The sequence below is a fragment of the Schistocerca serialis genome, chromosome 3 (assembly GCF_023864345.2).
Source record: "Schistocerca serialis cubense isolate TAMUIC-IGC-003099 chromosome 3, iqSchSeri2.2, whole genome shotgun sequence".
In the NCBI taxonomy this organism is placed as follows: domain Eukaryota; kingdom Metazoa; phylum Arthropoda; class Insecta; order Orthoptera; family Acrididae; genus Schistocerca; species Schistocerca serialis.
The window spans coordinates 358,160,457-358,232,545 of NC_064640.1; the positions used below are offsets into that span (position 1 = coordinate 358,160,457).

The window sequence follows — 72,089 nt, forward strand, 5'->3', positions numbered from 1 at the left end:
TTTAGCGAGTGTGAATTAAAATCTGTTTCTGGATAACATTCAGTATGCAGTTGCTCCACTACGTGTATTATAACATACTTTGATCCTCCTTGACAAGCTGTCCGTAAGGTGGTAGCCACATTACAGCTCAGATTAGCCTCTCTCTGATGAGGTAGGAGATTCCTTCCTCAGTACTGCGCAATGTTCAAATTACCCTCAGTAGCAGTGAGAGGTGCCTGACATTTATACATGGTACCAGTCCACAGCGTGACTGAGCCACCTCCGCGCTGAACCTATCGGTTGGCATGCCCGAGATGTGTGTTGGTACCTGGTAGTCTCTACAATCTTCTGTGATGACAATTGTCAGGTGTCAGACAAATTCTGCATCTACTGGCAAAGAGATCCGAATGCTTTTGGTAGAAGTTTCATTCTAGATGATCCCTTACCAAACCTGTCAATGTACAGAGTTGATTTAAGGTCTACTGTTGTCAATAACATATGTCTAGAGATGAAACTGACTATACAGAGACAGTCATGTGGCATCTGGTTTGACACAGTTCTCTCAGTTGCCTTTGGAAAGTCATTAAGCAGCTCTCTTGCTTTCTCCTTGGATATACAGAGTGAGTCACTAACTATTGCCACCTGGAATAACTCTGGAAGAATGAGAGTAGCTGAAAAGTTTGTGGGACAAATGTTGCATGGGACAACGGGGGCCATGATATGGCATTAGTTTTTTGTTTCTAGGTGGGGTGCTTCAGAGATATGAAGGTCAACTTTGTTTCTTTAAATGGGACGCTATAGATTGGTACTTATTTTCTGATAGTGGCTATCGAGATGAATCCAATGATGTGTAACACTATGGCCTTTGAAGTTCAACAAAGGTCAAAAAGGTGGCATGAACATCGATTTACAGAATGTGTTTGAAGTGATGACCATTTGTATCAGTGCAGTGCTGCAATCTTATCATCATGGATTTGGTGGTATTCCTTATCACTTTGGCACTGATTGAAACACAAGCTCTGACAATTCTCTCTTGTATATCGTGCAAATAATAAATATTCACCGAATATGCGTATCCATCTAATGTACCATTGACATGTAAACACCATTCGACGGTTTCACAACAGAAACTGTAAGACTAGTAATGTCAAATCAAGCGAATGTTAATGATGTATTCCTTCGAAGAACAAATCGATATGCTTCTCATTTACAGAGAATGCCAACGAAATTCAGTGAGAGCTAGATACTTATACACCGAAAGATATCCTCCATGTACCCACCCTACATGTCATACACTTAAATGTGTGTATAATAAATTGAGAACAACTGGGTCTTTAACGCATGGGAAACATATCCGCCAAAGCAAAGTTACTAACAAGGAAATGGAAATTGGTACTCTTGCCACTGTGGCTCGAGATCCTTGTGTTAGTTCACATCAAATCACAAGGGAATCTGGCATGAGCCAGAGTAGTGTTGTTCGTGTTCTGCATAAATATCATCCTTACCATATCAGTCTCCACCAACAATTAACTGGTACGGATTGTATGGGTGACATTGAATTCTGCCAATGGGCTCAATTTCAGATTCAGAGTGATGACACATTTTTGAATTTGATTTTATTTAATGACAAGGCCTCATTCACGAACCGTGGAAATGTTAATTTGTATAACATGCATTATTGGGCAACTGAAAACCCATGTTGGCTGCAGCAAGTTGCACACCAAAAACTGTGGTTGCTGAATGTGTGGTGTGGGATTCTAGAGGCCAGAATTACAGGCACCTATTTCATCAAAGGATATCTTAATGGTAGGAAGTACACCACATTCGTGCAAGGAACATTAAGTCTGTTGTTGGAAGAAATACCTTCAGGAACAAAGAACAGAATGTGGTATCGACACTATGGGTGTCCGACACATTTTTCGCTGATGGCTAGAAATGAGTTGCAGAGAGAATTCCCAAATCATTGGATTGGACACGGAGGAAATGTGTCGTGGTAGCCTCGTTCGCCAAACTTGACGCCTCTGGATTTTTTCTTGTGGGGATTCGTAAAAGACATAGTTTATAAAGACATTCCAACTACACTGAAGATATGCGAGAGAGAATTGTCAGAGCATGTGCTTCGATAAGTGCCAAAGTGTTAAGGAATACCACTAAATCAATGATAAGAATATTGCAGCACTGCATTGATACCAATGGTCATCACTTACAACATCTTCTGTAAATGGACGTTCATGCCACCTTTGTGACCTTCATTGACCTTCAAAGACCTTACTATTACACATCATTGGATTCATCTTGATAGCCACTGTCAGAAAATAAGTACCAAACTATGGCATTCCATTTGAAAAAACAAAGTTGACCTTCATATCTCTGAAGTGACCCCACATAGCAACAAAAAACCAACGTCATATTATGGTCCCTGTTTTTCCCATGCAACTTTTGTCCCACAAACTTTTCGGCTTCTATCATACTTTTGGAGTTATTTTAGGTGGCAATAGTTAGTGACTCACCCTGTATATTAGCCATAATGTATATGTTAGACACATTAGCTAGAACTGTTAACTGTCAATGACAACTACAAGGCATATCTCTCTCTCTCCTGTCTCGTGACAGATGTACAAATGACATTACTGTGATGTATGTTAGCAGGTGGGCATCTTCCCACTTAGACATCCTGCCTTGCCCTAAGATGATAAAGTGCACACAGTTTACTTTTGAAGTGACTCTTTGAGACATATCGACAAGCTAAATAGTGTACACAGACTAAATTATCATTCCATGTGCTCTACTAAATGACACAGAGAATGTAGTTTTATGTTTAACACATCTACACAGTCATTGTCGTATGAGAGCTGAGAAAGAGGTTGTGTGTGTGTGTGTGGTGGTGGTGGTGGGGGGGGGGGGGATTATAATAAACAGAAATTTTGTCCCACAAACATAATTTCGTTATTCTTGTGTTTAAAGTGAAATGGATATTTTATTTTTTGCCCCAATCTCAAAATACACACATCAAAAAAAGTTTTGCATCACCTCGGTTCTGGAACCTGTATAGAAAATTGGAATAGATATCAACATAAACATCATTTCCACCTTTTTTTATTGCTCATGAAAACCACACATTGCGTGTTGTACCAACATACAGTGCGACCTTCAGAGGTGGTGGTCCAGATTGCTGTATACACCGGTACCTCTAATATGCAGTAGCACATCCTCTTGCAATGATGCATACCTGTATTCATCATGGCATATTGTCCACAAGTTCAGCAAGGCACTGTTGGTCCAGATTGTCCCAGTCCTCAATGGCGATTCAGCGTAGATCCCTCAGAGCGGTTGGTGGGTCACGTTGTCCAGAAACAGCCCTTTTCAATCTGTCCCAGGTATGTTCGATAGGGTTCACGTCTGGAGAAAATTCTGGCAACTGTTGTCGAGTGATGTTGTTATTCTGAAGGAAGTCATTCACAAGATGACAAGGGGGCGTGAATTGTCGTCCATGAAGACCAATGCCTCGCCAATATGCTGCCGATATGGTTGCAATATTGGTGGGAGGATGGCATTCACGTATTGTACAGTCGTTACGGCCCCTTCCATGACCACCAGCGACGTACGTTGACCCCACATAATGCCATCCCAAAACGTCACGGAACCTCCACATTGCAGCACTCGCTGGACAGTGTGTCTAAGGCATTCAGCCTGACCGGTTGCCTCCAAACATGTCGCCGATGATTGTCTGATTGAAGGCATATGTGACACTCATGGGTGAAGAGAACGTGATACCAATCCTGAGAGGTCCATTCGGCATGTTGTTGGGCCCATCTGTACCGCACTGCATGGTGTTGTGGTTGCAAAGATGGGCCTCGCCATGGACGTCAGGAGTGAAGTTGCACACTGTTTGAGTCATAACATGACGTCTTGTGGCTGCACGAAAAGCTTTGTGCATCATGGTGGACTTACTGTCATGGTTCCTCTGAGCCATATTCCATAGGCAGCGGTCATCCACTGCAGTAGTAGCCCTTGTGCGGCCTGTGCGTGGCGTGTCATCAACAGTTCCTGTCTCTCTGTATCTCCTCCATGTTCGAACAACATCGCTTTGGTTCACTCTTTGACTCCTGGACACTTCTCTTGTTGAGAGCCCTTCCTGGCATAAAGTAACAATGCAGATGTGATCGAATCATGGTATTGGCTGTCTAGGCATGGTTGAACTACAGAAAACTTGAGCTGTGTACCTCCGTCCTGGTTGGATGACTGGAATTGATCAGCTGCCGGACACCCTCCATCTAATAGGTGGTGTCCATGCATGGTTGTTTACATCTTTGGGCGTGTTTAGTGGCATCTCTGAACAGTCAAAGGGACTGTGTCTATGATACAATATCCCCATTCACCATCTGTCTTCAGGAGTTCTGGGAACCGGGGTGATGCAAAACTTTTTTTGATGTGTGTACCAGTAAACGATTGATGATACATTTTGGAAGTTAGTATCAGTTGATGCATTTGACTTATGTAGGCATTGGTTGTCTCATTCTTTCTCTACAAATAACACATTCTGCAAACTCTTGTGAAATGACAAGATAAACCATATGCTTCCCTTCATTATTCTGTTATTTTAGTTACTTCTGATGTGATAGTAAATCTATAAAGATTTTAAAGAAAATTGAGAGATTGATTGTGCAGTAATTTAGCAGAGTTGAGAGTAGGTCAGTATTCATAACGTTCAATGATAGCATACGGAAAGTTGGTTTTAATCATTGGCAGAGTGGTTCATTGACAGGTTTATCACTCACAGTGATGTAACACAGTGTAAGAACAGTGGTCATAAAAAGCTCTTAACATACAGGGTCCAGAGGTGAGTGTTGTGCCTTTTCAATGATGATAGGTTTCAAATTTAACATGGCTTGGTGCCGTGGGTGAGTGGTGGTCCATCTCAATCAGTTTCAAAGAAAACTATATGAAGGGAAGTGTGTGCAAAGAACGTTTGGAATTGTGTAACTCATGAGAGGCCATTGCTCAGAGCGGTACATAAAGCTGCACTTCTTCAGTCGACCAAACACACACAAAAAATGGAAATGATCGTATGGTGTCAGTGGCCAGGAGTTCCCAGTTGGGAAGTTCTGCCGCCAAGTGCAGGTCTTATTGAGTGTGACGCAACATTGGGCGACCTTCGTGTTGAGAATGGGGATGAAATGATGATGACAGCACAACACCCAGTCGCTGAGGGGAGAAAATCTTCTGCCCCAGTCGGGAATCGAACCCGGGCCCCTGTGTGTGGCAATCCAATGCACTGACCATTCAGCTAATGGGGCAGACAACACACACAAACTGGACATCAGTGGGATGGAGGTGAGTAGTGTGGTCTGTCGAGTTGCGATTTGACCTCTTTTATACAGTGCAAGGCATTGGGAGCAGTGACACCCTGATGAGGCAGTGTGTGGAGGCAAGAGGTAGTTCTGTGATGTTTTGGTGGTATTTTTTCGTACCATTACTTGGAATCCCCCATTCGGGTTACTGTGAACATGAGCTGGGATGTTGATTTCAACACTGTGAGTGACTAAATGTCACCCTTTCCTCATAGCCATGATGAGAATGCTGTGGACACTCCCCTCTTTCAACACAATAACAGTTGTGTTCACTGGGTTTCACGCATATGTGCTTGGTTTGATGAAGACTTGGGGCCTTACTGCATTTCAGTTGGTGTACTAAATCATCTGATGGTAATCCCATAGAAACTGTGTGGGAAGGTTTGGAATAATGGGTGAAATGACAGTCAGCCTCCCCACATTTTGGTAGCTATACAGGATTTAACCATAACTGAGTGGCTTCAGTTAGGTATGTCACACCTGAAGAAACTTACAGGTTCTCTTCCTTGCAAAACTGGAGTGATTGTGAAAGCTAGAAATGTTGTGCAGTATTAGCATTGTACTGTTTTGGGGGGTGACTAATTTTTTCCCCAGTATGCTAATGTAACATAAAGATGTGCCACATTCTCTTCATGACATCATTTTCATCATCTGCCAGTGCCATTATCAATTATGTAATTAAATCATTTTTAAGTATGCAGCACTTGACAAGAAAAAAGTGAGAGATCATCCATATAAGTGTTAAAAGGAATCCATGAAACTTCGGTTACACTATAAGTCAGTTAGCTCTAAAGGCCATAATTGAACTAAATACCTAAGAATTACAATAACGAACAACTTAAATTGGAAGAAAATACATAGGAAATGTTGTGGGGAAGACAAACCAAAGGCTGTGTTTTATTGGCAGAAAACTTAGAAGATGCAGCAGACCTAGTAAAGAGACTGCCTGCACTGCATTTGTCCATCCTCTTCTGAAGTACTGCTGCACGGCGTCGGATCGTTACATGGTTCGATTAATGGAGCACATTGAGAAAGTTCAAAGAAGGGCAGCAAATTTTGTAGTATCGAGAAATATGGGAGAGAGTCATGGACATGATACAGGATTGGGGTGGACATCATTAAAACAAAGGTGTTTTTCACAGTCACAGTAACTTCTCACGAAATTTCAATCACCAACTTTCTCCTCTGAATGTGAAAATGTTTTGTTGACACTGACCTACATAGGGAGAAATGATCATCATAATAAAGTAAGGGAAATCAGAGCTTGCACGGAAAGGTATAGTTGTTGGTTTTTTCCACGCATTGTTTTAGAATGGAATAACAGTTAATAATAGAGATATTATTCCTCTACTAGCAATGATTCATCAGCATGAAATTGAAGGCCTTGGTGGTGTTCTTCTAGTTTTGGAAAAAGATTAAAGTTAGATGGGACCAAGTCAGAACAGTGTGGAGGACGATCGACCGACAGTGATTTCCCTAAGCATCGGATTACAGCAGATTTCACTGTGCTCGTGTGTGATTTGGCATTGCCATGCTAAAGAAGAGGTTGGACGAACTCTTCAAATTCAAAAATCGATTACAGCATTCAGTTTCTCACACACCGACATAGTTACATTACATACTGCCATGCTGTACACTACAATCCGGAGCCCTCTAGTGGCACACAGTTACATTACATACTGCCATGCTGTACACTACAATTCGGAGCCCTCTAGTGGCAGAGGGTTGCAAATACGTAGACACAAAGAATAAAAGTGTAGAATGGTAACAACATTAATTTTATTTAAAAAATCATTGCAAGCGTACTTTTCAGTAAGCCCTTGTACAGCATTGCTCCAAATATGTTATAAAGTTCCCTCCAGAATTATAATTCCAAACAGAATGGAAAAGAACAGCTTTTGTATAGTGGAGCAATTCCTGCCACATAACAAACTGATTTTTATTCAATAGCTCAGCACGTGCAGACAGTCCCAGTATTTGATGAACATCTTAATATGCAGGTCCTGGTCTGAATGTCTTGTAGAATTTTGTGTCCACTGTGACTGCTAAATATGCAGCAGTACCCGCGATGTAGCCCCTTTCCCCTCTCTTTGTATATATACTAATGCTGATCTTCGTGAATCTTTGTTAGCACTGAGTGATAAGATTCATACATTGGACCCACTTTATGTTGGGGCTGCTGATATTCAAGTCTACAATCCAAACTTCTTGATTTAGCGCTGTTTGAGTTACCATTGTCTTCTTTCCCTAAGCTCCTTAAACAAGGCCACAGCTGAATCCTTTCCCCATCTGCTCCTCAACACCTCCCCTTTTTTCAGCAAGTTCATGTTGATGGTTAATTTAATTGTCCTCTTTGACTTGTTGACAGGTCTCTATGTGCATGTGCATGAATCAGTGATAATTCCAAGACAAAACATTGTTAGTTATTTTGCTGTGCTAATGATTTGGTGTGAAATTTCTGAAAAATGTACTTCCCTGTATAACACCTTCGACATTTTCACATACTGACTGAATGTATGTTCCTATAATTTACACACAGTTTTTTTTTCTGTTCCTTGCTGAGAAAAGGTAATACTTTACTGTAATATGAAATCTTTTTGAGAGACTATTAAGCAGATTGTTATAAAAAGCAATTTGACACTTCTGTAGTTTGTGAATACTTGGAGCAATTACTGATTCAGATTTCGACTATTGTACTTCACTTGTTGAAGCATTTGTGTGTGATAAAGGATTCTTTCAATTACAGGCTCATCAAATTCACAGGATTCATTTCCAGCAGCTGGTTCAAGTGGAGAAAATATTTTGATATTACAGTTAAGAGACTATTTCCCATATCTTCTGAGGAGTCCAGTTTGCACTGCTTTTGTACAATTTCCAGAGGCAAAAATCTGAAATTCTGATAAATTTGTAATGCACAATCTTCATTTTTTATAAACTCAGTATCAAAATACTATGTTACATGTAGATATCTGCTTCAGATTGCTGGATAAATATTTCTCCCCTGCTGAGGTAGACCAGCAAGTTCTGGCAGGAATTGTTGCTTTTATATTTGTTATTTTAGGTGTGTGACCACTCTTTGGTGCCATTGAAGGGGGAGAAAGATAGGGTTATCATAATCTGAAAGTAAAGTGCTCCTAATGGGTAGGCATTTATTGATACTTTATTTTGTATTACATAGTCCGCCCCAGTAGCTGAGTGGTCAGCGTGACGGAATGCCGTCCTTTGGGCCCGGGTTCGATTCCCGGCTGGGTCGGAGATTTTCTCCGCTCAGGGACTGGGTGTTGTGTTGTGTTCATCATCATTTCATCCCCATCTGGCATGCAGGTCGCCCAATGTGGCGCCGAATGTAATAAGACCTGCGATATGGCGGCCGGACCTGCCCCGCGAGGGGCCTCCCGGCCACTGACGCCAAACGCTCATTTCCATTTGTATTACATCTGTGCCTCATTTTGAGCTTAATTTGTAAAATATAGTATAATGTAAGAGATTGCTTTGCATTTTTGTGTTTATAATTTGATTTGTTAGTAGCTATGGAGGCCATGAGAAAACATACTTTTAAGTTTGATCTTCCTTCTCTGCTTTTATCTGTAAAACTCATAACTTGATTTTGACTGCAACCTATTGGGGGAATTTGTGACAGCAGTTGCTTATTGTGCTAGGTGTGGGGGTGCCGATGCAAGGTGTGGGGGATAACATTAGCGTTTCCAACCCTTTTGACAACGTGGCGACTGGGCAGAGGCCCAATCGTTACTGCCCTTCTGGAGGCCCCTCTCGTCCCCAAGGTAACCCTCCCTAGATGTTCTTGGTCGCATGCTTCAGTGTGAGTTTTCCTTTTGCTTTCTGTTTATTACTTTTTGTTCCATTTCACATGTCAGCATGAACTGACACTTTAGTCTTCTAAGAAAACTAATTTCCTTGTTAATTTGCCTATATATGTTAGCTTGAGTGGCAAAAATTCATAAAGGGAATTGTGTTGTTTCCTAAAACATGGGAGGGAATGGGTGGCTAACTGTAGAATGGTTTCTGTGTGATTCTGTCCAGTGTTGTTGCTTGCTTGCTGGTTTACCTCTTTTTGTACTGTTTCTTCCCATAGATTTATTTCTTTGCACTTTTTTGAAAATTTTTTAATATGCTGAGCTGTTGTTGTTGTATTGAGTAATGATGTTTTAAATCCATGCATTTTGTATTTGTTTTTCTTCACTAATTTGTCTTTAAGTCTGTATACCCAGTCTGTGTGAAGTAAAGTAATTGTTGCATTGTTTGTTATTGATATTCAGTAAGTTGCTCATCTCAGTAATTCTTTTAATTTGCAATATATAGAATATCCAAATTACACTGATTACAATTTACTACAAATATAGTACAGTTTTGGAATGGTACTCGGGTTAATATGAATTTTTGCAGGAATTCAGCAAGGCTATCAAGGCCAGTCCGGGTACTCTCAGTATCCGGATCAGTATCCCCATAGTCGTGGACAACCAACAAATATGGGGCAGGAATTCAATCAGCAGTACTCTCCCAGCAGCTCATATCCACCTGCTCGGCCTATGTATCCTCCCTACGCTTCTGAGACTGAAAGGTTGGCTTCGAGTTCCTCAGTATATAAACCCATGTGCATGTATTTTAACATGGAGTGATCTGATATTGACTTCTTGTAATGTGTTGTCAGGACATGTATTGTTCTGTATTGTTCACTGACATGCATTTGTGACTAATTTTTGCTTCAGAATAATAGAAAAGAGAAGTACCACAGATCTCTGAAAGGTAAACATCCCTTAGTTGGAAACAACGAAGTATATGAGAGGACAGTGTAGTGAGGCAGCAGTCGTGAAACAATAGTGAGGGATGGGGGGGGGGGGATAGTATGGTAATAAAATTGCCCCATATTTGGAGGAGAGAAAAGTCAGATATTTTTGTTTGTGTTTATTTATTACTCTGGAGAACAGCCAGAGTGGTTCTTCCTGGAAAATGTTTATGTTTGGAGAAAGAAACTGCAGGTAATGTGTAATATTAATGAATGAATCTTGTGCAAGCTCCTGTGCAGTGGTGTAGTCATTCTCACCGGAGGATTACAAGTGTACTATTTGTGCTCTGTTCCTCTGCCATTTTCGCAGGGGAATGAAAAATGTGAACTCCACCACAACACATTTAAGCTGTGGTAAGTGGCTTACATAGAATTACCAACAAATGGAATATTGTCTGCACTGTTTGGTCTATGCTGAGGAAAAGTTGATGTTAAAATATTTCACATAATCAAAATTTGAATTGTTGCTGTAAGATGCTGCTTATATTTTACCATCTACTGTTTCTTCCCATAGATTTATTTCTTTGCACTTTTTTGAAATTTTTTTAGTATGTTGAGCTGTTGTTGTTGTATTGAGTAATGATGTTTTAACTCCATGCATTTTGTATTTGTTTTTCTTCACTAATTTGTATTTAAGTCTGTATACCCAGTCTGTGTGAAGTAAAGTAATTGTTGCATTGTCTTTTCTCCACTACAAATTTTTGCTTACAACATTCAAACTGTAATGTAACAACTGTAATATGAAGAGCAATCAAAGGAGCTGTCTCTGTTTACTGCTCTACAGTATTGTTTGATGTTCTTTTATTTCTGTATGGTGGAAGGGGGGGGGGGGGGGGGAGAGGGAGAGAACTAGTGTGCAGATGGCATAAATGAATTTTGCATGAGAGTTCAGACTGACTGACATGAACCATGTAACAAAGGTTAAAAAAAGTATTTTATTTATGGTGCCGCAACATGAATTTTCTATTGACTCCCACTAGAAATAAAAATGTGACAAGCATTACATTTCAGACGTGGATTGAAAATACCACCACCACCACCACCAGGACCAGGACCATTCCTCTCCACAAGATAAGTTATGACTACATATTCTGGGATACAACAGTTGTGGCAGTCGCCAGGAGAATGTCAGTTCCCCCAACCCTTGTACTTTCTTCTTCTGTAATTGCCAATGCCAATTAGAATTCAGTCCATGGCAGTAAATGCATACAGTTAACACAGTGTCAATTATGACATGGCTGTCATTCAGGCAGCACCATAAAAAACAACAGTTACTCAGGTGATACCTATCACTGACATGTATTATTTAGTAATACTATGCTTGATTCATTCAGTTGCTGTTAGTATGGCTTTCAAACTGTGTTGTGACTTTGAGTCACTTATGTAGTCACTGGATTAAATAATTGGCAAGGAGAATGTAGATTCCTCTTGAGTACTTCCTTGCTCATGTTTGTTAGCTAATGCTACTAAATTCCAGTACGCACAGAGGAAAATGAAAGGATCACATACGAGGTATTTAAGAATTTCATGCAATTTTAAAGAGAGTCCCAGAGGAGAAGAAATCGTGACCAGACAGCAGATTGCCACAGCAAAAGCATGTGCCTTTTCACCTTAGATACTATATAGAATATGTGCAGAAGTATACTGAATGGAAACGTATGATTGATATGGAACTTTGTCTCAGAATAAGGATATTATCAGGTACTGCCAGAAGTGAAGCTTTGAGGGCCGATCGTGATTCATGTTCAAGTAGTTCAGTTGCTAGAACACTTGGCCACAAAAGGTGACGGTTCAAGTCCTGGTTTAGTGTATGGCTCTAAACTGCCAAGAAGTTTCAAGTATATTAAGGAAAGAAGACTTGTGTTCATAATTTGCACAATTTCTAGAAAAAAACGTTTTTGATCTCGCTTTTTTAGAATTGTGTGATTGTTGTCCATATCCTATAAGCCACAAGTGGCATATGTCTTAATGTCTTAAATGCATGAAATGATTTCACAGGGGGCCTTCATTTGATAGACAGAATTGTAAAATTTTTGGGATTAAAATACATAAAGTGTGTTGATAAGGCTTACAATCCAATGACGAATCCAATGTTGGATCAAAAATTTTGTGTGTGTTGAAGACCTGACGTAACGACAGTCACATTTGGTAAGATTTGAAAGACAGTAGTAGTTTACAAGTGTTTGCCATGAAAGGAAACAGACATTTTTGCAGTCTTTGTTATTTCAGTTGCACTTAGACAATAAATGTATATTGTTATTTGTATTTATTATTGAAGTGTGATTGAAATAGATGAGACTTTGAACAAATTGTCAATAAGTGCTTTGCAAGATACAACTAACTGAAGAAATGTGCAAAATTAATACTCCTTTCCAACAAATTCAATCTTTATCATGAGGAGGTGAGTGCAAGAAGAGGTTACATCCAGAAATTACACATGCGGAATGAATTTAAAATGTGCAGAGTTTGCTCCAGGAAGTGATTGATCTTGTAACTGTGGGAGATGTGTTCAATTGAAAGGCTTACACCACACTGAAAATTTGCACAGTCAGAAGAAAGTTCTGTAGACAGTGTTACCACTGATCTGAATGATTTCTCTGAAACTGAATTTTAAGATATGTTCTAAAGTTAATCAAAACATGGTAATTGCTGTTATATTATTTATTTCCTTTCTTGCTACAAAGCTGTAAAATCTTATCTCTTGCATCTTTGCTGTCCAGAAATTTTCAGAGAAATACATTTTATCTGTTGACATGTAATGTATACAGAAATTAGAGGACTTCTATCCTTTGTTGGTATGTCATCTCATTGCAAATGGATAATTGTGTACTGTAATCCCACATAGTTAATGTTAAACTCTTGCCTTTGTTTTTGCCTCTGAGCAGTAATCTTGATAGGTGTATCTCAGAACAGGGAGCCACTGTAAAGTACAGGGTAATTACCATTTGAATTCCATTTTCGAAATGATGTAAATTAAAAAAAAAAAAAAAAAAAAAAATGAACCATTGCTCAGAATGACATCTTATATCAATAAAACATTATTGAAGAAGGGGGAAACGTTATTTTTTTTTTGGGGGGGGGGGGGGGGGGGGGTTGAAAATTTACCACTAGGCAGCACCTTAAGCGTCATAATGTAAGTGATTTTGGCTACTAACAAAAGATGAATCGCAATATGACAGCCATGATGTTAGTTGCATATGAAACCAACCATACTATGTAATGATGGCAGAAGTTTGGCATTCAATAGTTGTGGTACTTTAAGTTAGCAAAGCCCATCCACTGTGACATGGTTGTACTACGTCGGATGGGAAAAATTGGTTTTTAACTGCCCAGAGACCAGAAACTGCATAAAAAGCAACAACGACATCTGGTTTTAGTTTTCACAAGGTCAAGAAATGGCATAAAAAGCATGTCTTAAGACTGGCGCAAGATGTGTTCAATTTGCTGTCCACCGTTTCCTGCCACAAGTTGAAATCTAAAAATGCATGTTGCACAACAGATTGGAGTGTCTCATGGTTCACGTTCAGAATGTGGTGCTCAATGTGTGCATTCATATCAGCTGTGTTTGTTATCAGAGCACTAAACACTATCTTTCAGGTTACCCCACAGACAGAAGTCACATAGATAAAGATCAAATTATCTGAACATCCAGGCTGTAGGGAAATGACAGCTGATAATTTTAGCATTTCCAAAGTGCCTCTGCAGCATCTTCATCACTGACTGTGCAATATGCAGAGGAGCACCACCTTGCATTCAGTGTTTAACTGTGATGGCACAGGTAACAGGCCCTGCAGGACCCATCTCCTCAGAAAATATGGTCTTATAATATCATCAACCTGCACCATGCAGTTACTGTTGCAGATTGAAGCAGTAACGGTTGATGTGTGAGCAGATTTCCCGTCGACCATATTCTGCAATTCTGTGTATTTTCATGTTCTTGTAGTTGGAAATGGGTTTTGTCTGTGTGCAGAATGTTCTATGGCCATTCATTGTCCACTTTCGTGCAAGTAAGAACACTAGAGAAAACGTTTTTGTTATTGGTAAGTCAGCATGAAGCAACTCCTGAAGATTGGTAAAATTGTGGATAGCAATGCAGGATGTTTTGTAAAAATTTATTCACCATGCTCACATTCATGTCCAAAGTTTGGGCAATTCCCCATGTACTGCATGTTTACACACCACCTTGTGACCTCTCCTGCAATGCTGTGGTCACTTCTACTGATGTTTGATCAGTTGTTTTTCTCCCTGTGCCACACTTTACTACAGAAGAACCTGTCTTTTTGAATTTTATAATAATTTTCTCCAGAACCTTGGCAAAAATTGGACCAATGCCTACTTTTGTACCCTTCAGCACCTGGAACTTTCTGCAAAGCAGCTGACACACCAAGCGAGATGGCACAATGGCTAGCACACTGGACTCTCATTTGGGAGGACAATGGTTAAATCCTGCATCTGGCCATCCAGATTTAGGTTTTCTGTGATTTCTCCAAATCGCTCCAGGCAAATGCCGGGATGTTTCCTTTGAAAGGACATGGCCGACTTCCTTCCCCATCCTTCCCTAATCCAATGAGACCGAAGACCTCGCTGTCTGGTCTCCTCCCCCAAACAACCCAACTCAGCCCAACTGGCACACATCACTGTTCTTGTAGAAGAGCTTTACCAGTATCATGCAATACTGCTTTGAGACATGCATGCCGAGCATCTCAGGTTCAAAATTAGGAACAGCTGTTACCCTGTGTCTTTTATTTTGCTTATTCTGCCACTTTCAGTCCCATCTAGTCATAATTTTTTATTCATAACATTTTCCCCTTGTTCAATAATAATCTGTACAAATTTGGTTAGGTTTTTACTGAGTTTTGAAACTGGTACTTCAATCATTATCACCCTGCATATACTCTTTGAGGCTTCTGAATTAATACATACATTTATAGCAAACTAGGAAAACAGTCAGTGCCATTTTGATGATGATTTGTGAAAATGATGAAATTGTCTGTATGTATGGGAAAATCCAAACCTAATGACAACTCTACAATCAGTTGCATGAAACCAAGTTGCATTGTGAAGGGTACTTTCATTTATATGCTTCAGTTGTTAAAGATGGCAATGTGAATCCTGGTGAATTGAGCAAAATGGTCACACTACTGGCCACATTTATAGGTAGTCCACAGCACATGCATGGGTACGCACAAGATGCAATAACGCATGTTTGTGCATAGGCCCACACAGATCTTTTTAAATCACATGCACATGAAACCCTACACAAGATAAAATAAAAGAACTTTTGTTAACTAGTCAATTGTCATTGGATCATCATTATATTTCTCCAAGGCTGTAAACAAAAATTGAAATCTTCAGTGGATTTCATTTCCAAGCATCACGGTTTTGAAGAGAAATGCTGTTGGTTGTTTTCCATTTAATGGCAAAATATAATTGTCACATGTAAACATTTTGCCTTAGTTGACAGAAAAGATCTCTCAATGTCAGGTTGATAGTGTCATCTCTGCAGAAACAGCAGGTATCACCAGTGATCAGGACTTCTTTGAAGTTGTCACCAAAATGTTATTTATGGTCCATGTGGCTTATTCAACAACCATTCTCCATGCAAATCTAATGGGAAATGAATGAGATGATACCTAGGAGCATTACTTGCTGAGACTGACTACCAGTGGCAGTGAAGGATATCTACTGTAACACGACACTCCACTGAAGATGGCTGCAAATCCATCACTTAAAAAGTATGAAACAATGATGCTGAACTCTGTAATTGTTGGGCGTTTCTGTACTCGCCATTACTCTCAAAAACATACAAAGCACTCATCAGTGTCGAGTATTGCAATTCAGGGAAACTGATAAAGTACATTTGCAAATATCTCAATGGAGGAAATGATATGGCAATTTTTGGAGCAGTAAATGCAACAGCACCTATAAATGGAATCGACCACTATCAACTGGAATGGTACATTAGTAGGAATGAAATAGTATGGTGCATTTTATCATTTCCAATCCATGAACAATGTCAAATAGTTACTCATTTGACAGTGCACCTTGAAAATTGACAGTGTGTGTACTTCACAATGGAAAATGCATGTGCAAGAGCATTGTCATGTTTGCCAACAATGTTAACTGTGTTTTTTTCAATGTGTGAGGATGTTACATGCATAAGACAGTAATCTGAAGTGCCGACATGTTATTCACAGAATGCATCAGAAAACAAGTTTAAACAATACAAACAGTGCAAAGCAGTTTCAAGACATCCCAATTTAGGTTTGATTGACATCTTAGGCCATCAGTACACCATTCACCAGACAATGCAGCATGCTGTTACTTGCAATTACTGTCAATTAGTCTACATGGCCCGACAACCTTCCAAAAACTGGGAATAGTAATTGGTCACGTATGTGTGTGTTTCAAGTGTGCAATGCTTGCCAGGAACTAAATTTTGGAAAATCCACCAGTTATCCCATGTAAAACAGCCATTGATGACATTAACTCATGTCTCAAATCATCAGTTTTATTACAACATTTACAGACATTGATTTCTGATGACCAATTAACATGTGCAATTACGACATGAAGCATCTGCTGGACATTTGCAAAACAGTTCTTGGATACTAGAATGTTTAAATAGCAATTGATGAATTTGCACAACTTTATGCATTGTCAACAAACTTCTATAAAATCACAGCAGCTACAGATGAACTGATTCACTAAGTTCTACCAAATATCACACAGAATCACAAAAATCACTAGTTGCTCATGCAAGTGCTACATTAACAGACAATACCAATGATGTCAGTGCCATCAATTCCTGCATCTCAAATGAAACACCAGGTAGAGTGACAACATATGAGTCCATTGATACCGTAATGAATCAAGAAAAAGCTCTTAATTATTCAACTCGATTTGCCAGGCATTCCACGACACATTTCAACATTGAAAAGTGGCATGCCTATCATTCTTCTGTGGAACATAAATCCACCACTACTTTGCAACAGCACAAGGGTTGCAGTGAAAAAGATGTTGAACAATATCATCAAAGCTTCAGTCTGAAGTGGAAAATTTACAGGAGAAGATGCACTGTTGCCACACATCCCAATGATTCTCTAATGGACATGCCATTCAAACTGAAATGTTTGTAGTTTGTGTTGTGACTTGCATTTTCTGTGACCATCAACAAAATACAGGGAAAATTGCTATGAGTGTATGGACTAAATTTGGGAAATTCGTGCTTCTTATGGGCTGTATGTGACATGCTCACACTTTTGGAAACCTTGTGATTTATTTGTTCATACATCAGACGCAAAAGGCAGAGATCCAGCACACAGTTCTAAGGATCAGTGCATAGTCTGTTGCAGAGTGAAAATTCATTCTGAAAGTAACTGGCTTGTTTTATATAATATTCCATTTGTTTTGTGGTGAAAAATTGTCATGGATTTGGTACTCACTTTTTTTGCCTGTATTCATTTGATTGACCTGAGGGCTTTAAATAAGAAAATTCATTATTAGTTGCTTTGCTTTAGGGTATTTTGAGTCTGTAACATACCAAGTTCAGATAGCAGACATAATTTCAGTGGGACAGTTATTCTGTGTATAGTTATTTAGTTTTGTTCTGCACTTAAGTACTTGTTTATGTGATATGTTTATGTGTATGCTACAGTTGCTGATCAACCCTGTGTTCACTATGTTGTTTGTGACACCTTTTAGTTACAGATTATCATGCCTGCAACCTTCGACCTTGCTCAAAGAACTTCTTGCAATTTCTGCCATCTCTCTCATGTGTCTGTTAACAAACATTTTAAATCATTTTGTGGATGTTATATTTATGATGTAATAATTAATGGCTCTGGACCTTAAAATTCTTTTTATTGGAACTTAAAGCCTTACAGTGGAACATTTGCTGTGGGCACTTTAACATTCAAATTCTGAGCTGTTCACTTGGACACTTGCTTGCAACTTAAGGAGATAGTTAAGGACAATACATTGTGACAAATAGATCATTATTAACACTTTCAAGATTGGTCTCTCAGGTCTATCTCAGACTATCCACACTATCATTTTTAGAGGATTTCTGAAAACTTGCTTCTTTGGAACAATAAAATAAATACGTTGAATTATTCCATAAAAATCTAGACATTTGTTTATTGAAATATATGTAAAGATTTATTGTATTCTATCTTATCAAATGAAAACATGGATTATCTGTATTAAAATACCATGTTTATGTCATCTGAAAAAAGAAACGCATCATACACATTACATGTATTTTGTCTGTGTGTGATACATTTTGAAACAGTTTAGCATCTAGAGAGCTCCACAACTCAGACAACATACCACAAGAAAGTGTCTCTCCATGGGGATTTACACCTCTGTTGTCTGATTACTTTGTTACACTCTATAAAATCAAGGTTTGGATTCACCTTCTTTTGGGATAAAACTGACTGCTAGTTCCAGAAGAAAATTTGCTAATTTGTATTTTTTCCTTTCAACATTGATTCCTGGTTTCCTAATACCAGATAAAAAGTACTAGCAGCACTGATCATAAAAAGGTGAAAGAATAATTTTTCCCAACATTTCAGCTGTTTTCTTTTGAATGGCTAATGTGCTGTTATCTGGTCTGATCTGTCAACACCTTTCTTGTAAATATTATAGTGTAGCAAACTGTTGAATCTGCTGGAAGTAGCACAACTACTCAAGTGAACGCTGTGTGACAGGTTAGCAGCTTCAATGTGTCTCCTTTATTAGTCCCGTTTTACATACAACAGGCATTTCCTTCTGCTTGGAATTATTTCAGCTCTTTTTCGGTTTTTGTTTGATAGTGCTTTGCGGAAACTTGCTGTTTACCGTACAAGTAACAACTGGTGTTACATCTTTATTTGTACAGAAACATTGAAGCTGCTGGCACAATATAAAAGGAAGAACATACAGAGTGAATGTGAATGTGTAAAGTTTCACCTGCAAGTAATATTTCAACATAGTAGCATACTGATTATGTGCTTGCTTTCTGACTGACTCATAGCAGCAGACCCAGTTATTATCTGTATATATTAGTTACTGAATATGTAAATGAGCCATTTATTGGTAAATGAATGTAAGTGTATGGTATGTACTTATGTGGGGGATGGCTGGATGTAATTTATACGTTACTGCTGGCATACCAATTTTCACTTTGTTTATGCAGCTTTATTTTTATCACATGGATGGCTGATACATTTCTGTACAGATGCAATTTGGAGTTTATATTCATTTTTGTAACTTGACTTGTACACTCTTACAGCTGATGATATCTGTATCTTATCACATGATAATTAAAACACAAAACAGTGTCAAGGTTTTTCTCCTTTTTATGTCAGTCTCTTGGCTTCCTTAATAATGGCCATCTAGAGGCTGACATCAGCCTTTTGTGAAAGGCCCTCAGGGGCTCAGGATTCGTTTCCTGGGTACAGGCTTGGTGACCCTAAGGTTCCTGAGCTGGGGACTGGTAAGTGTCACCAGTTGCCTGTCACCATAAGCTCTGGGCATGCTGCAGCAACCACTGTGCAGCATGATGGTGGAATGTTGTGTGTCATGGGCTTTACCACCCGGATCACATGGATGGTACAAGCTGCTGTTAGAAACCCCTCAGTCTCAAGGTGTGCTGTGCGCTGATGAGGTGGAACAGTCATTTGCGGGCAACTTCTGAAGAACCTGGTGTGCCTCTGTTGTATAAGGCTTACTTTGTTATGTGGGGCTCTGTCTAGGTGAACTTTTATTCCCCTAGCTGTTCATGGGACCAAAATGGATCCTTCGAAATTTTCCCTTCCTCCTCTCAGTGGAAAAGGTAGACTGCTGGAAGGTACCCAATCTAACAAACGGGCTCATGTAGCCAGTCCTTCTGATTCATTCTAAAAGTATTGTCTTGAGTAATAGAACACGTGCTGATTATCAGAAAGTGGTTTTAATAGTGAGAAGAAAAGAGTGTAGTTTTGAGAAGGTTTCCCCATCCTATATCCCAAAGGGTTTTGAGGGAACCTGTGGCTCTTTAAAAACAGTAAAGTGCTTGTGCAATGCGACATTGTTAGTGTAAACTTCTAGTTCCCAACCATCAGCTAACCTCCAAGAAGGTAGCTGCTTCGGGGAGTGTGCAATAGACACTGAACTGTGCAACACGTTGAACTACAGCAAAGTTGTTGTGACTTGCAGGGATCTCGTTCACATTCCCAAGGAGGTATTGTGATGTGAGTGGGCTCCAGAAGGTGTAGTCGATGTGAAAGACATTGTGAAGAGGGTAGATGGGATCTTGTAAATTCAGATTCCTTTATCTTGATATTCAATAGTATGGAAGTCACTGAGTACATTAAGGCAGATTTCTTTCATCTAAACATGCGGCCTTATGTCACCAACCCAATGCCTTCTTTCAAATGCCAGCACTTTGGACATACTAATTGTGGGAGTCGTGGAGAAGCCACTTCGGGAAAATGTGGTAAGGCTGCCCATGAAGAGTCGCTTTTACATCTCCTTTGAAGTGTATGAACTGCTCTGGGGCTCACTGTGTCTGGAGTCAGGATTGTAGTGTATACCTTGAAGAACAAAAGGTGCGAAAGCATAAGACTCTGTAATGCATTCCATATTATGAGGCCAAAAAAATAATAAAGCTATGCTGCCCACCAATGTTCACTACTTGTACCTCCTTTGTTTCAGTTCCTAAACAGCTGATGTTGCTATGCAAACAGAGGTTGCTACTATCAGCACTAGTACCTGCGTTGGTCAATGTACTTGTGCTGCTGCAGTCATTTTGAAGCCTGTCCCTCCCTCCAAAACTTCAGAAAAAGTGTGGTTGCTGACAATGCAGAAGTCCCGCCCCTCCAAAGACTCAGTCTGGTCCACTGTCCAGTACTGACACGACCACTTCTGCAGTTGCCTCCTCGGACCAAAAAATCAAAGTTGAAGGCAAAGAATTGTCCACTGGTGGGGATGGGAAGTACACAGTCTGACAGTATTGATGTCATCCTTTCAGACACCTGTTTTGACTCTTCTTTGGAGGCTATGGACCTTGATGTGAGACAGGGACAACCATCTCAACCAAAGACTGAGCTCCACCCATTGTGGGCTCCCCTCCCAGGCCAAAAGTTAGGGTGAAAGTGTTACCTCATGATAGACGGCTCCCATCTAAAAGTGGAACATTAATGGGTTCATATAATGTTATAAAATGTGACACCTGCAGTCGTCCTTTTGATGTTATTTATTATACAGTTACCAGTTTTGGTGACTCAATATACGATCTTCAGGCCTTAACTGATGCCAAGGGGGTTAACTCCAATCGTATACACAATCCCATCAGTGGCAGACATCTCTGAACTGGTTTCCATAGACTATAACATTGATGTGTCTCCAACCCAAAAATGCCAACATAGCTTCTGAGGTGTTCCATTTTATTACATAAGTGGATGACCAAAGTCCCTCCAACCTTCAGTCAGAAGGATGGACATACGAAATCTTAATGTGTTCAGGACACACATGGAGGAACCGAAATTCCTTACAAAGGCACACTCCCTGTGCTTGTGTTTAAGGAAACACATTTCAAGGCCACTGGTGCCCCTGTGCTACTTGGCTGTACCCTCACCTGACATGGGAAAGAGCCAAGATTGGGGTTACTGTCTTTGTCAGTAACGCACATCAATCCTATCAATCCTCTGCTCTCTCCTTGGTTACCAGTCTAGAAGCAGTAGCTGTTGCTCTTCACATGGGTGATAAGATCACTGTCTTGCTCCCTGTATCTACCTCTACAGGATGTGATAGACTCTGAGGCTTATATGTCTTATTGCACAGCTCCCCTGCCTGTTTCTGCTACTGATTAATTTCAATGCCCATAATGTATTATAGGGCTTGAACTATACTTGTCCCAGGGGTCGAAACTTGGAGAACCTCATGATATCTCAGGAGCTGTGCATCCTCAACACAGGCAGTCTTACTCTTCTATCAGCTGCTACTGGCTTGTCCTCAGACAATGACCTCTTTTTCTGCTCTCCAGCCATTGCAGTCTCAACACAGTGGGAAGCAACTGATGACCTTTGTTCCGGTGACCACTTCTCAGCGTGGATTCACCCACTGGAAATGGATTGCTTGAACAGAAATCACCGAAATGGATGGGCAGCAGGGCTAACTGTACACTGTTCAGTCAGCTGGTTGTGTTTGAACACCATGACAGTGTCCAGAAATGAGTGGATCACACTTCAGACGAGTGATTCTGCTGACTTTCCGTTCCAAAGTCTTCAGGTCATCTTAGGAGGCAGCCTGTGTGCTGGTAGACTGATGAGTGTTGTTCAGCAGTCTGGGTGTGGCATGCTGTTCTTCGATGGTTTAAATGCCTCACAACAGCAAGCAACCTCACAGCCTTTCAAGTTGCAGGAGCCAAGGCTCAACACGTAATTAAGGAGAGCAAGGAAAGGTCATGGCAAATGTTCCCGGGCTCCATCTATGGTTCCACATATTCTACAGAGGTATGGACAGCCATCGGGAGGATTTTCTGGGGCACAGTTGTTTACCAATAGCAGCAGTGCTGAAATGAGGGTGTTTTCCAAACAATGCCTGGTGTCATCACTCAGACAATGGCAGAGCATTTTACAGCAACTACTACCAATTCCAGCTGGGATCCAGTGATCTACCGTTACTGTGTGACTGCAGAGAGGGACAATATGGACTTCAGATTCCACAATTTTGAGGCTTTCAACTGGCCTCTTGCCATGTGGGACCTGGAATTAGCACTGCCTGAAACTCAAGATACTGCACCCGGTCACAACCAAATCTAGTGCTGCATACTTCGACATTTGCCAGCAGCATCAAAGGAAATCCTTCTCGAATGTTTCAATCTTATATGGCAGACAGGAAACTTTCCCAACTCCTAGAGAGAAGCAATTCTGCTACCTCTCCTCAAACTAGTAAAAGACCACACATGTACCAGTAGTTATCAGAGTGTCGCCTTAATGAGCTGTGTAGGAAAGACCCTGGAGCAAATGGTTAACTGTCGTCAGGTCTGATTGTTAGAGACCAGGTAATTCCTTAATCACGCTTGGTGTGAATTCCAGATTTCAGTCCACTGTTGACAACCTTGCCGTACTGGAGACGGCTATTCAGCAGGCTTACTTACAGTACATCACTGACTTGATATCTTCTTTGATATAAGTAAGATGTATGATACTACTTGGAGAAAGTATTGTCATGCAGCTCCATCAATGAGGCGTTTGTAGCCATCTCCAGATCTCCATGCAGTCTTTACTGTCTTAAGTGCTTTTTTTAGATCCCAAGTTGGTGACATGCTGTTGGATCATTTTGTGCAGGATAATGGTGTTCCTAAGGACAGTGTTTCAAGTGTTACTCTCTTTGCTGTACTTTAAACAGAATCATGTCTATGGTAAGGAGTCCTGTATGTGCTCCTTACTTGTGGATGATTTTGCTATTTATTTGTTACTCCTCCAGTGTTGCAGTCGTGCCCTGTCAGATGTAACTAGCTGGCCCTTGTGGCCAAATGGTTCTAGGTGCTTCAGTCTGGAACCACGCGACCGCTACGGTTGCAGGTTCAAATCGTGCGTTGGGCATGGATGTGTGAGATGTCCTTAGGTTAGTTAGGTTTAAGTAGTTCTAAGTTGTAGGAGTGGTCTGCACAGAGAGGTTTTCAGGTTTCTGCAGAAAAGTGTGTATGTGTTTTCATTTTAGTCATTATCATAGTATTTTTAATTTACCTGACTTGCATATGGCAGACACCATTTTACATTTGAAAGACTCAGTCAGGTTTCTGGGCCTCATTTTTGACTCCAAACTGTTATGGTTACCACACCTGAGAGAGCTGAAACCCAGAACCCAGAAAGCACTCAATATCATAAAGTGCATTAGCTACAGGTGTTGGGGAGCAGACAGGGCACATCTGTTTAGTTTTATAGGGCTTTTGTGTGTTCACGCTTTGACTGTGGATGCACATTGTACAGCTCAGTGAGGCCTTCTTATCTGAATATCATTGATGCTATCCATCTTGAGGGGATTAGACTGGCCACAGGTGCTTGCAGGACCAGCCTCATACTCCAAATTCACTTGCATACAATACTGTTGCTCGTCCACCTTTGGAACACCTTTTCTCTAATCGTCTATGAGCAACAGTGCCATTTGCAATCTGCGTGCAGTGTGTGCTGGAGTCACTTAATATGGGAAACGTAAGTCCTCAAATCCAGGATTTTAACTACCTGCCACTGTCATCATTGCATAGTCCCAGGGTAATTTTAGAATTAGTGCAGTACAGGAGAGATTGCACTCTTGCATATGTTTAAATACTATATTTTTTGCCATTTTAACTGAGCGCCACAGCTCTACAGCTGTCTTTCTGGATGGGTTGAAACAGGGGCCCCATTGTTTGCTCTGTTGTTTTCCCTGATAGTGTCCTCAAGGTTTAACTGCCTTGAGACTCTACTGTCTTTGATGCGGAACTGTACATGATCTTGTGGGCACTGGAGCAGATGAGGTGTGCTTAGTTTGCTAAGTTCCTTGTTTGTTCAGATTCTCTGAATGCTCTGGACTCTCTACAATGCTCGTATCCAGCAGATAAAGTAGGCCAAAATATCCAGGACATCCTCCATCAATTACAATGGCTGGGTGGGGAAGGAGGTGTCCTGCTGGGTACCAGGACACATGGGTATTGAGGGGACCAAAAGGGCGGATGTAGCAGTCAAGGAGGCATGGAGCGATCTTCAGTTATTTCAGTGTGCTATCCCCCTGCATGCCATCACCTCGCTGTTTAAGTAGAGTTGTGTGTGTGGTGTCACCGCCAGACACCACACTTGCTAGGTGGTAGCCTTTAAATCGGCCGCGGTCCGTTAGTATACGTCAGACCCGCGTGTCGCCACTATCAGTGATTGCAGACCGAGCGCTGCCACACGGCAGGTCTAGAGAGACTCCCTAGCACTCGCCCAGTTGTACAGCCGACTTTGCTAGTGATGGTTCACTGAAAAATTACGCTCTCATTTGCCGAGACGATAGTTAGCCTAGCCTTCAGCTACGTCATTTGCTACAACCTAGCAAAGCGCCATTACCAGTTACTATTGATGCTGTAAGACATGTACCGTCAAGAGTGATGTTCACCATTTATGGATTAAAGTTAAGTATTCCAGCAGCTACGTTCATTTTTTGTTAGTCTCATTTCCTTGACCTGTTCCAGACCTCATGCCAGCCTGCGTGAGCTAAAACGTGTGCCTTTCAGCTTCCTCTCATAGTGGGTTGGCTGTCTTGCCAATCCACAACAGTGTGTCAATGGGAAGATGATTGGGTGAGTGGAAGTGATTGGTAATAAGCTTTGGCCACAAAGACGGGATGAAGTCCTGCTTACTTGTCTTCACATAGGCCAATCCTCTGATGCATGGCTTCTTGCTCTGCCAAGAGGATCCTCCAGTGTGTGCTGCCTGTAGCATACAGATGACTGTGCACCACATTTTACTAGATTATGTTTTATTTTTAGACCAGAGGGCGGCAGCAGCAGATGTCCCCTTTGTTTCAAGTGACATTGAAAGGAATGTGTTTGAGAGTTTTAAGATTTTGTGATATCTCCAACGTGTTTCCAAAAATTTTAGGATGATGTTCCTAATCTGTTAACAGGATGACTGGGTCACTCATGTTTTTGTAAGTGGTCGACCAGTCACTTTTCCCTGTGCCTTTCCTTTAGCTCTTCTGTGGTTTTACTTCTATTTTAATCCCAGGAATGGTGCCTTTTACCCTTCTCCATTGTATTAATTCCTGTGAGACATGGTGATTGTGTGGTTCCATGTGAGTGGCATGGGAGTGAGTGAATGAGTGTCATTTTATAGGTTTCCTTCACACTGTTAGACAACAATTTTGGACATTTTAATCATATTTGTTTCTTTCAAAATATGTAAGGGCACTGATAGCCTCAACACTGAGCACCCGTAAGCTCCAAAAAGAAAAAAAAAAGAAAAAAAAAACACACACACCTACCTTTGTGTGAAAGTAAAAACGAGAGAATATTAAATTTTCATTTGGGTCTATTGCATATTGTCTTTGGCTTAGCAAGAACATTTGTTCTATCAGAGAATAGGCTGGCAGTAGTCTAAAATTGAGCAAATGTGAGAATCTATATTGAGGTAACAGTTGGTGGCATTGTAATTAGGAAAATAATGTGTTGCAACTAGTCTTTTATTATTTTCAGGAGTTATGGACAAGGTAGAGGGACGCAGCAGTCGGCTGGTGGTCAAGATCCCTTTGGACACAACCGGTACGGGGGGCCCAGCCAGCCACCTGGCTATCCTTCACGTACTGGCTATTCTGCTCCACCTATGGGACCACCAGCACAGCAACCCACAGGGTATCCACCACAGCAAGACTATTACCGTCAAGATCCGGTAATTATAGTCATTTGTATAAAAGTAAATCATACTTCTTCATTAAAATGTGAAAGAAATAACAATGCTGATATTCATTTACATTTTCTGGATCAATGCGATGTATTTTTGAATACCTACAACTGTAAAGAAGATGACAGAAGATAAATATGGAAATGGAGTGGGATGTTTCTTTTCAAGTAAATCATCCCTCCATTTACTGTAAGCTTTTTACGGCAACCATGTGTAACCAATATTTGGGTGGATGAATGTACCTGTGGTACACTAATCACTGTGTCATGTTAGTCAGTGATTATAACTGTAGGAAGCAATGCAATATTAAATATTTTGTTACATCACATAAGGTTTTACAGCTCCAAATGCTATGCCACAGAAATTGTAAATGCATGAGTGTGTCATACCATTTCTTAAGTATATGTGTAATTATGTTCTATGTTGAGTGAGATATCTAAATTATATGGTTTCCCTTTTCATCCATACATAATTGTACCATTTGTGTTACTGTGCCTTGTAACTTTCTCATTGAGGACATAGACAATTAAGGGATTGTATATTCTTTCTTGAGTAGTTCTATTTAAGCCTTGTAAATGTTGTTACAGCCTGTATTGCAGTTACTGAAAATTTTTAACTTCCAAACAGTCTTACCGCAAGTTCAACAGCCCACAATTTTTCAGATCTCTAAAAGGTTTACTGCAATGTTTGTCTAGATGTACGTGGTGCTCAAAACTTTTAATTTTGAGACTTCCGAGATTTCCATCCACATTTTCTTAATAAGTGTTTCATGATTGGTTAATTTAGACACGAGTATAACCCATTATAAAATATATGTAGCTACAGTTTTATAACAGCCTCGGCTGGTTTCATAGGACAGCATTGTAACACTAACAGTTTCAGTTTTTATTAGCTGCCTTTCTTTTAAATTCTTTAATTCTGTGATATGATTTGCTCCCTCGTTTGTCACATTCTTTAGACTGATATCCTGTGTGTCAAACTACTGACTTTGTATTTGAGTGCCTCATTGCCAAATCAGTATTGTATATTAAAATTGCATCTAATTGTGCTTCATTAAGTTTTCACTGACTAAGCACAGATCATGAAGTGAATTCACATTTCAACCAAGAGGAAGGTGGATCTTCATGACTGTAATCACTTGGTGCACGTGTGAAAATGTGCGTCTTCTGTAATTTGTTTTTCTTGTCATTATAAATATTGTATGTTTTGGGCCTGATTGTACCAATACCACATCATGCAATACTGTTCACACCTGTTTGTATGGTATGCTACAGATACTGCACAGTGCATAACAATATAGTACAGCTGGTATGTACATAGACACATTATTATATATTTATGTTATAGAAGTACTGTGCATGGCCTTTTATCAATAGAGTTCATGTAGTGTTACATTACTCAGTGCATATTCAATCATTTCTTATCAAAACATCAGTGATACATGGCATACACTTTTCTCGAAGTTTTAGCTTCCCTTTGAAGTTCACTCATTTGAGATTTTCCAGCCCCTTTCAGATGTAATGGTAATACTGGCAGGTTTCTTTAACATTTTACGGAACAAAGTTGAATGGTACAAAGAGAGCAAATCAAAAGAAGGTTGTAGAGGAGCAGTGATGATGTCTACCAAAATGCTGACTTTGCCTGTGGCATTCCAAAACTCTGAGCACACCCATTACTTATTCAAGACTCTTACAAATAAATGTCAATGATACATTGAAGCTACTTAAGCTAAATTAGTGCTCAGCCTGAGAGGTCTACATTTTTAAAAACTCAGAGGGGAGATAAAAAAAAATCTACATTTCTTGAAGTTGCTTCTAATGCAGTGTCGGATGGACTGTTGGCAGAAGATTTTAAAATTGGAGAGAAAATAAGACAGTAGTTGGGAATGTATTATCATCCCCCCCCCCCCCCCTCTCTGCCCTCCATGTGCAGATGGAACTAAATACAACATGTCAACAGAAAATTTCTGTTGTCCATTGAAAGGTAATTTTCTAATTATGTTGAATAGAATAATTTCTCTGTAGTAAGCTCTTTGAAAGTCACACATTTACATTATCATTACAGGTAAACTTACTGTAAGAATGAAGAAGAATAGTGTGTGTACTTGTCATTGAACAGATAACTTTCCACACAGTGTGTCTCAACATAGTTGAAATTTTATTATAAAAAATGTGTATTTGCAGTTGATAATTTACTGTTTAATGTACTCGTCATTGGTACATAATAATAATTAAGGGTAGTTAGTATATACAGTAAAAATCATGAAAACACGTCAACCTTCTACAGATCATAGGTTTTTTAAAAAATCGAATTTCACAACTTGTTTTAGTTTTGCTCCTTCTACACAGTTATGTCTGGGTAATCAAAAGTTGCCGTAGTTCTGTTGATATTCTGATGGAACTCTACTGTGGCATAAGTTCATTAGTTTTGTTCTTTTTATAGATGAGAGAAGCAAAAATGTTTACATTTACAGTTATTAGGACTTCATGGTAAAGAATGTTCTTCTTAGGATGTAATCTGACTTGCATGTTACCTCATGAGTAAACTACACAGAATATGTCACTTGATATGATAGAAGTATACGATACAAAAACAATCACTTTGGACACAAATTTCTATTTGCACTTGATGTAGGAAACACCATGTGAAATCTTTTACATACATACCTGATGTTACCATCAGTCTGCATTTTTAAAACTGTCAATAAACAGTGTAATAATAATATGTAATGGGATAGGTCAGTATTCACTACATAGAGGAGGCTTTGAAGTGCAGAGACATACACTGAAAGAGGCCTACTATATACGAGGGTACTTGAAATAGTAAGTTACACTGGTTGTCCCATGTTAAGACTATTGTGCAACAAGAATGGCACATTGTCAAAAGAGAGTACATGTTCTAGATGTCCTGCAGACACTGTTCTACTGGGGTATGGATAACAACTGCATCACAGTGTGGAAGTGAAATGGCACGGAAACTGTAAACATACTCCAAAGCTGCAAAGTCTTAGTACTTGAGTCTGTAAAAATCTTATGGATAAAAGTCTAATTTTCTCACAAATGCAATTTGAAATTCTGGTAGTATATGGACAAAATGCAGTGTTGCATCCAGCCATAGCAAAATGGTGCTTACAATGTGACCAAGGCCGCATGGGTGTGAATGGTGCTGATAGGGCAGGATGACCAGTGGCATCTACTACAGATGACAATGTCCAAGCAATTGACAAACTGATTTGAAACGGTCACAGATTTTCCGATGATGAGGATGTTCACACAATAATGCTCAAATGGCTTCATAACAGAGGAGCAGATATCTGTTGTCGAGGGACTGACTGACTGACAGACAGAACATTCTGATCATTATTTACGGATAATTGATGATGTTGAAAAAGATCGTGTATCTGTGTCACTTTGAAGTGTAGTGGAACATTCAAGAAAATATACTTAGACTGCAATTATATTATGAAACATACTTTTTGAGTCTCTTTGTAATATCAGCTATCAAACTATTCCCTTTGTCAGATGCAGGCAACAAATTCTCCTCCTCCCCATCCCCCACAGACACACACACACACACTGCCACTGCCCCCTCTGGGCATTCACTGATAGTATGTAGCAGTCTTCTTTCAATGTGCTTGTCTTCCACTCACCACCACCATTGTGTAGTGAGTAGCTATCTATCATAACTCTTTATTTGTTATCATCTCATCCTAGGTTTTCCGTTATTTGAATAAACAGTGTAATGTACTCTGCCTTAAGGAGGACAATATGCCTGCAACACTTCCACCCTCGAGATTAATAATACAGTATTCTCAGTTGAAACCAACAATATTATTATCTAGTTAGGCTTCATTATGTGCAAAAACCTCAGTTGAAATGTAAAAATTAACAGTCTTAATATTCTAAAACAAAGTTCTTGAGATTTGATCACTTGAATTCATGTGATTCCTACTTTGAAATTGTTGCAGATAACAACACTTCATATAAATTTTATGATTTCTTGAACACCAATTTGAATTTCTTCCCAATATGAATTTCTTCCCAATATGAATTTATAACACATTCTGGGACACACAAAGCATACTTGTTACTTTTCTGCCAACAAGTTTTAAGCTAAAAGCCCACCCCTACCTAATTCTGAACAGAGTTTGAAAATTTCAAGTCGTCATAAACAAATGTGTATTTTAATTTTTTTTATTTTATACATACACTGTCTGTACATTATGTATAATTGGGGATCATTTATATCTTTTTAGCTTCCTCATAGTTATTATTCAGGTAGATATGAGATCACATTCTCACTGATACAAAAATGTTATGATTCTGATGTACTGTTTCTAATAAGGGGAAAGTGTGAAAATGTACAGCACAATTGCAGGTCATTACCAGGAATAATTAGTGCAGTTAACAGCAAGGAGCTTGTGAACAGTAATGTATAAACACTTTTTTTTTTAATGTTATTCATGAAGAAACAGAAGTTATAGTTTTGTTACAGTTTGTGTTGTTATTTGATATTTGTTTGTGAAAAATAGTTACAACTGAAAGTAAATACTGCCAACAGGTATATTCTGGTCAACAAGCAGCTACTGCAACTGGCCCAGGTGGTCAGATGTATCCTGGAAGCCCTCATAGTAAATCAATGCCACCTCCAGCTCCACAGACCCCTAGAAGGCATCCAGATTTTGCAAAAGACCCACAGCAGTCTCCCTATCCACCATATAGTCAACAAAGGCCTTCTATATACGGTAAGTGGTAAGCACTGTAATTTGGAGGGTTCTTAAAAGTTTAAAGATTGGGGACAGGAAAAACAAGCTAAGTCCCATAGTTCTTGGTGCTGTTAGGGGTCTCTTCCCAGCTTATGAGGACAATATGAACTTTCTCCCTCTGTTTAGCTATTTTATGTGATATTCCTCATGTTTTAAAGTGACAGTAAAGTTTCATAATTTGATATTGTGGACATATCATCATCATCTTTGTTTTTCCCTTTACTTTGTGGTGTAACAGCCAGGAATTATTTTTTTCTGGGATTTTTTTGTGCCATGTATATTAGACTTAATTTTTGATAACCACAGTTTGTCAGTTGTATTGATTCAACCCAAACATCTTCTATTTGTTGTATGTAATGAAAATAATTCATTAGTTACAAATGAGAAACTATAGAGAGGCAATACTTGATTTCAAAAATTTAACACTTTAACATAAAGCCAGAGTTAGTTTTTATTATTCTGACAAAAACTTAAAATCCCAAGTGTATTCCAGCAACTTAAGAACAGACCTCTGAAAAAGTAAAGCCTTGCTTACATCCGTTTCAGCATGGGTAGTTAAGTGTTCGGCCACTAGGGGGCATCCAGTCCCGTATTTGTAGCCTAGATATTGTGTTCTGGTTCAGTTGTTTGCCAATGGATATCACCTTTACTGTTTGTAGCTTTGGGTACTTCAAAATGGATGGCTGTACAGTGATCCTAAGTTTGACATTGAATTTAGCACCCCAGAAAGTGAAGTAGTATGTGATGTTATTTTGTTGGAGACTGAAAGTGATAAAAGTTGAACAGATGACTGACAAGTACTCACCAGTGGTACAAGATAAATATTTATACTGTACTGTGACTAGCTCCACCAATATTTCCATTCAAAGGGACACACTGTGAAACACATGATTTGATTCCATATCTACACACAAACTACAAAATGACTTTATGATTCAGGATACTTCAGTGAAAGTCCAGTGCACAAGTATATTCTGGATTTTATTAACAGTGATCTTCAAAAATTTGTAAGTCACACTTACTTCAAAAGCTATTTTCATTAATAATAAAATACATTTTTGGAACAGTTTGTGAAGAAAAGTCAATATATCAAGGGATTAATTTTCTAATTTTGGAAATATGAAATACTATACGTTACAGTTACACCAGTTTATTGCCGCATTATATGGAACTGCATAGAAAGTAAATAGAATTGAGTAACACGGGTAATTACAGTACTCAGTGATAATTTTTTCTGGTTCTGTATAGAAGGGCAAAATGGATGGGCGCGAGATACCTTGCAGAAAGCTGAGCATCCATCATCTCTGACTTATGCTTAGAACCATACAGATATATGTTTTGTGTTCGTGTGTCCCTGTGCCACCATTAACTATTTGTTGAAGGGCTCGTGTATTGTTAAGCATGGAATTTAAGAGGAAACCTTTCCAAAATGTCTTGACATCCAGCTTCTCAGAGCTCTAAAAAACATTCCAAGTAAATAACTATTGACCATTTCTTGCTTGCTTGATGAATTCCGACGTAGCATTGGTCCATTGCTGCTTTTGCTTCATGTTAATGATGTGCCATTTTATTTGCTTTGGGAAGCAGAATTAATTCTATTTGCAGATAATACAAGCATTTTTGTGAAGTTGAGCAATGAACCATCAACAAAGAAAGCAATGAACCATCAACAAAGAAAATGGTAAATGATGTTTCTGTGAAAGTTACTGAATGGTTTTGCACAAATGGGCTTACTGTAAACTTTCAAAAAATGCATTTAACCCGCTCTTGTACTGTTGAGAATATCCTCCCTTCTATTAACTGAGTACACCAACAGTAAATAATAAACTGGGATGGAAATTGCAAAGTGTTTGGTGTGAATGTGTTGAAAACATAAACTGGAAAAACCATACTGTAGACCTGCTAAGATGTTTAAGATTTGCTACTTTTGTCATAATAGTAATTGCCAACTTTGTGAATGTAGAAGTCAGCAAGCTAAAATATTTTGCTTGTTCATTGATGTCATATGGGATAATACTCTGGGCTAACTTCTCGCCTAGGCAAAAAGTGGTTGTGGCCCATTATAAATTAAACAGAGTTATGTATGGAGTGTGCACATGTAAATCTTGCAGATATCTCTTTAAGCAGCTGGAAATATTAACCACAGCCTCACAGCACATTTATTCACTTACGAAACTTATAATCAGTAATCAGTCCAAATTTTACAGTTACGTTGATCTTCACAAATACAACACTAGAAGTAAAAATTACCCTTTAATGAATCTAACTTCGGCATAGAAAGAGATTAAATATGCAACTGTACAGCTCTTTAAAAGTCTACGTACGGGAATAAAATGTTAAACAAATAGCAGAAGTGTTTCCAAAAGTAGATTAAAGAGCTTTCCGCTTAATAACTCCCTATACACCATAGAGCAATTCTTGAGTAGAGATAATTAGTCATTAAAAGAAGCAGAAGAAGATCAAGAAGAACTGTAAATGGCAAACATGCAGCCATTATTTTCAATTTTTTATTTAGTTGTAGATAAAAATTATGTGTTTGTTGTCAAATTCCACATCATAATAATTATCATGAATTTTATGTGTTTTAGCAATACTGAATTCAATGTATCGAAGTAGTGTAGAATCGAGTGTCATCAATATTTGTATTTCATTGCCATAACTTTAATTGAATTTACTCCATTAACTTCAAATGATTTGATTCCACACAATTTCATCATTTATTTTGTGATTTTTCTTAAAGATAAACAGTTACTCATTTTGAACAAAATTTGTAAAATTTTGTGATTTTGCACTTTGCAGAAAATAGGTACCTTTAATAATGAGTCATTACTTGGGACTGGAATAATTCACATTTTCCGATAAATCCAAAATAAATGTGAATTCTGCCTCAAAATGCGAAATTACTTAATAGATGCCATTTCATAGCGAACTGTATCCAGATGAGCTATTTGTTAGCGAAAGTTTGAAATGGCTGTATTTTCTGCATAGAATATCGAAAATGTAAGCAGTCACTGGCATTATACACCATATGACGAAACCCAATTTGGATAGATAATGTGCACAAGGACCTATGTGCAAAACAAAGTGTACAAATGCAAGGATGTATCAATACACTCAATGATCTGGTGTGATGCCAATTGTGGATGATTGAGTGGTCTGTTTAACACACACTCGCGTAATGCAATGTACCGCTAGAGTTCCAGCCTGTATCATTAACAATACTCTGCAACTTCAACAAGCAATTGTGTGGTAGCTACCCCGAATGTTTTGTGTTGTGTGTTACTCATTGTTTTCTTTTCTTATTTTGAAATAAGTGAAGCGACTAATCCTTCTCCATCACAGATTTCAATTATGACTCTTACAACACCAGAAGAGATCGGCAATCCCTGTGACAGTGTGTCAGTTCTGCTGTAGGCTGCTGCCCAATGAAATGGATGCGGGGTTTGTTTCCCCACACTGCTCCTTCCCCTGTTGTGGTCAAAATTCTAGTCTGTTTACACTTGCTGCCGTCTGTGACTATAGCCTATAATGCCCTCTGTGCTATAGTGATTGGAAAACAGTCTTTAATGTTTTTTGATGGTGCAGAAATAATTCTTCTAATGTTAAAACCAAGCTAACGTATGATTGATTTACTTTACGCTAAGTGTCTTGTCAGTTCTATCTGTAGTGTTGTCAAGCATGGGTTGTAGGGCTATGAATGCCCACGGAAGGTCGAAATTAATAGTCTGCAGATTTTTTAATCTTCAGATTGGGCAAGAAAAGACAAATAATGTCCAGAAACACCTTAATCTGAGAGGAATTCAGTTAACTGGTGAGAAAATGCTGGTGCTTTGCAACAGAACAATCTTTTTTGAAAGTATAAATACAGCCAAATGAAGAAAACAAAAGCCATTTCGGTAGAAAAAGTTGTTGAAGTGTTTTCAAAAACAAACATGCCAGTCAAAAGCCCCCAATCAGCACTCTTTTTAACAGTTGATTTCAAAGAACTAATAATTTGTCTATTTGCACTCATGTAGTGTGTCAACCTTTTAAATTTGTGTGTCTAGTCATTTACAAACTAAGAAACTGGACACGAATTTTGCCAAAAATAGGTGCTACATTTTCCAGTCCCTAGTCATTACACATGCTTGTCCAACACCCTTTGCTGTGTCTAATGTCCTATTCTGCTTCCTGCTACTTGCTGTTTTCTGTGTATGTTCCTCTGTACCAACAACTCTGATTGATACCTTAACCAAGGAGGGAAATTGGTGTCTGTGCATGTGACTAGGTGACTGACTGGGTAAATGTTCATACATGCCTGAAGGAAAAGACACTGTGGTGACTACAGCTGTTATGAAATACATTAAATGTAATTGCAGCTGCAAATATGGACAGCCATTGCTGTTTAACGGAGTGACAACAGTGAAAATTTGTGCCAGACCAGGACTCGAACCTGGATTTCCCGATTACCACAAGTGGTCACCTTATCATTGTATGCATGTCCAAAGGAACAGTGCATTGTAATTTATCTACTGACACCGGGCAAAGTGACTTTTGCCTAAAATGTCTCCCCTGTACGAGAATATACATATGAATGTACGAGTGCAGGTTGTAGACACGTGGTTGGAAACATGTGGAAGTTTGGGTCTGGCCATGAGTCGTGCTTATATAGCTTAATGGTAAGGCAACTGCTCACGATAAGCTGGAAATCTGGTTTGAGTCCTGGTTCGACACAAATTTTCTCTGTTGTCATTCCGTTATACTGCTGATGGTTGTCCATATTCACAACTGTGAATACATTTAATGTATCCGGTTAAATTATAGCTGCCCAATAACTGATTGGTTGAGTTAGTTCACAGATTGTAGGAAGTCGGTGACATTACCACCATTAAAAGTTCTGTATTTATTAAAGCACTGTAATGTTCAAACCCATCTTAAGCTTGAGCACAGATTTTTCATGTGCTGTTTTGTCTGTGGTGCCTCCTTATATCCCAAAATCTACAGCCTGAGTAATTTCGGGGGAAAAGCCCCTTTTCTAACTTACTAGAGCATATCGTAATCATGATCTAGAAGAAAAGGCGATATCCACTTTTGGCATGCAAACTTGGCATTAGTTTGGAAGGAGATGCACTTCAGTGGCTGTTAGGTTTTTAGTGCTCTTTCTTCACAAATTAGGTTTGGCAGATAGCAAGACGAGCTCTTGTTTAAAGAAATTTAAGTCAGTTCCTGTTGTGTGTGTCATTTTAGACCATAGAGTGTTTATGATCCTGTCTATTTATTGTTGTAAATGTATTTATTTTTATATTATATATGTACTGTAATATTTACATTTTCTGTAATATTTATTTAACTGCAAAATTTGTTTTTTAGTGTTAGAACCTGAGCTTTAGATATTAAAAATGAATAGTAGTACTACTTTTATAATACCATAACACATCAGTAAAACTGACATGTTCAGTACCCTGTGATATATCTACAACACAGCTCTCTGGAACACAAAATATATAAATAAATCGTACAGCTTATGGTTCATTGTGGTTTTGCAAGTGTTTTCAGATGTATTGTATCAATGAAATGTACTTACAATTTTCCATTTCAGTACTTATAAATGAGAATTAGTGTTTTATGGAATGTTACAAAAATGTTTTCTTGTGTTTGGGATGACTGAATGAATTGGCAACTGAAAAAATGTTGATCTGTGTAGGTTCGTCAAACTTGATTTGTTGGACAGTAATATGTTAACTGGAAGTGCAAGAATGTATAAAAAAAATTAGTGCCTTGGAGACTTTTATTTACTTAGTTTTTAACTTTGCGTTGGTTTTCAAAAGATTTAAACCTGTAATCAGTTTCAGATTAATAAAGTTAACAGTGAACATTTAAGAGAGCTAAGTTATGCAATTCTGTTTTTATAATTTCCTCAGATCCAGACACTTTGTTGTTCCATTCGAAATACATTGCAGCAGGATTAATAACGAGCCTCTTAGGTTAAACTCTCATATTCTTGGTTGTATGTAGTTATTGGAGGGATTCACATTAGAGTGAGATGTTCTAGTATTTGATGAGACATAAATGCATCTCATGAGATTGATTTAAATGTGGTGTGATTAAAATAGAGAATTTGTTGTATTGTAGGCTGGAGTAGTGGTAACACTCAGTATCGGGCACAGTACCCTCCACAAGGACCTGTTCCACAAGGGCCTCCACAGTGGAACCAAAATGCTCAACGAGCTGGTGGTCCTGAGCCTGGTCAGCCAGCTAACAGCCAGTGGGACCAGCACCGCTACCAAGCTAGTGGACAGTCACCGTATCAGCCTCCACAACAGGTATTGTGTTACAGTTTGAATTACGATGTTCTCTGTCACTTTTGCCCATATAGGGTTGGTTGTTTATGGTTGAAGACATCCGTAACCATAATTTTTGTGTGAACTGTGTATTTCTTACTCTTTTTGAGATTGAAGCTGTTAGTGAAACTGTCAGAGATGTTACTATAAATAATTTTAGTAACACAAGTATTTTATTCAGAGTCTTATTTACTTCTTTCTTTCTTTTTTCCTTAAGGCACAGCAGCAGTGGGTTCCAAGTATGCAGACTCCTGGTATTAATCAAAACTCACTCCTAAGGCCACCGATGGTTAGCCCACGTGCTCCATTCCGACCGGAAGGAAAGCCCTATTCGATGCAGCAACTACCGGGTTCAAAGGTTCGCTGCTTCTAATTTTTTCTCACTCATTCTGAATTTTCTACACACATCATGAGTCTACTTATGGTGTTGCTTTTTGTACCATGTCGAGATACTGAAAGACATTTAGAGAAGCCTTTGTTTCGTGTGCTAACAACTTGAGGACAACCTGTGTTATAAAAAAAAATTAAGAGGCTTGTACATTACAGTATGTCAAAGTCTTTGCTTCGTATTGAAAAATAAACACATTCAGTGTTTTGTAGACACTGTTCCAAACCATTGTGTTAAACTCGGGTCATGTCGTGAAATGATTTTGCAGCACATTGTGAAGTCGATGTACTTTTATTTCATTAAATGAAGTGCCCATAATAAAGAGTATGTGCATTTGGTCTTACATCACATATGGCTCGTTTTGTCTGTTCTATTAATAAATAGTCATAAATTGATTCCGAAGCACGCATTTGAAGTCAGCATTTAACAAATATTAACACTGTCGAGGGCGTGTGTCTCTATGGTAGGCATATCTGGCAAACACATAAAGCTTTCATGTTTGTACTGTGTTATGACCAATAAATAAACCTGTTACAGATATTTAGTAGGGTTCCCTCAGCCTCGTGAACACTAATGGGGAGCTTGGTTATGGCATAGTGGTAGCTCTAATTCAGAAACTTGACACTAGCAGCTGACAAGGTCATGTGCTGCCTGTGAGTCTTCGTAATACTACTGCACAGTGCTGATTGAGTGGATTTTCAGAAGATGGTGTCCCACAGCTCTAATGTATTTGAAAAATGTCATATTACCACCTTGAAGTGCTGGTAAAATTCTGTATTTACCCAGCTAGTTTGTCATCCCACATCATCAGGTTCATAAAAGTACTCACAACCTAAGATTAGGTGAAATATAAAATAATCATCATCAGATGATAAAACGGTGGAATATTCACTGTTATTACACCATAATATAAATTACATCCTCAGTCTATAAAAACTGTGCTATGTAGTGTGCTCATTCATGTTATAACCGTAACCAACATTAAAACTTTGAACAGATTAGTACTGCACATCTGGTATGCGGTACGAATCTGTTCACAGCATTAATGAGGATTACAGTTATAACATGAACAAATGCACTACTTAGCATAGTTTTTATAAGCTTAGAATGTAGCTTATATTACCTTGTGATAGCAGTCAATAATTTGTGGTTTTATCGTCTAACGATAATGATTTTTAATTTCACTTAACATGATGCCATAAATATTTTGATGAACCTGCTGATGACCAGACAACTGAAACTGGTTGATAAGGAATTTTACCAGCAGCTCAAGGAGGTAATATGCAATTTTTCAGATGAAGTAGCGGTCAGACAGCAGGTCAGTGTTATATAGTGTGATAGTGCCATAGAATTTTAGTTCTTATGATGTGTAAGTGTGAGAATAATTCTGCATAGTGCTTCAGCTGCAGTCCAAGATTTCTTAAGTTCAACCATGAGTAAGCTGCATGGTTAATAAGTGAGCCATTTAGTAGGTTGTAAATGAGGCATTTAAAATTTGAGAAAGGAACAAATAGTGCAGTGTCAGGATGCTCAAATGTAGTTGCTTCATTTTTGCCCCATTAAAGCAGCTTGTACAGTTGGTATTCTGTATTGGCTTTTGACTGAAGCACAGAGTGACTGAATGGGATTGCCATCAGATGTACATGGCTATAGGTAAGAGAGCAACTCGGCTGCTGCTAGGACCATGAGGTAAACTGCAGATACAGAGATTTCAAAGATCATATAAGGTTTGTGAATCTGTATCACTATTGAGATTTCATTTAAAACAATAGGCCCTGATCTCCCACTCCACACACACATACTTTCTGGTTCCATCAGGAAACAGGTTAAGATGAGTAAAATTAAAGAAAAGTAATAACAAATCATATTTTCTTAAAGCGTTTATTAATGATTCTGTCAACAGTTGCGGTATTTATGTTAGGCGGCTAGTTTCAAACCTTACAGGTTCATTTTAAAGTCTGGCCTACTGAGGCTGCACTGACAGTGCCTGATATTAATAATAAACATCAAAGAGGCAACATAAGCTGTATAAATGTTTCCAGAAAAAGTGCTACAATCCACACATGCCTTTTACTAAGTCAAAATCAGACTCATGCATTGCCTCTTTGATGTTTATTATTATTGTTCAGGCACTGTCAGTGCAGCCTCAGTAGGCCAGGCATGAAAAAGAACCTATAACATTTGAAACTAATTGCCTAATATAAATACAGCAACTGCTGACAGAATCATTAATAAATGCTTTAAGAAACTTAATAAAGTTACTGTTTCCTTGGCAACAAAATGTTGAAACTGGAAAAAAAAGGTCATCTTGATTAAGGCACTACTTAGTTTGCTGTGTTAGAAATCAGTATGCATGTTGACAGTAGGTTTTGAGTATTTTTTTATGGGACTATATACACTGCTGAAAAAAAGCAACAGCCTCAAGGACAGTCGTTTTACTGACCATTGAGGTGACAGGTTGTTCATCATTCAGATCAAACGAAACTCCCATCGCAGTAAATAGTGCCCAGTCGCATCAATACACAGTGTATTCCCCTCTGGTGGTGATGCAGGTGTGTTTTCTCACATGCAAACTATCATAAAGGTGTCAAATGGCATCCTGTGATAGATTGTCCCAAGCATCTTGTGCCTTTTATAGTAATTTGGTCGTGGTTCTTGCAGGCCCCCAGAGAACAAGTAAGTTCCCACTTCATCATGTCCCGTACATGTTCAGTAGCCGAGAGATCAGTTGATCTTGGTGGCCAGGGCAGTTTCTGTACACCACAAAGAGCTTGTGTTGCAGCAGCTGTATGAGGATGTGCATTATCCCATTGAAAAAGCACATCCCTTTCTATGAAGAAATGGCAGTAGTGTGGGGATAATAGCCTGTGTAAGGCAACCGGCACTGTTTGCTTTGGTTACTTTAACCTGCAGAAACACCAAATATGACCATGACTGCTCCCCCCCCCCCCCTCCCCCAATGAGACCTGGGATGTGACCAGCGTGTTCAGGGCAAATACACTCTGGAGTAGGCAGCTCACCAGGTCTACACCATACAGGTGTGTACATCCATCACTAGTGATGCTTGACAGTGTTGTGGTATCAGTAATAGTCTGGACAGAGCCACATGTGATCTTATCCCTGCTGCAAGCAGATGATTCCCAGTGCTCCATGATGACACAACAGGTGCAACATATGCACAGATTTTGGCCCTGGATGATAATCGATCAGACACCAATGCTCGCACAGTGCACCTATCTCATCGTGCATCTGTACTGTGAGGATGTCCAGAGCCTGGTATACAGGTATGGGAATGTTCCACAAACCTTTGTTGAAAGCAGCAACACGCCACTGATATATTGTGTCCAACATGTGCAGCAATCCGTTAATACGTCCGCCGCTTCCCCCAGGACCCCAATGTGACACCATTCAAATGGCTGAATCTGTTCAACAGGAGTGCTGACTCATCAGTAGGGCGTGGTTGTACCCTAAAATGATTATGGCAAACTTGGTATAGTTACTGCCTGCAGAGTCAAAACAGAGGGTGCACAGACAGGCCTTCAGACTGCCATCTGATCACTAATGACTGTGACAAATAAAGCAATAACACAACCACCCCTCTGTATATGCACATACTATACAGTGGTGCCACCAAACCCAGTCCTTCGAGGATATTTTTTGATATTCATTGAGTTTGTTCATGTTCAGTTTTTATTCAGGTATACACAGTTAATTCTTTTCCATTCTCTCTCTTAAATATGAGCACATTAATTTACAAAAATGTGGCTCTGATCCTATTATAGCCATCCTTAATGTGGAACAGAAGTGACAGTGGTTTGGTTCAGTTAATAGTAGTGCAAAGTCCAATTTATTTATTATTTCTCATTGTAGAAAAGAATGAATTAAAAGAATAAAGGACATAAATTATCATCTTCAGCTAAGAATTGTCGTTTTAAAAAATCTTGCACACTTGTGCTCCACTTTGAATGCTTATGTTCTGCAGCTTCTCAATCTTTGTTAAAAGCCATCTACAATGTTCATATTAAAGATGAAAATAGATTTGTACCCATCATGTATGCTACCTACAAAAATAACAGAATTTTCCTATTGGATAATATATTGCATTACACAACTTACTTCTTCCTACTTCATATCACTTTACCCCAACCTTACTATGTACCACACTAAACTAATAAATTTTGTGGTCTGATAGGTGGAGAATGATAATGAGAAATAGTGAACTCGGCTTGTGGAAGAATAACTCTTTCGAGTCGCGAATATTAAAAAAATCATTGGTGGAGTTATTGAATCCCTACTGGCATTGTGGTGTTGAAGCTTCACTACAGACTCTGAATGAAAAGAGTTCATCTATAGATTGCTGAATGAGAATACCATCAACAGGTACCAAAAGTAGTTACGTGGAATGATCGTGCTGGTAACATTAAAGAAAATGGAAATTCAGTGAACTACATGACTTTATGAAACAATTGCAGTCACCAACTGTTTCGGTACACATTATACAAGTATAATTGGAGAGGCTTTATTGTTTATCAGGCAGAACCATTGGAGACTGTCAGAATTTTCAGATACCTGCCTAGACTGTACATCCCCACAAAATATGATACATGCCATAAAAATAAGAACCTGGCTAACCACTAGTAAGATCAGTAGTCAGAAGTTCATAACTTACCCTCCACTATGCAAATAGTCTGTGAAATAACTTAATGCTGTAGTTATATAGATTTCAAAAGTTGTGTGTCTCTTCATTTTCTGTTATCCTTGTAGCAGCTCCACATGACCACACCACTTACCGAGACAGTTATAAGGAACAAGCCCCCCTCCCCTGCCCCTTCCCCAGCATTACAGTCAGAATATTTCTTCTCCTTTGTCTGTTTCCCTTTCTTGTGCAGACTTTGAATCATGAATGCTTTTTATGCACTTTTTAAAAGGTATATTGCGTATATTCATTTTGATCACTTCATCCGAAGTCAGCTCTCATATTTTTTTGGTGGAGTATACAGGATGTTGTACTGTTATGACTCATTATGGCATATCGTTCTAACCCATTACACTGTATTAAAGTACCGTAGGTTGCCACTTGTACATAATGGCTGACGTTACATATACTTGCCATATCCTTTTTAATGTTCAAACTGGACTGCTATATGCAAGTTACTTGTACTTTGTGCAGAGATGCCACAGTGCCACCATACCAGCAGAACAGCTTGCCTCTAGCTGTTATTTAGTAATGACTGGGTAAAACAAAGGAACAAATTGCCAATCATTCCCAAAACATGAATCACTTCATTCCACAGAGAAGCATGACTAATAAATTTTGCAAGGTAACTTGGAGGCTATTATAATACAGTATTTGTTACAGTGTTTAATTTTTTTTGCCTCATCCCTTTTCAACTTGCTTAATGATTGTGCAGTAAGTTATGTAGACTTTAGATGACACCAAGATAGGGGTTTTATTAGTTTCTGTAGAGGCATTTTCTCTCCTCCTGAGTATTTCATACAGGTAGATGATCTTGCATTACTCTTAATGTACCAATTTCTTTAATTCTCAATGCATGGGCCACTTATTCAAAGGCTTGCAATTTTTTAAGTATTAAGTCTGTTCTTCAACAAAGCATGATAATCCTGGTGAGTATAAATTTTGCACATGTTTAAACTTTTTGAATTTGATTTTCTCCCATAGCCCATTTCATAGTATAAAGTAAAACTTATTAAAAAAAAATCCAAATTGAAGTAGAAAAAATTACATGTGTTAAGTTTTGTCAGTTTTGCTGACCATGTTTCGTACCAATATTTATTTCCTACTGGTGTCTTATTTCAGGCGCAGCCACCTGGGATGAATAATGCGCAGGTCTACCAACAACAGAGTGCCCCAAAGCGAGAGATCGTTTTCCCTCCAGAAAGTGTGGAAGCAATATTGCCTGTTTTGTATAAACGCAAGCGAATGACACGAGGGGATGTAGCACCTGTAGAAGCATGGAGGCTTATGATGAGTCTGCGCTCTGGCCTACTGGCAGAGAGTGCTTGGGCTCTGGATATTCTCAACATCCTTTTGTTTGATGATAGCACAGTTGCATATTTTGGACTAGCCCACATGCCAGGACTACTTGATGTGCTGTTGGAGCATTTCAGACGCAGTTTAGCTGACATGTTTGACTCGCCTCTTCCAGATTCTGTGAAGAAGTGGTTCCAGGCACCAAAGGTGGAAACACCGGAAGTGGACCTAGGGCAAGTTAGAGTGCCAGTTGATCCTGCAGATCACATCACATTAATGAAATCGACACCAAATTATACTCTTGTGACTAGAAACGGTGAGGTAGTTCGAATTGTGAACAGAGATAATGAGATTTTTGTTGTGGATAATCGGAAGAGCTGGGACATTGAAGGTGACTTGGCAGAAAACTATGACGTGGTTCAAGACCCGTGGCAGTTGACCTCTTCAGACATCAGTTCGACGAAGTACATTGTGTCATGTTTCCAAGGAGAGTTCGGTAATGTTCCATTTGCGAGACTGCTCGATGACAGTAAAACTGTAGGTGCCGAAGAGGAAGAAGATTGTCGGACAAAAGTAAGTGAAGAAGAATCGTATCCCATTGAAAACTTGAGTGTAACTCCTCCCATAGTGCTAAAAGTGGAATGTAGTGATGACAACGGTGTTATTGATAGTTCGAGCAGTGCATCTAATGTGATACTTAATGAGGAACATTTGATTAAAGACAGCTCCTTCGTTGATGTGCAGGATAGTGATGAAGTGAAACGGACTAAAACTATTTTGAGTGATGTGTTTTCGCGGATAAAAACGGAAAATACGGAAGAAAATTCATTGCTGCCTGAACACTGTGTAGACCCCTTAGAGCCTCCTAAAGAAACTGTAGAAGTGAAAAAGGAAGCAAACTGTGTCGAAAGTGAGAGCAGTAGTAATTATGAAAGGGAGTTGCCGCATTCTCCAAATGTACCAAAGGATATTGAAACAAAGAGTGATAATGCTGTATCAGAAACTAGTGACACAAATAATTTTAGCAGCAGTAACATAAAAACAGAACATACAAACAATGACAATAGTTCTAATAGCAATGAGAGTAGTATATTCAACATAAGCAAAGGTGATAACTGTAACAGCACAACACCAAATGAATCCAGTTGCAATTATAAGATCAAAGAAGGTGTTGAAAGTGAAATTATTGCCAGTGAAGAAAACAGTGAAGGTAATGAAAGTGCTGGAAATGCTGTTGGAGGAACTAGCCTTAACAATTGCGAATGTTTAGAAAGCAATGAAAGTAGTAATGGCAACAACAGTTGTGACGAAACTGTAAAAGAACACGAAGAAATGGAAACAGAAATGGAACAAGATGTGTTCCTCGAAGGTTCTGAACATGAAGGAAAAGACATAAACATGGAAGATGACTATGGTGACGAAGCTGAAGAAAAGTCAAAAGTAACAGATGTGAGACCAGAGATAAAGGGAGAAAACAGGGGCGGCATACAAATAAGGGATCCTGCGGGAACGTTGAAAAGAAGACGTATGTCAGATTATGAAGACGAATGTTACGCGAGAGATGAAGCGAGCCTTTACCTTGTTACTGATACACAGGATGCAAAGGCAAGGCGTTGTGTTTGTCTTTCAACTATTTTGAGGAATCTGACATTTGTCCCGGGCAATGAAGCAGAGTTTGCCAAAAATGTTACATTCCTTGATTTGTTGGGGAAGCTTTTACTCTTACACCACGAACATCCTCCTCGTGCACAGAAACAGCGCAATTATGACCGTGAAGAAGATGCTGACTTTGCAGATTCTTGTAGCAGTTTACAAGGTGAGGCGGAATGGTGGTGGGACTTCTTGCACCATGTGCGCGAAAATGTGTTGGTGACAGCGGCTAATATTGCCGGTCATATGGACCTCGGTCAACATCCTGAGGAAGTGTCGCGGCCCGTAATTGATGGACTTCTTCACTGGGCAGTTTGTCCAGCTGCTCATGGTCAGGACCCATTTCCCGGATCTTCAGGCTCGTTGTCACCCCAGCGCCTCGCACTGGAAGCTCTGTGCAAATTGTGCGTAACGGACTCTAATGTAGATCTGGTTGTAGCTACGCCACCCTACTCCCGTTTGGAACGTCTGTGTGCTGTGCTGACACGACTTCTGTGCTGGTCAAAAGAGCAAGTGCTACGAGAGTTTGCAGTGAATATGCTGCACTACCTGGCCGCTGCGGACAGTGGTGTGGCACGTACTGTTGCACTGCAGAGCCCGTGTGTGTCCTTGCTAGTAGCATTCATCGAGCAGGCGGAAGCTACTGCATTAGGGGTAGCCTATCAGCACGGTATCGGTGCACTTATAGACAATCCAGATGCTATGGGAACCAGTCTGGATATGCTGAGGCGTGCGGCTGGTACATTACTTCATCTGGCACGACATCCTGAAAACCGGCCACTCTTCCTGCAGCAAGAACAACGTCTGTTATCCCTCGTCATGAGCCAGATCCTCGATCAGCAAGTGGCAGCTGTAATCTCCAGTGTTCTTTTCCAGTGCTCATGGCCCTCTTCGTAGCATGCACAGCAGTTGTAGACAACTAAGTGGTGAAACTGGCACGGATGTTTCCTTCTCTTGTGATTTTTGCTGGAACATATTGTGAGAGATGACTTTTAAGTCTGAATGTAATGAGGACTGAGTTTCCGGTTCGTCAGTCCTTTATTCCTTTCTTTTATGCCTTAAACAGTCAGACTGTCTTTGATTTTTATATATATATATATATATATATATATATATATATATATATATATATATATATATATATATATATATATATATATATATAAAACTATACATGAAATATAGATACAGTAAATACCAAACAGTTACGTAGTCTTGCAGCGAAACGGTTGCTACAGCAGTAACACGAGTGGGGCAGTAACTCAGAATTACCAGATGAGACTGATGGTGCCACTTCCAGCATTCACCAATATCTGTTACGAGTCGGATATTTATTTTGTATTTATCATCAGATGTGGTTGGATGTGAATGAATGTGGAAGTTCTGTTATCTAGAGCTATGTGTCGACTGTCTTATTAGTGTAGGGCCATTGCTACAAATGCTGTTGAGGGACAGTGGAATAATATTAAATACCAGAATACACATTAAGTAATCATGCATATAGTTAAGTAAACTGAATTAGATTCTTTAGAATACAACACAAAATTGAGTCTAAGAAACATGACTTGGAGTGCAGGAAGTTAAGGTGCCACCACTGCCGTGTTACTTGTGGAACAGGTGAAAGTAAGTGTGTCTAATTATTTACTTTGATGTGTGGAAGTGACGTGGGGTGTAACATAATTGAGAAAAGATTGTTATAAACATTTTCTTTCTAAACACGCCCTTGAAATCTGTTCATTGATACCCATTGGATAAAAAATGTATAGCCCATTTTATCCTACTGATGGCTGATTTTCATCCCTCATACTAAGACCTCTTGTGGTCATGCTAAGTACCTTTCCCTTTCCTTACTTTCATATTGGTATTACTGTGCAAATGCTTTATATATGTCGAACAAGTCAGAAATAAATGTACATAAGGAGTACTAAGGCAATTGTTATCATTCCTCCTTGGTGTGCCTGTTAGGTGGATGGCTGGTAAATGTAGTAGACTGAGGGACCTATCACATTATTTATAATTTATTTCTTTTACACTGTTATCTACATGTTAAAGTGTGCTTCAAAATTTCTTTTGCTTACTTGTAAGCTCCCTTTTTTACAAATAATTGAGATACATAGTATCCATTTGTGGTGGTCTCATTGTATTATCTATTCATTCTGTTTGTTTCTCACTGGCTACAAAATTAGATTGTCTTGAGTGTACTTACTCTCCACAATTTCTTCTCTCTGATTAGTTGTACTTGGTTTCTAATACTTCAGTTTGCTCAGTATTAAAAGCAGAAGCAGAATGTGCTGTATTGATTCAAAAAATAAAAACTGAAGTATTAAAATGACCCTTAGTAAGTATTTTCTACGTTTTTGAGAGTATTGTTTCCTTCTGTGCATCTTGTCTTAACTGTTTCCTTTGTCTGATGCTTCTCCCATGTCCCCTTTATGCATGTGTTGCATCTGTTGAATATTTCAGAATGAGTGGTGGTTTGACACACTTTTAAGATGAAAATTGTTAGCACAAAATTTGTACATTATTTATTTAATGTTTTCATTAGTTAATGTATCTGTGGTCTCGTGTTCATTTTATTAGTTGTATGTATGTGTATATATTGGACGTTTTTCTGGAAGGCTTCCTCTATACAATTGCAGAACTTCATAGAGACATCTTCCGTGTGATGTGTTGAGAGTAAACAGTGGAAAAGTTATATGCTTGTCATTTTAAGTTGCTGTGATTTTTTTTTTGTCATCCTACTACCTTTATAATCTCCTCCACATGATTAAGTATTTTGTCATTTGTATACTTTTTTTAAAAAATGAAGAAAAGGAAGAAACATGTTTGATATGAGATACTCAAGTTCTTGACAAGGTTGTTGTCAAAAATATTTGCTACAAATTTTATATTTATGGCTTCTGATATACTCATAATTGTTGTCTTGGTAGTAATTCCCTGGCACCTTGTATTAAAAGGCTATGCTATTATTTTGTTAAAATGGTTTCTGCATCGCTGCTCCTGTATCAAATTGTTGGCTGACAACTGTTGCATCTCATGTGAGAGCAAGACATTTATAGTTTTATTTTAATTGAATTTACATAAACACAACAGTGTTCTGTGCATGGCATTCTTCTCGATTTGTTGCAGATAAATAAAAGTTCTGTTTTGCTATGTTTATGCTTTGGCTGTGGAAAGTTTGCTGTTGCAAAAATTTAGTGTGTTACAGAGGGTTAAGTTCTATGTTTTTTGCATATACACCATCTGATCAAAAGTATCTGGATACCTGTTAGTGAACATTAATATGGGATGTGTCCACCCTTCACCTTTATGTCTTGAACTCCACTGGGAACACCTACAGTGAGGTGTCAGACTGTCTGTGGAGAGGACTGGCAGCATGTTCTACCTCAAGAGTAAAAACCAGAGGATGTAGTGGTGTTGGATGCTGAGGTCTTGTGTGAATTTGACATTCTAACTCACCCTAAAGGTTCACTGGTGGGTCCAGGTCAGGACTCTTGGGTAAGCCAGTCCATTTCAGATGAGTTATTATCCTCAGACCATTGCCTCACGGGTGCTGCTTTATCACTGTAGACTGTCATGCTGGTGCAAGTGATAATTGTCTCTGAACTGTTCCTCTGTTGTGGGTAATACACAATGCTGTAAATTATCCTTCCACACCTAGCATTTCCTTAACTACAATAAGGGACCACACTCTAAACGCATAAGTCTCCCTTACCTTAGCACCACCTCCTGTGTAAATCACTGTTGGCACTACACATGACCATAGGTAATGTTCTCCAGCCATTAGCCAAACCTAAACTCTTCCCTCAGTTTGCCACAGGGTATAGTGTGATTCATCACTCCAAATCACTCATTTACAGTCATCCACTGTCCTGTGGCATGGCTCTCTGCACCACCTCCAGTGTCACTTTGTACTGACTACAAAAATATGGGGCTTCTAGGGAGCTGCTCATCATTGTACCACATTCTTTTTAACTCCTTATGCACAGTCATTGTGCTAGCTGGGCTACTGGTGGCACTTCGGAACTATCACTAATAGTCAACATGGACAGTTATAGAAGGTTTGAAATGCCCTCAATGGATTTGTTACTCATATGACATCCAGTGACTAGTCCATGTTCCAAGTCAATGAGTTTCCATTCTGTTGTTACTGATTCTTTACTGACAGTATTCTTCATCTCCTCTTATATTAGCGGGTCTGTCTCTAGAGATATCTAGTTGCCAGTTCCACATTATACAGGGATGTTCAGATATTTTGATCAGATAGTGTATGTAGTAGTAGTCATGGTGCATTGAGAAGTGAAGCTTGTCTACAAAAACCTGGAATACCTTCTACAATGTGCTAAAAGAACACAGTTGGGCAAAGTTATTGTTGGAGGAGAGCAGATATTTGTTTCTCCAAATACGTCCTTCAGTGTTCTGCATTTAGAGTTTTCAGCTCCTTTACACTATAAACAATATCCAGTTCAACAATATAGTGATGGATATGGCCTATTTCTACAAAACATTCTCCTTTCACAAATAAAAGATTGCAATAAACGAAAGACAACTTTAAGACCACTTCATGTAAAGCAGTTGTAATATTGTGCCATGAAGGAAATAATCAAACTGCTGTAACTGAAATGCGCACTCCTGTGAGTGTGCCCTCCCCCCCCCCCCCCCCCCTCGTATTTTAAAGCATGCACTGTGACCTGTGCTTGATCTCTTACAGCATCAAATGTGGCTTTTTATGAAGTTTCTTGCATCTGGTGTTGACGACAACAACAATGCTATATGGAGTGGATACAAAAAATATTGTATTATTGGTAGGAATAGATATATTTCTTACCATTGTAATAGTCTAAAATAGCTCCAGAAAGACAATCTTCTGTTAACACTGGAGACAAGAAGCCACATAAAAGGGCATGTGAAGATGCTGTAAGAGCCAAAGCAGTTGAAGGTAATATCATAGTGTATAATTTAAAATGAAGTACATGAAGGCTGAATTTAAATCTAAATACAACAAAACAGTTTTATTGTTGTAACAATTGACTGAAGGCAATTGATTATGTATAGGATAATGCTTCCTGCCACCCTCCACCCCATTCTGCATAATTTCTATTTTCTTTGAGCCTGTTATTGCCAGCTGGTAAATTCGTGATATTTGATGCATTTTTCCAGTTGGCCAATGTTATTGCACAGTTTTATAAGATTTCAACCAGTATTTTGTCAGTGAAGATAATTGTCTTCTCTCCTAGCAGAGTTACGTTAATTTCATGCTGGCACAATTTCTATCAAAGTCAACACACTATCCCCTTCTATGCATTATTTTTTGTTTTCTGATTAATCTTACATATCATTATAAGGAACTCAACTAATTGTTATTTTGGTCCAGTCCTTGAATAACATGGTCAGTGATATTTTAATTAGATGCCACACCACTTTGACAGTTTTTTGATTGATGATAAAAGTTACGACTTGCCGACTGCATAATCCCGATAGAACTCGAGCTACACTGTCACATTTAAAGGTAGCCTTTGCATTTGAAATTATTTTTTAAATATATGGCATTAGTGGTTTTTAAATCAAAATTTCCTGCAATTTATTGAGTAATTGAGCTTGTAAAAATGGAGAGAGAGTGAGAAGAAGGGGCGGGGCAGGGGGGGGGGGGGGGGTGGTGGGACAGAGGGGCAATTAGGAAGCATTACTGTCTGTTGCGGTAAGTAACTGAATGTATGTGCTACGCTCTTTTTTGTACATGAAAAGCTATGTAAAAAGTTTTCTTTGCAATTCTTTTACTTGATATTCGCAATGCTAGTAATTTTCTTTAATACTACTAGACAGTGGATGTTTAGAAGAGTACGCTACTGGCTGCCAATGGCTGGGCTTTAACTATTTTCACCCTGTTGTGTGGAGGGAAGAAAGATACATGGGCTGGTGTAGTGGCAATAACTTCTTTTTTTCTGAAACAATAATTCAGTTCTGTTTGGCAATACAGATTCTTCATAGAACAGTGATCTTATCTATTACTGCTTAGGACAGATGTATTTCTGACCAGTGTGGTAATGTAAAATAGCTCCAGAAACACAGTCTGTATTTTTGTTGATACCAGGCATAATTCAGACACAGTGTGTTCAGAAAGTAGCTTTGCAGTTACATATATATTCAGGAAATGATGATCAGAGATATCTATACAAGTCTTTGCGATCACACTCTTAATTCTATTGGAAAACCCTTTCTACAGACAAATGGGGGGGCTGGTTTATTGAGGTGATGCATTTCTCAAAACACTCTTCCAGAAGATGCACAGAATTGTTAACTGTGTATACAGTGCCATCTTGTTGAAACAATGAGTACTTGATTTTGTCTTCATTTAGCTGGCCAATGGAATTGTGGATCATTAAACAATAACATTTACTGTTCATGGTTTCTTTAAAAAAAATAAAGGTCCAAAAATGAGCTGCCTGGGTATTGCTACCCACACTCCAAATTTTTTGATCGAGCAATTGTGTTTCAAGCACAGCACGAGGATTCTCCATTGATCATAATCATGTGATTTTGTATGTTAATGTGACGAGAGGTGAAATGAGGCCTCTTCAGCACAGAAGGTGACAGCAAGAATTTGGTGTTATTCCTCTCAATAAAAGATGAAAACTATCTTCAGTAGCAGATTTGCTTTTCATGATATGCATCCTTCAGTTTTTGTATTGCTGCCATTTTATACATGAACAATTTCACTGTTTGCCTAATTGCTTTATATGAGGTTGCAAGCCTCTCTCTGGAAATTTCTCAATAAGTCAACAAACTGTATTATGGTGAAGTGCAGCTCTTTCCAGAAACTGTTCTGCGAATGCCTCCTGCACTAAATCTGTGTATTTATTGCCTTGTCGAAATGTGTTCAGTGGAAAAAATAAGTTCCTCAGTTGAAAGCACTGTAATTTTCAAACTTACAGAACATCGAAGCACTTAACATTGCATTCAATAGCTTTTGTAAACTGACCCAAACTGTTAAACGTTCCACATCAGTAGAACAAATTAATAAATAGTCATGTATCTATTGAAAAAACATCTGCCAACTTGCGTTCTTCCAACTTGTGTTCTGCCAACTTGCATTCTGCCAACTTTGTTTCAAACTTATAGTTTAATCTTGGCCCATAGTCCAATATGTAGCGAATTTCTAAATAAACTATGTTTCGGTTATTCTCCTGTAGCAAGACAAATCTGGGCTTAGAAGACATTATTTGACAACTGCAGGAGGTATGAAGAAAGCTAAGGCCCCTCTTTGTTAAAGATTTTATTAGATAATGAAACTCATGTGATTGCCAGTTGTGAAACACCTATTACAGCTGACAAATAAATTCAATTAAAGTGTTCATTATGATGCACAATCTACGATCATTTGCACAAGCAACCTGAAATGACTTAAAAAAGCTGCTAAAATATCTCAACTGCTAGTATGCACGAGTAGTCACTATTGCATGGTTTTCATGAACATGGTTGATATTACCACCACCAATAAACCTACAAGCTATCTACAATTTCTCTGTGGGTGTATGATAGCTACTACTTGTATTTTCCTGTTGAAATCTACTGTTTTGGCTGAGTACCTGTAATAAATGCAGAGGTACAGTATCCTCATATCAGATGAGCAGATGTTAAAAATCAGGTGGTTGGTGCATACTGGGAATACTGAATGGAAACAGTAGAACAAGTAATGTCTTTGCTTTTTATTCAGTAGTAAATCGCCACCCCAATTTTTCCATTACTCAGAATGGACATATTTCCCAGGCAACACAAGTTTTTAGTAAATTATGTAATATCAGTGGTCACTGGAAATTTACATATGTGAACTGAAAAAAGTTTGATATCAAAGTGTGTGAAATAATTTGTGGGCACTTAAAAGCTACAGCACAAGTATGTATGTATCTGAATAACTTTACATGTGGTGACTTTGTGTGCTACAAAAGAAAGTAAAAATGAATACCTTATGTGTGCAGAAGTGTGTTTGCTCAACATTGTGATGAGGAGATAACTCAAAGAATGTATTGTTGTTGTTGTTGTTGTCGTCATCGGTGGTGGTGGTGGTGTTGGTGGTGGTGGTACCATTGTCCGTTTATGTTGGAGAACTGTGGCAGATTAAGGTTCGTTGTTTTGAATAAACTGAAGTAATATTAATGTAAATGTGAAACTGCCAAGGTAAGATACGATCAGTTTATTGTTAGACTGACCTTATCTCATGGCATTATTTTAGAATTGCTCATGTAAAGTGAAAAGGAATTTTCCATCCACACTAAAAACTCTGGTGTGTCAGTGATTTAAGGGTCAGACAATATAACCAAAGGTCTGGGATTTAATTGTCAGTTGGTCCTAGGAATTTTTTCCTATCACTTCTCGCTTCTTTCACCTCTGGCAATAATATCAAAAATTGCCAAGCTGCACCACTGTTTGGAGTGCACACCAAACTGCACATCACCCCCTCCCCTCTGTCTGTAAATCTACAAGTCACTTCAAAAGTTGGAGGAAAGCAAGGACATGATATCTGCAATAGGACTGCGCCTAGTAACGCACTGTAGCTTTCAAACCAGCTTTTGGTTGATGACGAGTCTACCTTTTTAGCACAAACTCCAGCTTAGAAAATGGTTTTTAGAAATCTGTGATCAGTTGCAATGTGTACTACTACTACTACTACTACTACTGCTACTACTCTATTACTAATACTTGAAAGGAAAATCATTTGTATAATCTGAATGTTGTAACTGGAGTGGGGAGGGGGTCCATATCGGAATCCAGCCACCATTGTGCTTACTGACCACAGTGTCAGCAGGGCATTAAATCATAACAGAAAGGAAGGACAAGAGAGAGTGCCATTGTGTTCATTGATTCTTTTTTTCTTTTGACTGCACATTGGAATTTATTGTGGCTGCATTTAAGTCCAGAATGTTGCAAGTCCAGAATGATGCAACCCATGCAAGGTACTACTGTTTATCTGCTCAACACTATGATGATATTATCAATATCTTGAAGCAACATGCTGTCAGGATTAAGAAAAAATTATATTTCACTACTGTATAAACTGCTTCACAAATGTAGAGTGCATAGCCACATATTAAGATCATTTATACATAGTCTAGTCACATTAATGTGACCACGACCCACGTTCAAAATCATTGTGTGGTAACCATTCACAAACAATATGTGGTAGCACTAGCAGTGGAGGGTATATAAAGCATTTTGGAGGGACGCGAAAAACAGTGCAGTCGTTGTCGTAATGCAGGAACAGAGCGATTTATCTGCCATCCGAAAGAGGATCATCATGGTGTTCAGGGCAAGGGTGGAAGAAATGGCTATGTTTATAAACTGTTCAAGTGTAACCATTGTTAAAGTATACTGTGCATGGCAAAATGGCACTATTCGAATCTGGCACCGAGGCATGCACCACAGGCCCTAGATGACAGGGGTGAATGGTGGCTGCAGAGATGTGCAGAGGGGTTTAGATGTGCAACTGTTGAGCAACTGGCCACTCACATGAACCAAGGGGCCACCAACAGTCTGCGCAATGACTACTGAGCAAGCGTTGCTGTGTACGGATTTCGACAGTAGGCGCCTGCTTCGTGCACTCGTGCCGACTGCTGTTAATTGGCAACAAAGGCTGAAATTTGCATGGCAATACTGCAACCGGATATCCACTGAGTGGTCACAGGTGGCCTGTTCAGGTGAATTACATTTCATGCTCCATCGGATAGATGGCTGTTGGTAGGGACAGTGTGAAATGCCTGAAAGCAAAGGGTCCAGGCCAGAGGACAGAGCGTTGTGGTCTGGGGAATGTTTTTGTGGCATTCCTTGGTGATCTTGTCATTCTGGAAGGCAAAGTGGATCAACGCAAGTGTGCATCTATCCATGGAGACCATGTCCACCCCTGCTCATTGTTTGCTTCCTCAGCACGATGTCATCTACCAGCAGGATAATGCTACATGTCAGACAGCTCACAGTGTATGTGTGTGGTTCAGAGAACACCAGGATGGGTTTACTGTAATCCCCTGCCCACCAAACTCATGAGAGCTAAACCCAATCTAGAATCTGTGGGACCATGTCAATCGGGCTGTATGTGTCATGGAGCCTCAGCCTAGAAACCTAGTGCAGCTGGCCATGGCACTGGAGTCAGCATGGCTCAACATCCCTGTCATTACCTTCCAGGACCTCTTTGACTGTCTTCCTGAACATCTCACAGTGGTCTGTGCTGCAAAAATTGTTAACAGCCCGTAAACAGACTGTCTCCCCATAGTTAGCAAACACCTAACAAGCAAATTGTTTAGAGCTAAGATTTCAGAGGGAGTTCACATAATCTGTTGTGTAAGCTGAGAAGTCCATGAACAATACAACACATTGAGCAAGTGGTAACTATATATTATTGTGTTGTGTGCAAGATTACTGAATCTTGTAAAAGACAGACAAAATGAGAAATTATAATGAATGAGTGTGGACATGTGAGTGGCAGATTTGTTATAAAAGTCATATAATTGAAAAGTGGACAGATAGTGCTAAAATTGCCAGTGAAAGCCAAAGCCCCAAGCTGCTATAATTAAAATGAGATTTCTGATGTTTAGCTGAGTAACAGTGAGATAGTAAATGGGATGTGCTACAGTAGGAGTTCTGTTTACAGCAAATATGCTAAGTACTTAGGTATAATAACTGATAAATCACTGCCATTCAAGGAGAGTCCTAAAGATACAGCTATCTCTTAAATAATCATTGAATGGCGTCTCACAAAAAATTACACATTACAGAAGTGCTGTTGCTCAGCCAGTACTTACCATAATCCACAGATTTGAAGGAGTGGTCCATATGAATTGAGTAGATGTGCAACTGATTGACAACATACTGATGACTACACAGTCTGATTGTGCAGGGGAAGGTACATTGAAATTCCTGCTCAGTCTTTCAGTTTCCTTCAACAAGTCCAATAACCTTATTCAACTTGGTACCGCTCCTCCTGTTAAGATGTTGCAAAAATGTTAAAACTGATGTTGTGTGTGCTCCCTTTCCGAACACACCATCACTTTTATCTCCATGTCTCACGATGCAAAGTTAGAACCTGTTTTCACCATGCATATGAGATGTTTTGAAGAAATTTCTGGAACTTTCAGTTAATACAGTTATGAGCACAACCACTGTGTAAGGTCTTCATAAGTGAATGCATCTGCTGTGGCTAATCAATTGACAGATGCTTTACCTGTCCCACTTGTAATATATCTATGCTTTAAACTGACAAGAAACTACAAGGAGGAAGATAAGAGGATGTTAATATTTGGTAATGATGGGTTTGGCATATAGAAGACGGTGAAATCTATAAAATTTCATTTGTATTATGTTGCTACAGTATTATTATTATTTATTTTAAAATTCAGGTTATATGTAATTTGTCCATATATGGGTAAATTGAAAAATGATGTCTTCATAAAGATTTTTGTTTGAGAACATATTCCTAATTGAAATTCATCAAAATTTGGTGTATGATCCTTCATTTTTGATGGGTAAGAATTGTGTGACTGAGTTCAAATATGGATGTACATTCCTTGAACGTAACTCATGTGAAGGTTGCGTCAAAAGTTGAAAACAATATAGTATTGGAAAATTATTAAAGAATTGAAAGGATATGGACTCAGTTAAAACTTCTAGTTTAAGGGACCATGGTCAAAGAATTTATCAGGTGGATATATACGTTTTATTTAGACATTGTTTTACAACAATTATGTGCAGTACAACATTGAACTTTATAATAAAATTAATGGGTTTGCCATTGGCACCCATCTTCGTCCATTTGTTGCCAACTTCTTTTTGGAGATATTTTACCATGTACATCATACAGAACAGATCAACTAAGTGGTACTGCTATATGAATGATAACTTCATAGGGTGCACCCAAAGCAAGAGGAGTTGGATGTCTTCTGGTACATCTCATTAGCATCAACCCAAAAATGCAATTTACAGTAGAGAAAGTGAGCAATGGGAACTTAATTGTCTAGATGCATTAAGAATCAAATAGGTAGATGGTAACTTAGGGCCATAAATTGTACAGGAAAGTAAAAACACAGATTGATACTTCCATGAGCAATGTAACCCTCATCCAAGACAAAAATTGATGGATGGAGCTGGTAAAATATGTGAGCAGGTTTATTTACAAGAATAACTGTCCAGTTACTTTTTTTGAAAAAAAAAAAAGGTTATTCCAGTAAGGACGTGGAACAAGCACTACACCAAAAAAGTATAAAAATTAATTCCAGTATGTATCAGGAACAATGGCTGCCCACTGGAAAAGTTTTCCTGTCTGTTATTAATGAAGTTTTCAATCGAATAAGTAAATATTTGGCCAAGAACTGGCTTCAAATGATTTGCAAGTCCAACAGGAAAAATAAAAGAATGCTTAATAGTAGTCCAAGATGTCTGTCACTAATGAATGCTGGTGTGTATAAAATTCTGTGTAGTTGTGGCCAAGTACACAAAGAAGTACTACTACTCAGCTGAACTATCGTTTTGGACAAAGTGTTAAATCAATTGGAGTGGGAATGCTTTTTAGATTGCAGGCCATGAAGTAAAATTTAATGATAGCAACATTTTAGCTAAGATAACACATTATGATGTATATTTTAATAGAGAGGTGATTTAAATTCATGAACACCATGATAACATTACGAGAAAAGAGGAGGGAGCTACACAAAATATGGATGCAAATGTTGTGACGAGAGTAATCAACATTATTTTTAAACAAGAATGATGCCACCAGCCAAGGATAATACCATAGTCAGTTCTTCAGACATCCATGGATTTTGGAATATTAAATTCCCTAATGATTTCCAAAATGGGATATCCCATGTGTCTAGCTCCAATTACCATTCTGTGTTCAGAGGCTGTTAATTCCCATCCTGCGACCGTAATCATACCGTAACTGTTTCACATAAATCCTCTGGGTACAAATGACAACCCAACCAATGCACATAACTAATGAGGAGGTATTGAATAGAATTGGAGAGAAGAGAAATTTGTGCCACAACTTGATTAGAAGAAGGGATCGGTTGGTAGGGCATATTCTGAGGCATCAAGGGATCTCCAATTTAGCATTGGAGGGCAGTGTGGAGTGTAAAAATCGTAGAGGGAGACCAAGAGATGAATACACTGAACAGATTCAGAAGGATGTAGGTTGCAGTAGGTATTGGGAGATGAAGAAGCCTGCACAGGATAGAGTTGCATGAAGAGCTGCATCAAACCAGTCTCTGGACTGAAGACCACAACAACAACCACCACCACCAATGCACTCCCTTTTATACTGCGTGCGCATGATAGTATTGCCATCTGTATATGTGCATACCGCTAATCCATGACTCTTTTTGTCACTGCAGCATAAAAAGCTGTGCAGTGTTTGCAACAGAGTTGGTATATGACATTACTGATTTCACAGGTGACTTGACCTCTGTTATCTTGCTTAAGCCTGTGACAGGACTGGAGTAGGAGGTGCTGGGTGGGTGAATGGGCAGGTCTTGCACATTGGTCGGGGTTGAGAGTGGCAGAAGGACAGATGAGATGTTGGGTGGAGGATGGAACACCACTTTAGTGGGGATGGGAAGAATCTTGGGTAGGATGCACTTCATTTAAAGGCAGGATGAGAGGTAGTCAGAGCATTAGCGAAGGATATGGTTCAGCTGTTTAGTCCAGGGTGATATTGCATGAAGAGGAAGGGCCCTCCTTTATAGCTGTTTCTTGGGGTGGTGGGAGATTTGGGGGTGTGTGTAAGGATGTCATGGGAAATCTGTGTGTGGACTAGGTTTGGAGTGTATTGACTGTGAAAACCTTCATCATGCCTTCAGTATACTGGGCTTTGGGGTTCTTTCACTGAAGATACATTGCCCCTAGATGGCTAGGCTGTGTGGAAGGGATTTTTTTGGTGTGGAAAGGATAACAGCTGTCTTTTGTTTGTGCATATTGGCAACTCAGTGCTACATTTTACAAGAAATTTCGTACAACAGATACATACTTTAACTTATTTAAATACTAAAGGAGTAAGGTAGACCACTCACTGAAAAGCAGAAGCATGGAGTCATCAACAGGCACACACAGAAGGGAAACAGGCCTTGCTAGCTTATGGTATAAATTCTTTTTATGCATGAGCTAGGCATGTTTCCTCCTGTAAACATACCAGCCTCAGTCTCCATTAGCCCACTGTCCCCATACCCTCTACCTGACAGCTCTCCCTTCCCAATCCATGTCTCAGCATAACCATCACCATGTGCCGCAATCCATGGATTCTGGTACACATGTATCACATGCCTAGCCCATGCACATGCCACCACTTTCCTCCATCCCAAATTCCTAGTCAACAATCCTGTTACCTCCCTTGATACTGCTAGATTCCCACCCAAAACCCTCTTCCTGCCTCTCCCTTATCCACCACACACAGCACAACCCTCACTAACTCTAGCCCACCTTCTGAAACGCAATCCTGCAACTGTGTTTCTAGTAACTGGCACAGATGTGTGTGCATGCGTCTATGTACTGTATGTTGGCAAAGGATTTATACCGAATGCTAGGAAGTTTACTTTCTCTTTTGTATGTTTCTGTCAATGACTCAACAATTCTGCTATTTTGTGGGTGATCTCCCTTACTCCTAAAGTATGTAAGTTGTGCCAGAACTTTCCATATTTGAGGACTATTTTGATGAAATTCAACAAGTGCTATTTACAAAATTTTACAGGAGAGGTATTTTTTTGTTTTACTTAACGTCACTGATTCAAAAAATTTCAAAACTCTACCATAGCTATACATTCTAGGCATTTAAAATCAGTGAGCTCTTATGTACATTGTACTTTGTAGACAATATCAGAATAAGAAGTTAACAATAGATTTGTAAATTGAACAGAAGTTTCCACAGTAACGAAATCTGTTTCTCACATCCTAAACTTATAGTCATACGTTCAAATGACTTCTAAAGAAAGAGTACATATTTTAATATAATAGCTAGATTTACTTTGTTTCCAAATTAAAAAAAGAATGCTGCAACACGGTCGTCTTTAATGTAAAGATTCTTCATTATACAGAATTTTTTCTTCAGTATCATTAGCATTCCCTTATACAACTTTTGAAGAGAACTCTTTACTCTCCTATTGGTAATTATCAAAATAAGACATCAATTTCTTCACATCAAAAGCTTTATTACTGCTCCCATGTGATCACTGATGGAAGTTGAGGTGCTTCAAATATTATTGAAACGCTTCTCTCCCCAGGTTTCCGCACCTCAACATCTATTTCTGAAGTAAGTAAGTATTCTGAAAAGGCATTGTGTCCTGGTTTTAGGTCTTATTACATAATGCACTACTCTTGTCTTAGGCACCATAAAAGACAATTTGGCTTTCATTACATGTTTGGAGATTGATTTCATGTTGTGACTATAGCAGTCTTATCCCAAACTCTAACCTCCCTGCACTTTCCCCAATATATCATGATATTCTGGGACAAAGTGATTGTTTCATGTTTTATTAGGCCTTTTTCAATAAGACCAAAAACCCCACCATGAGACAAATAGCTATGCCCACTTATTGGGAAGTAAACTGAATTCCTCCAAATGTCTTTGAGCTTTTAGTGTAACTCATAAGCATTGCCATGATTGTATAATTTCTGTTTAGAATTGGAAAACATCCCAAGACTTAAGATTTTGTGCACCTCCTTTAATTAGCTATTTTGTTTAAGGGAGTTAAGCGATCTCTCCTGCAGATGCAATTTTATTTGCCCCCCCCCCCCCCCAAATCCCATCCTGAGTCACTCTCAACCCATGTGCAGTTAACTACATTGTGTGCTTTCTTTTGTGAATACTTTAAGATTGTGCAGTTATAAAGCCAAGCTAGTCTGGAGTAAAATACTTCTCCAACAGACAGTTCAGGTACGGGTTGATTCTGCTGGCAGTTGAAACAGGCTGTCAGTGTTGTTTTGATTTTCATTTAAAATATCAGAAAATATTTTTGCCCCTATTTTGTGCAACATATAATCTGTTCTTATGTTATTTTTTAATTCCAAATCTTGAGCTGATGTACAACAAGAACTGCGCAAAGTTTGAGAAACTATCACTATGAGGATTTCCGAAGCCTAAGTTGAAACATTTGCAGAATACCTTTTCATACTTTGAAAGAGAGCAGCCCAACAAACCTTGTATAATGTGAGAACTACGGTACCCATCATGCATTTTTTTAAAGATTTAACTCTGTTGGAAGATACAACTGCCTAATTTTATTTCTAGAGTAATGAGATGATCTGCATTTATGCTTTAAATATATCATTCTTAATTAACTCTGTGCATTCTTTGTCTCTTTCCTGCAGCTTGTGAGCTTGTCCATCTCGATTATCCTGAGTTTGTACACTGTCCAGTTTATATATTTTGCTAATAGGCCTGAGTGTCTCCTACAGACGTTTTGCTTAGGCTATAAATAAAATCACTCTTACCTGTCAGTTTATTGACTGTTGAGGCACATACATGAATGCTTTGGCCTTCTTCTTCTCTTATATAATATGAGACTGAGGCAGATCTTTGTTTATTTGTATTGTCTTCTTTCCCCATGTGTTGTTTAGATGAGTCCATTCATGTACTGTAGAAACAAATAATCCAGTTAAACTTTTGTCTTATATGTGTACAGGCACTCTCTAAAATGAATATGATCATTGAAACGTGAACATCTTTCTTTGCATGTTGTTTCCTTTGTTGTTTCAATGTGGTTACAGTCTATATTCAGATCTTCATTTGAAGGTGCAGTCATGCTCTTCTTACTCTTTGGCATTGTCGACTCCTAGTGTGTGTTCCACTTTTCATCTCCTGAATTGTTTCAGAATATTCTGAATCTTCTAACACCTTACTAATGATGATCCAACAAATGTGTTGTACAACAGCTGCTAATATTATAGTAAAAGACTGGCTGAATATGAAAGAGAAATATGCGGAACAATATGCATTTTGTCCAACAACTGCTTAGCAAACATTTGCTTTATGTTGTGGAATTGCCTGACAACAAAAGCATGGAAGTGTAAAGGCTATTAAATATAACTTTTGAATTTTATGTTCTAAGTTTCAACTGTATAGTAAAATATAATGATTCATTGGGTTTTTTTTGGAATATTGAAAAATGGAGATGTCGAGATTCTTGGAAATTGCTGTATTCAGGCACTTTTTACAATGGATAACACTCAGTTTTGTCATATTTTCTATTATACATTGTGTGAGGCTCATATTAAAGTACTGGAATGTTGAAAACAATGTTAAAATGGTTCTCATTGGTACTTTAACTTGTTTGAGAGGGCTTCACATTGTCACAAAGTTGGATGACTTTTGCACTTTACAAGAATTCATTGTCATATTGGCATTACTGTGGTGCAATTTCTTCTTGTGTACACATTCACATTTGTGCACTACAGAGCCCAAAGGTTAGTTCCACCTGATATGGATGGTGTGTGTATCATGTGTGTATATTCACTTGTAGTCAGACTTCCATTATTATATCTAGATACTCCCTGATTAGTGATATTTCAACCAAAATGCAAATCCTAGGGGCTGTTGAGTGTTTAATGATTCACAGATTGAGGTTTTTAGATTTTGAATGCTATTCTGCCCAAATCAGCAGCAGTTTGTTCCAGCTGCACCACCTTTCTTGGATTCAGATCTCAGTGTGAAGTGATTTGGTGGTATTAAAACAGGTAATTGGAAACAATCTAACTGTATTTCAGCAAGGTCCTCTCCCATACTTTATCCTGTTTTGTTATAACGTAAGAAGGTTTAATCTGCTGCAAAGTAACAATTATTCCAGTAGAATTGAATCTACTAACAGTCTGTATCTCCCATTCAGGCATAGCAGGTTTCAAGTCGTCATCTAGATATCCTGACTTAAGTTTTCTGTTTTTACTGTAATTCATTCAAGTGAAGTTTCAGGATCATTGCATCAATAAAGCCATTGTGTATATCCTTCCTCTGTCTGGCAATTTTAATATTTCTCTGCAACTGGTCAGTGAGGTGATTAAGTAATGTGTAAATTGGATTTTATAATAAAATTTCTCCCTCTGGTTTTCTTCTTTTTGGTATAACTTGGAGTGGGAGCAAAGGGTGGTAGGTGGGTGGGGGGGGGGAGGGGGGGGGAGAGGGTGGGGGGAGGAAATTGGAGGCTACCCAAATGAAATATAGTAATCAGTTGATCAGAAGCAGCACACACAGTTTTTTACTGAATGATTCCAATACAAGTCTAACACAGAGAAGCACACATGTAAATATTTGGCAGCTCAATTGTTCTTCATGTTACTTCATTTGAGAATATTAGTATATTTTTTAGTGGAAAGCTGAACTATTTTTAGACATCTCAAAATCAAAATTGATACTAAGTGATTTTTAAAGCAGAATTATCATACTGATTACTCATGAACATTCTAGTTATATTGAAATAATAATAAATGTTTAGTGAGTTTTCTCTCATGCTAATTTTGTTCTAGTCTTACATAGACCAGTCAGGTGGCTGTTTACTGAAAATTATTTTTCTGCACTAGACAGAACCTACTCACCTGTGGCAGGGCAAGAAAACTTATTTTCTTTGTGCATCTGACAATTCTTTGAAGTTGGTCCTCTTTTTGAATGACTGTATAAAAAAGCACACCATTATTATTATTATTATTATTATTATTATTATTATTATTTAGGAAGACACTAAAACTAAAGAAAAATACTTATTACTTGGAATAAAATGTATTTTGTAATGCTTTTAATTCCTGCATTTTAGCTATTTAAAAAAGTTCACACTGTCTTTACCTAAACAAACTGCATGACTGTTGATTACTTTTAAAGGTGACAAGCATTGGTAAAAGGGACCAGCTTTTCAACTTTTTGATCTACATTTGAGCTTATGGTATCAAATAAAATTGACTTGTTATGTGAAGTAGGAGGGGAGAGCCTCAGCCTGCTGTCGGTCACAGTAGGTTACAGCAGACTTACAAAAAAGGAACTAAGTGTAGATTTGTGTAAGCCAGATGGGGAGACAAACTAGGAACAGGATGACAGGTCACAGATATTGTGAAGCCAAGTGCTAGGCTTAGCCAGGTAACAGAGGATATACAGTATTTATACAAAGATTTTAGCATAGAGGGTCATATTACTGTAGTATGTATACTGAGGAACAGCTTGGCTAAGGATAGAAATTAGAGCATTAGGGGTGACCTGGATGAAATTAGGAGCAGCAATTACACACACAAATGTGAGTCTTCTGGAGCTTCTACAGTGACATGACCAGACTTGAATTAACTCTGTTGTGCGTGTTGTGAACAGTTGAGAGGGCTGCTGCTGACTAAAATGGTATCTCATATGAATGCAGTGCCTGTTGCTACAATTGGGAGATGAGGATGTAAAAGACATGGCCTACATATGAGTAGCGGAAGTGAAGTGGCTGAGTTTTTTGTAGAAAATGTATGGGGAGGCCACCATCGGACAATGCAAGGGAGAGTATACGGAAAAACTGTTCAAGGTAAAATTTGCAGCAATATTTGAAACAGCAACCAGCATAGAATTCAATCAAATGAATGTATCACCAACTTCTCCTTTTGAAATTAAGAAAATTATACATTCACTCAAAAATAAAAAGTTATTTGGATTTCATGGTATTTCCAATAGGGTACTAAGGATTTGTTCCCATATCATACATCCAGTCTTACCTGAAATATGCAATGCATGACTATTGCAAGACATTTTTGCAGAGAAACTGCAATATCCACTGCTGCCATTTTCCAAAATTTCTGAGAAGGTGGTGTATTCGAGACTAGTATCCCACCTGAGCAACAATAATATCTTCAGCAAATCACAGTTTGGATTATATAAGAGTTGCTCTTCTGAGAATCCCATTACGTGTTCACTTACCAAATTTTACAAGCATTAAATAATAAAACAGTACCAGTTGGTATTTTCCATGATTTATCTAATGCATTTGATTGCAGAATCAATATTCTTCTACATAAAAATGGATAGCAACATATCTAACCAAAAGCATGCAAAAGTTGTACTTGGTAACCCAACTGATGTAGTTGAGGGACCTTATTCTGACTGGGGAGAAATCACATATGATGGTCGCCAAGGCTCAATCTTAGGCCTGATATTGTTACTCGTGTATCTAAATGATGTTTCATGTAATATACATCAAGCAGAATCAGTTCTTTTGGCAGATGACAGTGGTACTGTTATTAATCCAAGCATACATTCAGCAAGATAAGAAGTAGTAAACAATGTTGTTGAAAGGGTCATTGACTGGTTTTCTGTGAATGGTCTCGCCCTCAATTTTTGACGACACAACATATTCAGTTCTGCACATCTAGGGACATTATACAATGATAAGTATAACACATGCTGAGGAAACATAAATAGGGTGGAAATTCAAAATTCTTAGATGTCCATATTGATGAGAATTTAAAGTAGAAAAAGCACATTTCAGAACTCCTAAAACAAGTTACTTCAGGCACATTTAGTTAGTTAGTTAGTCTTATGTTCCATGGATCAATTGCACAGTAAATTGTGATGACATGGAATGAATAATATTGCATGCACAGCACAACTTAATTTTTAAATATGGCTATTTGCTGAACAGTTGTAAACTGCTTTTTTAATTCTTTATAAACATCTACAAATGTGAGCTACTAATTCCTCCCACCACCTTTTACACATTACGGTAATAGAAATTATTCTACAGAACAAGAGAAGTTGCCAAGGATAAACTTTTTTAGTTTGTTTTCAAATTTTGTCTGTCAGACATTTTGTATCACTAGGTAAGTTACCAAAAATTTTTGTTGCAGCATTGTGCACACCTTAATTTGCTGAAAACAACCTTAATGTGTAGTGATGAATGCCAATTTTCATTCTGGTATTGTAATTATGTACATATTGTTCCTGTTGAACTACAGTGGATTATTTACAACAAATTTCATGAGATAGTAAATGTGCTGTAAACAGTTCCCAACCCTTTCGATAGATGTCTACAAGATGATCATGGGTGTGTGACACATATTACTCTTATAGCTTGTTTTAGAACAATAAAGACTTTTTACTTAAAAATGACTTTCCCCAGAACATTATTTCATATGATTTTACTGAATGAAGATATGCAGAATGTCAACTTACAGATTCGTCTCTCTGTAAGATCTGCAGAGATTCTAAATACAAACTAAGTTGTTTTGGTGTTCCAAAATGTGCGTTTTCTTGTTTAAATTCTCATCAATATGAACATCTAAGAATTTTGAAGTTTCTCCCTTTTTTATTATTACCTCACCACACGTTACACTTGTCAGTGGTGCAGTACCCCTAGACCTGCAGAACTGAATATGTTATGTCTTTTTAAAATTGGGGCTGAGACCATTTGCAGAAAACCAGTCAATGATACTTTTATGAACATTGTTTACTATTTTTTCTGTTTCTGTGTGTATGCTTGGACTGCATCTGCAAAAGAACTAATTCTGCTTCTTGTCTATCAGACGGAAGATCATTTACCTATATGAGGAACACTAGTGGGCTTAAGGCTGAGCCTTGGGGAACCCCGTGCATGATTTCTCCTCGGTTAGAGTAATGTACCTGGACTACATGGGTTGACTTACTAAGTAAAACTTACTGCATGTGTTTTGTCAGATATGACATTATCCATTTGTTGCTTATACCATCATCCCCATAAAACATCAGTTTATCTAAGAGAATATTGTTATTAACATAGACAAATGCCTTAGATAGGTTGCAGAAAATACCAACTGACACTGTTTTATTATTTAATGCCTGTAAAATTTGGTGAGTGACCATGTAAATGGCATTTTCAGTGAAGCAGATCTTCTAAAATCCAAATTCATGTTTGCTGTGGATATTATTGTCGATTAGGTAAGATACTATTCTGGAATACACCACCTTCACCAAAATTTTGGAAAATGGCAGCAGTGGACCAAGTCATTAATTACTGACATCTGTTCTATCACCTTTCTTACAGAGAGGTTTGTCAGTGGAATATTTCAGTTTCTTTGGAAAAGTGCCTTTCAATAGTCATGCATTACATATTTCAGATAAGATGGGGCTTATGATATGGGAACAAATCTATAGCACTCTATTGTAACGATCATCAAATCCAAATGAATTTTTAATTTTGAGTGAATGTATAATTTTGTTAATTTCAGAAGGAGAAGTTGGTGATACATCCATTTGATAGAATTCTATGTGGGTTGCTTTTTCAAATACTGCTGTGAATTTTCCCTTGAGCTGTTTGTCCCTGTACTTTCTACTGTATTTAATAAGTTAGTATTAAACATATTTTCTACCTGTGACTCATCATTTATAGTCTTTCCATTTACTTCAGTAGTGATGATGTACAATTCTGTGACTGGTTGTCCTGTCTCGTTTCACTACATTCCATATAGCCTTAACTCTGTTGTCAGAATTACCAATTTCCAACATAATGTGCATGTTCTTTGAATTTTTAATAACTTTTCTTAGTAATTTTGAGTAGTTTTTGTATTGTGCAAATATTGAATGAAATCTCTTTGTTCTTGCCAATGTGTACATTTCCCTTTTCCTTTCACAAGATACTTTAATTCATCTTGTCATCCACAGTTTTTTACATGGCTGTTTAATGTTCTTTCTGGCTATGTGGAAAGCTATTTTGAAATAATTATATGACTTTATTGTGGAATGGATTAAATTTTATGTCAGCATTTGGTTCATTATAAATTACATCCCAAGTCATCTCTTGTAAATCATTCTTAAAAACATTTGGTCTGGAGTCATGAATTATTCCAACTGATTGTCACTGAATATCGATGCTGTAAGGCACTATCTTATTCATCCTAACTAACTGAGCGTCATTATCTAAAAGAGCATTTGTTAAGACGTACACAGTTATTTTCTTGCTTTAAAGAAAATATTATCAATTAAGGTCCAACTGTCTTCTGTTTCTTGTGCTGGAATGTTAGTTACTGAGATAAAATTTTAGGCTCCAAGTAAGGTTTCCAGATCATTTTTCCTTTCAGAATCCTTTAGAAAATCTACACTGAATTCGCTGGAGACTATTAACTGTTTGCTGCTGTCTTATAGCATAGTAAGGAATCCAGATTCCTCATAAACAGTTAGAAATTTCCCAATATGGATTTATATACAGTTGCAGTTAAAAGCAAACTATTTTTCAGTATTAATTCACAAGCACACACTTCTATGTGCTGATCACCACAAAATCTTATCTCATTGTTTCTGAATTTGTGTTATGTTTTATAATAGTAACAACTCAATCTTTTCCTAAATTAATTCTGCATGATGAAGCTGATAGTGTAATGTTTTATATGTAACTTACTTACATAACCCTGTGGTCATTGTAAATTTTTGGGAGAGATGAATCAGTAAGTCGACATATTTTTTTATATTTTCATTCAATAATGTCATATGGAATAACCTTCTGGGGTAACTCATCATTAAGAAAGGAAGTCTGCATTGCTAAAAAATGTGCTTTAGGAATAGTGTGTGGTGCTCACTCATGATCATCTTGTGGACATCTGTTTAAGGAGTGGCACATACTGGCTCTCACTTCACCGTGTATTTATTCTCTCATGCAGTTCATTATAAATAGTCCATTGCAGTTTAAAGGGAATGATATTGTACATAATTATAATACCAGAAGGAAAAATTTCCTTCATTACTACACTTTAAGGTTGTCTTCAGCACAAAAAGGTGTGTACAATGCTGCAACTAAAATATTTGATCACTTACCCAGTGATTTAAAATATCTGACTGACAGCAAAAGAAAATTTGAAAACAAAATAAGGAAGTTTCTCCTTGACAACACCTGTTCTGCAAAAAAATTTCTTTTAATGTAATGTGTAAAAGGTGGAGGGTAGGTATTACTAACTCACATCTGTAGATGTTTAAAAATGTAATAAAAAGTTTAAAAAGAGTTCAGCATGTAGTCATATTTACAAATTAATTTGTGATGGGAATGTGAAATACCACATTCCATATCACTACAAGTTTATCATGCAAATTATCCTTGGAACATGAAACTAATGAACTTTACTTGTACTTAATTGTAATAAACCTTTCCATCAATGTGTGACAATTCGGTCGTGTAAAAAACAAAAATATCAGATTACAATATTATGGAAAGGATAGTTGCTACTCACTATATAGTGGGGATGCTGCTTCACTCTATGGTGAGTAGCAACTATCCTTTCATAATATCATTACGTTCCATCCTGGATTTTCCATTGCTAAAACATCAAGTTAGTTTTATACATTGTTCTTTATTCTGGAACTGGAATTCCTAGCCTTGTGGAATTAAAGATACAGTATTATATTTCCAACATACTTTTGTGCAAATATGTTAAACTTATGTCAAACAATAAATAGTAGTTCCACACAAATTTATTGGTGTTCCCCCTCGTCATCCTCAGGTGGAAAAATTGTGTGGCACCTCTGATTGGAGGTACAAGTCCATTACTAGTACTATGTTTTAATGTCTGAAATGTCAGTGCTTCATACAAGAATTTTTCTTCTTTGTGTATAAGTCTTCTTATAGTGCATATCTGGTATTCACTACTTCCAGATTCCCCCACAAATTTTCCAGGTAACAGTTATCCTTATATTAGCCTTCAACATCTTTGGTTCTTCAGGTGTCTGTAATATTTATAACAAATTACCTACTACAAACAAGCCCTTCATGTTGCATAATTTTATTTTGTCCTTACAGATTGTGGCTTCTACTCATCTGCAGGTATTTTTATTACTAGATTACAACTCTCTCTCTCTCTCTCTCTCTCTCTCTCTCTCTCTCTCTCCCTCTCCCTCTCCCTCTCTCCCCCTCTCCCACCCTCCCCCCCACTCTCTCTCTCTCTCTCTCTCTCTCTCTCTCTCTCTCTCTCTCTCTCCCCCACCTCTCCCCCCTCTCCCTCCCCTCTCCCCCCTCCCTCCCCCACTCTCTCTCCCCCCTTCCCTCTCTCTCTCTCTCTCTCTCTCTCTCAGCACTTCATGCAACAAATTGTCAACAAAATTTCTCTCATAGTCGATGATCAAATGAAACATACGTGTTGAAGATGATACAGAAATGTGAACTGCCCATGTAGTATCCTCTATTCAGTACTGAGAGAGGTATTTACATATTGCAGAAACATCTCATGTGGTGATATTTGGACCTTCTTCAGTGTTATGTAGAATGTGTCCATCATGATTAGACAGTATGAGTGAATATTGGTCTACCTCAAACCATCATTTGTGGGTGCTACTTATCCTGTCTCAGTTACATCATGATAAACAGCAGAAAAGGTTAGATGACTCTGCTGTATTCTGGTTGGAAATGCAACCAAATTGCCTCATGTCCATTACCAGTTACAACTGAAAAAATTTGCTACTAATGGGTCAAGGAAATTTTTCAGTTTTCTGTAATAGTACCGTACCTCTTGAGTAAAGTAAGCTGTATCCTTAGAGACACTGTGTTGTTACAGTCAGTCCCATGGATTGTACCATTCCTGTAGATTTCGTAGCTCTGCTGTACTTCATTTTGATATAGACATGGTATGCAAAACTTACAGACAAAAATAACTATCATATGATATGTCACTGCCACATAGTATAGCTTGATGAAATTTGGACCCTGCACACACCTTGTATCAGAGTTGTGTTACAGCTGTGGCTGTGAAAAATAAAAGTAATGGATTATGTTCACAAATTCACTGTATTTATTCAAAATTTTCTCATCCTTTATCAATACATGCTGACATTGTTTTAAAAGTGTTTTGAAATGGTCATTGTAGTCCTTTTGTGGAACTGCATGTAGTACAGCAGTACAATTATCTGGAGCTTCCATAAATGTGTTGTAGAATTGTCCTCTCAACTTCAATTTGGGGAATATCAAGAAGTTGGCTGGGGTCAAATCCAGCAAATATGGTGGGTGATCCAGGACTGTGATCCATTTGCTGGCCAAAAAATCATAGGCAGTCTTTGCTTTGTGGGTTGGGGTGTTGTCATGGAAGAGTGAGCAGGAACCTGGCTCTCTCTATTCGGGTCAAATACAGCGTGTTCAAAAGAAAGTGTTGAATATAAACTTGGGTCTGGAAATCCATACTTTCCAAGGTAAACACATGTTTAAAGGAAGGGCTTGCATGATGCGTGGTTACGGATGTTAGCACAGTCATTGCATTGGCGCTCTGTCAAATGTGTCTGCATGGTATTATGATATCTTACTCACAGTGCTCTACCTACAATTAGGTGGTCAAAAGTCAGTTGTGTGGTTTGAGTTATATTGTAGCCTACATTAGTTTTCATTGTGTTTTTGAGCCGTGTTGTACAGTACTGTCAACTCTGGGAACGTATCATGGTCTTTTTACCTTCTTCCAGATGTGGATTCAGTCATATGTTTACTGTTATTACTCTGTCTGTATGTACAAATGGTTTAGTAGATTTACATTTCCTCTC

General features: G+C 38.4%; 1 protein-coding gene across 1 annotated transcript; it reads left to right on the forward strand.

Annotated features, from left to right (window-relative positions):
- The first annotated feature begins 9,817 nt into the window (after positions 1-9,817).
- Positions 9,818-46,688, forward strand: LOC126470861 (trithorax group protein osa-like). Its single transcript, XM_050098877.1, has 7 exons — positions 9,818-9,909; positions 26,315-26,507; positions 31,080-31,263; positions 37,396-37,586; positions 37,828-37,962; positions 43,811-45,068; positions 45,315-46,688. The coding sequence occupies exons 1-7, from the start codon at positions 9,818-9,820 to the stop codon at positions 46,529-46,531; spliced, it is 3,270 nt and encodes a 1,089-aa protein (XP_049954834.1). The 3' UTR covers positions 46,532-46,688.
- The last annotated feature ends 25,401 nt before the right edge of the window (positions 46,689-72,089 follow it).

Bases quoted from the DNA above. Each gene is read 5' to 3' on its own strand.
- LOC126470861 (XM_050098877.1), top strand. From the start codon at position 9,818: ATGGGGCAGGAATTCAATCAGCAGTACTCTCCCAGCAGCTCATATCCA. The intron at 9,910-26,314 runs GTTGGCTTCGAG...TATTATTTTCAG, and splicing joins TACGCTTCTGAGACTGAAAG to GAGTTATGGACAAGGTAGAG. The intron at 45,069-45,314 runs GTAGTATATTCA...AAGAACACGAAG, and splicing joins TAGTTCTAATAGCAATGAGA to AAATGGAAACAGAAATGGAA.